This window comes from Elephas maximus, chromosome 18 (genome assembly GCF_024166365.1).
Source record: "Elephas maximus indicus isolate mEleMax1 chromosome 18, mEleMax1 primary haplotype, whole genome shotgun sequence".
Lineage (NCBI taxonomy): Eukaryota > Metazoa > Chordata > Mammalia > Proboscidea > Elephantidae > Elephas > Elephas maximus.
The window spans coordinates 63636214-63708302 of NC_064836.1; the positions used below are offsets into that span (position 1 = coordinate 63636214).

Sequence of the window (72089 nt, forward strand, 5' to 3'; positions counted from 1 at the left end):
TGCATTCATATTGATTCCAGGTTACTCATACATCATCTTTATTGAAAGTAGCACATGGCTGACTATGAAAGCAATGAGTTTTTGCATTTCTTTGCTAACTTGCTGCACTTTGACTCTATGCATTGTAAAGTTTTCTCTCATTTTAATAGCCAAACATCAAATGCATGTAGGTGTGGGGGTGAAATGAGATGATTGATAAAATTAGCTATCATTTTTTCCTTTTTTTTTTTAATGTAGTGCATTCTTTCCTTTCTTGTCCTTTCCAGCTAGACAATAAAGCTTTCCGTAATACCAAGGATGACATCATCTCCGTATATTAATTTCTCGCCTAGTTCCCAACCATAAACTAACCTAAAACTCAGTGTTTCAGTTCCAAAGCATAAAAAAAAAAAAAAAAAACAGTAGGTGTTTAATCTTTGCTTAAAAATCTTATTGAATTAATTCCCTTTTCTATTCATTTTCACATTGAACCCTTTACAACTCTCTCTCTTTTTTAAGGTGTCTTATATGGAAATTCCAGTGGCGTAGTGGTTAAGAGTTTGGCAGCTAATCAAAAGGCCAGCAGTTTGAATCCAGCAGGCTCTCCTTGGGAACCCTGTGGGGGCAGTTCTACTCTGTCCTATAGGGTCACTATGAGTTGGAATTGACTCGATGGCAATGGGGTTGTTTTGTTTTTTTCTATGTTAACTAGGAGCGCTGGTGGCACGGTGGTTAAGAGCTACGGCTGCTAACCAAAAGGTAGGCAGTTCGAATTCACCAGCCATGCCTTGGAAACCCTATGTGGCACTTCTACTCTATCCTACAGAGTTGCTTTGAGTTGGAAATGACGTGGTAGCAATGGGTTTGGTTTTTGGAATGCTAACTACGAGCCATTTTTCTTTATCTTTTCAGTGTTATTTCTCTCATCTCCAAGGATCTGAAGTTCTTGCAGAATTGATGCTTTTTTTGGTAGTTTCAGACCTACTTGAGTTCAAAATGGAGCTACTTCCAACCCACCTGTCCTTAACATTTTCAACAGGAATAAGAGAGTTCCATGGTTTGTGTGCATACTTCCAGATAGTAAGAACACTTTTATCTGTAAGAAATGCAGGTGGAATTCTTCAATCAGCACTTCTTCGTTGTGTCCCTGTTGTTGTTTGGTGCTATCGAGTGAAGTCTATTTTCGACTCATGGTGACCCCATGTGACAGAGTGAAACTGCGTCCATAGGGTTTCCTAGGTTATAATCTTTATGGAAACAAATTACTAGGTCTATCTCCCATGGGGCCACTGGGTGGGTTCGAACCGCCAACCTTTCAGTTAGCAGCTAAGTGCTTAAGTGTTGCACTACTGGGCTCCTTATTGTATCCCTACAGGAAGATATAAAACAAAACAAAACAAAAACCAGTTCCTGTCTTAAGAAGCTTCTTATTTAGAGAAAAATTAAATGACATACATGATGGTACTGACTCTAGGTGCAATGATAGGTATTCAGAAGAGGATGCTAGGAGTTGGAGTTACTGGAAAATGCTTAATATCAAAGATGGGTCTTGAGGAAAGGAGGAACAAAACTGGAAGAGGGCATATGAGTGGATACGGCAGAGGTAGTGAGGCCATGAAGAAAGACAATAGTTAGAGAAAATGGTCTCAACAAACTGGTAAACTAGCCTCAGGTATGGCGGAAACCCCATCTAGTGCAATTACGCATGTGTCTTTCCTCACTTCCCTCATGGAGATAACTGCCTTTCTGACTCTCATCTCTGTGTTTCTGATCTAGGCTGAGTAAACTAGAGCTGTATTTCCTGTGTTCCTGATTTTAATTTTTATTTGCTTTGTTCACTTCATCCATGATCCTGGGCTCTTGGTGCTAAACCAGACCCAGTTTTTTTTTTTTTTTCTTTTCTTTGACTTAACTTGCTGCTTTTGATTGATTTATGGCCCTACACCATGCTCTGGTCCTTAATGGTGTAGCCAAAAACGTATGATGAAAATTATGATTTATTTCGAGTTACTAAAGGGCTTTTACACTTGAGTATTTAGTTTTTCAGATCTATATGGCCACCCTTTAACCTGCTGTTAGCCCTACTTATTGTAGATGTTCATAATATCGTAATAAAGGTAATAAGAAACTACTTAAAATGTATTTAAAGGCTCTTTACCTCTTTTTTTTTTTTTTTACCTCTAGTTATGAGAAGTTAGCAAAATTTAATCATCTTGGAGGTAATGATTTTGATATTTTGTCAGTCTGTTGGTTGATAAATATGTATCATGGAGGGTGATAGGTCCTGAGCATGTAGAAACAAACATATGTATTTTTTTTTTTATCAGAGAGCTTACATTTTAGTGTCAGGAGAAAGATATTTTGGTGTCGGGAAGAAGATAATAAACAGAAAAATAAATAATTTAATTTCATAGGCTGATAAATAGGACAATGTGTTAATTTGGACGGTACAGGGAGAGGGTGCTGTTTTAGCCAAGATACTCAGGAAAAGTGTCTCCGAGGAGATGATATTGAAGATGGATGTGACATTTCAGTTTAGACCAAAACCAAACCAAACCCATTGCTGTTGAGCCGATTCCAACTCATAGCAACCCTATAGGGTGGGGTAGAACTGCCCTATAGGGTTTTCCAAGAATGCCTGGTGGATTAACTCCTGACCTTTTGGTTAGCAGCTGTAACACCTAACCACGATGCCACCAGGGTCTCCCAAGTTGAGATGGGAAGGATGAAAAGGAATCAGCCATAAAAATAATTGGGGGAATGATAGTAGCAAGAGCAACAAATCTAGGGTGCTTAGGTGGGAATGAGATTGGTATACTCATGGACAGAAATAAGACCAGCATGCCTTGAATATAGTGGGAATTAGGATAAGATGGAAAAATGCATATGCTCATATTTTAAATTTCTACACAATTTGATGTTGTTTTTCAACACACTCATGTTTGGTCTAGTTTTTATATCATATTTTGATCTATTGTGGCATTTCTTCTTAATTTTTTTTTTGCTCACTTTTATGGGTTAACTGAAGCTCAGGTATTTTGAAAGAGTAACTCAATTTCTAATCCTGTGGCAGGATTTTAGCTTGCAGCAAATTCATAATGTATCAAAAATCAAAGCAATTTTTTTCTTTCCTCTTAATATTTAAAAAGTGACAAAATTTCTCTTTTTTTGTTACATTTTCCAGGATTTATCATGCTATATGTAGGTGATGCTGAACGAAGGAAATGCTAATAAAATTTAACCAAGTGTTCATTTTATAAGAATACAAAATGGATGTGAGTTTGGCTTCTTCTTTCAGCATGGTGTAATTGTCTTCAATTTTGAAGCTATGAGATGTGATTAGATCTTTTCCTAAGTGGTTGTGTAAATTTAGACAAATTGATAAATCTTTTGGCCTTTATTTTCCTCATCTGTAAAATGGGGGATAATTTCATGAGGATTTAACAAGGATTAAATGAGAAGATGAAGTACGTGAAAGCACTAAATCAGTGTTTAGCTCATACCTTGCTGTTGTTATTATTAGGTGCTACTGAGTCAATTTCGACTCATAGAAACCCCATGTGACAGAGTACAACTGCCCCACAGGGTTTTCTAGGCTATAATATTTATGGAAGCAGATCTTCATGTCTTTCTCTCACAGAGCCGCTGAGTGGGTTTGAACCGCCAGCCTTTTGGTTAGCAGCCATACCTTATTGTACAATAAAGCTTGAGCTTTATTGTACAATATTTAAAACAATATTTAGTAGTTACTAAACCCTGGATCTTGATATGAATGTGGGTGCATACTCATCTTCTGACCTGTCTTTAATATTTTTTGCCTCCTAAAGTTAAACAACTCTTTGGCCGCAGATTAAGTTCTGTTCTGAATCACAGTCTTGAATAACAACAGGCTGTGGATATTTGGATCAGAAATTTCAGGGCGAACCTCTTTGTTGGCTGATGATTACGTTGTATGTTTTGCAGCCCATTCTTACTTTTTTGTGGTAGCTTAGTCAGCACCTTCCTGGAAGAAGGAGCTTAGCTACTCAATAGGAAGCTTACCTTTCTTCCCCGACGGGGCAGTTCTACTCTGTCCTCCAGCGTCACTCTGAGTCAGAACTGACTCGACAGCAACAGGTTTAACTTTCCTCCAGAGCACCTAAGGAATTTCTTTCTACTCAGATTCTAATTTGAAAATAGTCTCTGAAATGCTTTTTTCCACGTTTATTGACTATAGTATACTTTTGCCTTCTTTCGTGGAATCACCAGCTGACTCCTTATTTTGCCTATTCTGTGTTCTAGAACCTTCACTTAGCATCTATTTCTTGCTCTCCAACTAGCTCCCATGTACTCGACTATGAAAAATTTGACTGATTTGCTAAGCTGGACTTTGACTGGGTTGCTCACTGGTTTTGCTCTCTCCGGGCAGAGTCTGGATCACAGAGACTTTTGTGCCTACTGAGACTTCCACTCCACTTGTTCCTTTTAATTAATTCTTACTCTTGGATGACTCGAGGCACTAGTGAACTCCTTTTCTGCTGGCTAAGTAAGTAGGAAAAGACTCTGAAACCAAAAGGAAACTGAGAAAATTTGAATAGACGTGAAAGCATTCTAAAACCATAAAATAACACTTTTTTTTTTTAAAGCATTTGTTTTAAATTTATCTCACTAGGTTTATTCATCATAGTTGCTATGAATCAGAATTGACTTGATGGCAATGGGTTTGATTTTTTTTCTTAGGTCTATTACTTTGAATTAAATAATTTCAAATATGTTAAATTGTTTTTGGCTGAAGACCTTTTTTTTATCATTTCTCTGTGTTTCTTGTGTTTAAAACAAAGAGTGGGAAGTGTTCTGATTTATATCAGTATTATCAAAGTATTTACTAAGCCCTGGATCTTGAATTGTGTTTTGTTTGTTCAAACAAATTAAACATAAGCTGTCTCAGCCTTTTTAATGTTAATAACTGAAGCAAACTTCATGAATCTTGGGATGTTCCTGACAATAGCACTTTTTCTCCTCCCCTTGCCTTACATTTCTTTTTCTTCTGTGTCTCACCTTCAAGAGCAGTGGGGGTGTGGGGGGCAGGGAGACATGATATTTAAACCAATAGCTATAGTAAAATGTGGGAAATGGTAGAGGCATGTACAAAGTGCTGTGAGGAAAGTAAGGGATAGATTGATTCTATGCTTCTTCCTCCCCCAGAACCCAGTGAAAAGTTGAAGGCTGAGTTGAGTGTTAAAATTTGAGAATTTTTCAGATGGACAAAGGAAATAGGAATTCTTAGGAGAGAAAATGTTGGGTGATGATCCACAGTTGTGAAAAATAAGCATTGGCAAAATTGTCAGTAGCCTATTATTACTAAAACAACTGAAACGTTAATCCTTCAAATATTTTAGTTAGACCCAGGAACTCTACAAGAATTCTCCTTAATCCAGGGATCTTTTGTTCAGTGGAATTGCCATAGGGCCATAGGTTAGTGGGCCCTTAATAGTCTAGGTGGCCCGAATTTCACATTAGCTTCACCTCCTGTCTCTCCATCAGCCTGGTAGAACTAAGGGAGATCAGAAGTTGAGTATGAACCCACCTAAGTCTTTGGCAAGATTATGGCAAACTGAATGAGAAATCCGTCTCCATTCCCTCCATTAGATGAAAATTTTATGTGGAAATGTGTAAGATGAATCTTTTACATTCCTAAGCACAACTAACTTGCTCCCTGGGAAAGGAAAAGCATATCATTTAAAAGCTTGAAGTGGACTGAGAATTCATCTACTCCAGTGTTTATCAACCTGTAACATTCAAGGCACTTGGAGTGCTTGTGAAACATTCAGTTTACTTCTATGGCTCATGCTAAGACGATCCTTGTATACTCTAAAAATTCAAACAAATTATCTGACACCTTCTAGCCCTTTATTTATAGATGTGTCTACAGAGCCGATGAATGATATGGCCCTCTCAAAGTAAAAAATCCAACAAATAAGGGTCTGACGTGACACAAAGCTGTTTTATTTCTGATTATACCAATTTTGCTAAGGTCCAATAAAAATTAAGTGAGAATAAGACAATGACTCTTAACCATTTATACAGAATATTAGCAAAATCAAAAAGTTACTTTTCACTGGGACATCACACAGTTAATGGTGTTCTGGAAGTGCAGTCAGCTTTCTTTTCTGCTTATCTTCATTCTGCTGCCATCCTAGGCTAACAAAGTGGAATCAGATCATTATCTAGAACCTTGCCCGATGTAATTTCTACTTGTTCTTCATAGATCACGTAGCCACTGAAGATCTCATCCTTCAGCTCTATTGTAGTTTAAAATAAAATGGAATATATACAAGTACTAATAAGAGATCCAAGCTACTACCTTTCTTCCAGAATCATACAAAAGGATGAATCGTCATCCATCACATACTCTATCTCTTTCTGTTAAGTATTCTGTCTCCTTCTATTAGTTCCTCTTTCTCTATTCATTATCACATTTTACCCCTGACTATTTTTCCTTCTCATCCATCTACCCGTCTGTCCGTCCGTCCTTCCATCCGTCCATCTATCCCTGTACCTATTCATCAAAAGGTTTTTTTTTCTTTCACTCACACATACACCCATCCTCTTCTGTCATCTTCAAACATTTAATTGTGTTTTTAACTGAATAAAACTTGGGGATACAGAAAATAATCATATATAGCTTCTGGTGACAAAAATAAAAAAGACTTAATTTTTTACTTATGCTAAGGTAATCACTTTGTGTTCCCAACACAAAAGCCTATGTGGTGAATAAAACTTTTTCGTACTATAATTTATTTCATTTTTGTTTTATATTTTAAAATAACAAATGACCACAGAAACTCAGAAATATATAAAAACTTATATCAAACAGCAATTACTCATAATCTTGCCATCTTGAAATAAGAATTGTTTTTTACTATAATTCCTTAAACTAATTTTACCAATGGATATATTAGGAACTCAGAGTATGTTTATGAGGTTTACATTAGAAATTGTGGGGTGATTGTTAGAATTTGTGGCTTAATTGTGAAAAATGCAGATTCTTGAGTGGCTCCTTCCTGGAAAATCTCTGGGGTTATTATTGTGCATGTTGAAGTCTGGAAACCACTAATGCCCAAATATACTGATATTTTGATACTAGTACCTCATCTTTATTGTATTCTTTTTCTGTCCCCATGTGTCCTTCTACCTTCTACAGCTAATAGTCTACCTGTGGAGAAGTGGCTTCAATGTTTTTACTCATTACATTGAGTTTATATTTGATTTTTAATCGGACTGCAATAGAAAGCTCAACAAAAAATACATTTTATCATAGCTAATGCTTGCCCTGAATCCCTAGAAAACATTACAAAGACCGCAGATGTTACAGTAGGCTTCCGTATTCTGCTGTAAAATCACAGCCACATCTGCCCAGTAACAGCCCGGAAGAGTGAGAGAGCACTGCCAAGCCTTCTCCACCCTCTCTTCACTGAGAAGCTCAGCAGTGGCTTCTTTTTGGTTCTGGAGTTTTGCCTCACAGCCTACTGTAGTCTAACTTAGAGACAGATGAGATAATGCAAACTACAGATGATAACTATCAACAAGCTTTGGAGGAAATGAAATATTTGACAGAAATCTGATAATATTTGTTGATTGTTGTTGGAAAAAAAATTTCTTCAGTTTGCACTAATGACATGACTTCCTGGAAATCACTCTTTAGTATCAAAGAAAGGCAGACAACACTATGCTGTGTCTGATGCGTATTTTGTGGAAGGCTGGGGGATAGTAAAGTCAGCTGACAGCTTTTTCTATTTGATAACAAAAAGGTAACTGACCTTTCTTTTTGTGACAGAGAAAGCAGAACCAAATGTTTATTTGAGTGCCATTCATATACACCTGCTTTCTATCCTCATGTGCCAGAGTTGAGCAGAATGTCAAAGAATTGCTTTTCTGGATCTAAGTTATTAAACAACAAACTTTAAGAAAAGGAAGATATCGTTCTTACTCAAGGGGATCAATATAGAACTTTACTGTAGCAATGTGTCAATCACAATTTTTTTTTCACTTAAAATGCGAGCACTGTGTCTAATCTCTTGATTAAATTGTTTATATACATTTGCCTACTTCTTTATTGTCTTTATCTAACATTAAACTATACGTACCATTAGGACGGGACTGTATTCCCATCACCTAGAGTCTCCGGCACATGGTAAACCAAAAAATGTGAAACCCATTGCGGTCAATTCCAACTCATGGCAGCCCCAGGTGTATCGGAATAAGACTGCTCCATAAGGTTTTCAACGGCTGTGATCTTTCGGAAGTAGATCACCAGGTGCCTCTGGTTGGGTTCTAACCACCAACCTTTCGGTTAGTAGCTGAGTGCTTAACAGTTTATGACACTAAAAAAACCCAAACCCATTGTGGTCCAGTTGATTCCAACTCATAGCAACCTTATAGGACAGAGTAGAACTGCCCAGTACTGTTTCCAAGGAGCGACTGGTAGATTCGAACTGACGACATTTTGGCTATCAGCTGAACTCAACCGCTATGCCATCGGGGCACCTTGTTTACCCAGGGGAAAAAAAAATAATAATGCTTTCCAGAATAAGATACTACCTCTCAACAAGGCAGAACTACCTTTGTGCATTTTGTATGATGATTTCTTCTGTATTCCTAGTAATTCAGGAGTTAGATGTTACATATATTTAAGTAGAAAGTGAATGACTCTGAAAGGTTGAATGTCTTGAGTAAGATTACCGACATGGGCTAGGTAAATGTTTATTTCTAGTAGTTTAATTATTTTAAAAAATGTTTTTAATCTCCTTGTACAGGTTTATTCAGTATTTGTGGAATTGTTTGCTATGGCTTTCAAAATTGGTAATTTTTGAAATTCACCTTTCTCATCAGAGAATACCAAGCAATTTAGAAACGTAAAAAAATCTGTGGTGGGAAAGGCATTTTCTGAATTCAGAGTACATGCTGAATGGTTATGAGTGTAGAATGAATATATGTATTAGAAATTTTTATGAAAGAGTTTATGTTATTTTGAACTGTGTATCATCTAACTCTTTAAATTACAAGTTAATTGTAAGAGTTTATTCAGTAAAGAGAATAACCTATGCTGGGATCTGAAGCACCTCGGTGGCGCATATGGTTAAGTGCTCAACTGTTAATCAAAAGATCGGCAGTTCAAACCCACACAGAGATGCCTCTGAAGAAAGGTCTGGAGATCTACTTCTGAAAGGTGACAGTGTTGGTGATCTGCTTCTGAAAAGTCACAGCAGTTCTATTGTGCACACAGGGGGTCGCCATGAATTAGAACTGACACTACAGTAAATCGGCTTGGTTATTTTGGGTGCTAGGGTCTGGACATAAAGTATAAAGATAATGGGGCTAAAATGGGCTATCAAGGAGTAAGCTTGTTATGCCATTTTAATATTTTGAGATTAAGGCAAAAAAAAAAATTCTCCTACAGACTGTGATAACTACTGAAGACACAATATAAGACTAGAATTTCTTACTCAGCATTTCTCCATTAAAAAGTTATTATAAAAGGAATTTTATTAAGCATCTCCCTCCAACCAAGTGTACTATGGGAACACGGAAATTAATATGACATTGGTTATGACTTTGATAGTACCGATGAGACTAGTACAAGAAGATTCTTTTTTCTCTTGTGCTTTAAGCGAAAATTTACAGCTTAAGTTAGTTTCTCATACAAAAATTATATACACAAAATTTATATGACCCTAGTTGCTAAGCCTATGTCAGCACACTCCTCTTTTCCGCTTCAGATTTCCTGTGTCCATTCAATCAGCTCCTGTCCCTTTCTGCCTTCTCATCTCACCTCCTGACAGGAGCTGCCCGTTGAGTCTTGTATATCTACTTGAACTAAGAAGCACACTCTTCACAAGTTTCATTTTATGTCATATAGTCCAATCTAATCTTTGTCTGAAGAGTTGGCTTCAGGAATAGTTTTAGTTCTGGGTTAACAGGGAGTCCAGGGGCCATGTCTTCTGGGTTTCCTCCAGGCTCAGTCAGACCATTAAATCTGGTCTTTTCACTAGGCTTTGAGTTCTGCTCCCACTTTCCTCCTGCTTTGTCAGGGCCTTCATTGGTGGTAGCTGGGTACCATCTAGTCTCAGGCTGACGGAGTCTCTGGTTTATGTGGCCCTTTCTGTCTCCTGGGCTAATATTTTCTTTGTGTCTTTGGTGTTCTTCATTCTCCTTTGCTCTAGGTGGGTTGGGACCAACTGATGCATCTTAGATGGCCTCTTGATAGCTTTTAAGACTCCAGATGCCCTCACCAAAGTGGGATGCAGAACATTTCCTTAACATTTTCTTAAGAAACATTGTTATGCCAGTGGACCTACATGTCCCCTGAAACCATGGTCCCCAGACCCTCGTGCCTGCTACTCTGCCTCTCGAACTGTTTGGTTGTATTCAGGAAATTTCTTAGCTTTTGGTTTAGTCCAGTTGTGCTGACTTCCCCGGTATTGTGTGTTGTCCTTCCCTGCACCTAAGATGATTCTTGCCTACTATCTAGTTAGTGAATATACCTCTCCCTCTCTCCCCACCCTCATAACCATCAAAGAATGTTTTCTTCTATTTTTAAACCTTTTCTTGAGTTCCTATAATAGTGGTCTCATACAATATTTGTCCTTTTGCTACTGGCTAATTTCACTCAGCATAAAGCGTTCCAGATTCATCCATGTTAAGAGATGTTTCCCAGATTCATCATTATTCTTTATTGTTGCATAGTATTCCATTGTATGAATATACCATAATTTGTTTAACCGTTCATCTGCCAGTGGGCACCTAGGTTGTTTCCATCTTTTTGCTATTGTGAACAGTGCTGCAATAAACATGGGCATGCATATGTCTATTCATGTGAAGGCTCTTGTTTCTCTAGGATATATTCCAAGGAGTGGGATTGCTGGATTGTATGATATTTCCATTTTTAGCTTTTTAAGGAAGAACCAAATCGATTTCCAGAGTGGTTGTATCATTTTAGATTCCCACCAGCAGTGTATAAGTGTTCCATTCTCTCCACAACCTCTTCAACATTTATTATTTTGTGTTTTTTGGATTAATGCTAGCCTTGTTTTTTGTTGGGGTGAGATGGTATCTCATTGTAGTTTCTATTTGCATTACTCTAATGGCTAATATCGTGACCATTTCCTCATGTATCTGTTAGCTGCCTGAATTTCTTCTTTGGTGAAGTGGTTGTTCACAGCCTTTGCCCATTTTTTAATTGGGTTATTTGTCTTTTTGTTGTTGTGGTTTTGCAGTGTCTTGTACATTTTAGAGATTAGACCCTAATCAGAAATGTCCCAGCCAAAATTTTTTTTCCCAGTCTGTAGGCTGTCTTTTTACTCTTTTGGTGAAGTCTTTTGATGAGCATAAGTGTTTGATTTTTAGGAGCTCCCAGTTATCTATTTTCTCTTCTGGTGTTCGTGCATTGCTAATAATGTTTTGTACTCTGTTTATACAATGTATTTTATACAATGTATTAGGGCTCCTTGTATTGTCCCTATTTTTTCTTCCATGATTTTTAACATTTTATATTTTGTATTTAGTTCTTTGATCCATTTTGAGTTAGTTTTTGTACATGGTGTGAGTTATGGGTCTTGTTTCATTTTTTTTGCAGATGGATATCCAGTTATGCCAGCACCATTTGGTAAAGAAATTGTCTTTTCCCCATTTAATGGACTTTGGGCCTTTGTCAAATATCAGCTGCTCATAGGTGGATGAATTTACGCCTGGGTTCTCAATTCTGTTCCACTGGCCTATGTATCTGTTGTTGTACCAGTACCAGGCTGTTTTGACTTCCGAGGCAGTATAATAAGTTCTAAAATCAGGTAGCGTGAGGCCTCCCACTTTGTTCTTCTTTTTCAGTAAAGCTTTACTTATCTGGGGCCTCTTCCCTTTCCAAATGAAGTTGGCAATTTTTTTCTCTGTCTCATTAAAAATGCCCTTGGAATTTGGATCTGGATTGCATTGTATCTGTAGATTGCTTTGGGTAGAATTGACATTTTCACAATGTTGAGTCTTCTTATCCATGAGAAAGGTATGTTTTTTCCATGCATACAGGTCTGTTTCAGTTTCTTGCTGTAGTGTTTTGTAGTGTTTTTGTGTAGGTCTTTTACATCTCTGGTTAGATTTATTTCTAAGTATTTTATTTTCTTGGAGGCTATTGTAATGGTATTGATTTGGAGATTTCCTCTTCGAAGTTCTCTTTGTCGGTGTAGAGGAATCCAACTGACTTTTGTATGTTTATCTTGTATCCTGATACTTTGTTGAAATCTTCTATTTGTTCCAGCAGTTTTATTGTGGATTCTTTGGGGTTTTCTGTGTATAAGATCAAATTATCTGAAAATAGAGATACTTTTACTTTTTGCTTACCAATTTGGATGCATTTTATTTCTTTTTCTAGCCTGATTGTTCTGGCTAGGACCTCCAGCACTATGTTGAATGAGAGTGGTGATAAAGGGCGTCTTTGTCTGGTTCCGATTTTCAGGGGGAATGCTTTCAGACTCTCTCCATTTAGGATGATGTTGGGTGTTGGCTTTGTATAAATGCCCTTTATTATATTGAGGAGTTTCCCTTCTATTCCTATTTTGCTGAGAGTTTTTACCATGAATGGGTATTGGAGTTTGTCAAACGCCTTTTCTGCATCAATTGATAAGATCATGTGGTTGTCCTTTATTTATGTGATAGATTACGTTGATTGTTTTTCTAATATTGAACCATCCCTGCACACCTGCTATGACTCCCACTTGGTCGTGGTAAATTATTTTTTGATATGTTGTTCAATTCTATTGGCTAGAATTTTGTTGAGGATTTTTGTGTGTATGTTCCTGAGGGATTTTCTTTTTTCGTGGTGTTTTTACCGGATTTTAGTATCAGGGTTATACTGCCTTCATAGAATGAGTTTGGGGGTATTTCATCCTTTTCTATGCTCTGAAATACCTTTAGTAGTAGTGGTGTTGGAAACCCTGGTAGCATAGTGGTTAAGTGCTATGGCTGCTAACCAAAAGGTGGGCCATTTGAATTTACCAGGCACTTCTTGGAAACTCTATGGGGCAGTTCTAATCTGTCCTATAAGGTCTCTATGAGTTGGAGTTGACTCAACAGCAAGGGGTTTGGTTTTGGGGTGAGTAGTGGTGTTAATTCTTCTCTGAAAGTTTGGTAGAATTCTCCAGTGAAGACTTCAGGGCCAGGCATTTTTACTGCTGAGAGTTTTTAAGTCCCTTCTTTTGTTATAGGTTTATTTAGTTGTTCTACCTCTGTTTGTGTTAGTTTAGGTAGGTAGTTTGTTTCTAGAAATTTGTCCATTTCCTCTAGGATTTCCAATTTGTTGGAGTACAATTTTTATAGTATTCAGTTATGATTCTTTTAACTTCAGGTGGGTCTGTTGTGATATTGCTCATCTCATTCGTTATTCAGGTTATCTACCTCCTCTCCTGTTTTTCTTTTGTCAGCTTGGCCAATGGCTTATTGATTTTGTCAGTCTTTTCAAAGAATCAACTTTTGATCTTGTTAACTTTTTCAATTGTTTTTCTATTCTTTATTTCATTTAATTCTGCTCTAATTTTTATTACTTGCTTTTTTCTATGCCTGAGAGCTTCTTTTGCTGCTCTCTATTTGTTCAACTTTAGGATTATTCCTCTTGATAGAGTCCCACATAATTCTTGGGTTTTTTTAAGTTAAAAAAATTTTTCTCTGATTTTTCCTCAAATAAGTTGGTGTCAAGTGCTTTGTCTTCAATCTCACTAATTCCGACTTCCATTGCCTCAATTCTGCTCCTATGACTTTCCATTGAGTTGTTTAACTCTGAAATTTTGTTGTTAACGTTTTGAATTTCCATTTGCTGTCTGTAAAATTTATCATTATGGTCTTGTATAACCCTCTTAAATTCCTCTATTGCTTTATTTGTGTGTTCCTTGGCTTGTGCATTTTGCCTGATCTCCTTCCTGATCTGTAGAAGAGTTCTGTATAATGATTTTTTGAGTTCTACCTCTGATATTTCCAAAAGGTAATCTTCCCCCAGAAGATTTCTTGATTCTTTATTTTGGGCACTTGCTGTAACCATCATGGTCTGCCTCTTTATGTGATTTGATATTGACTGTTGTCTTCAAGTCATCAATAAGTTATTATATTTATTTATTTTATAATTGCTTACTTTGTCCTAGATTCTTTTTTGTTTTGTTTTGTTTTACTCTGCCCAAATAGGCTGGTTGTGTGAGCTAGTTTGATTACTGGCATCTTTGAAGTTTTCACATCCTGTCACCAGGTTGTTAGAGCTGTTACTAGGTATGTGAGCCCAGGAGTCCATTTGCTTTTCTTGTATGGATTTAGCTTAGCTGTCCAAGTAGCCAACCACCAAGTGTGTGGTGTAGGCTCTCACCTATAGTCCTAGACCAGCAGAGGTGATTGGAGTAGACCCGGGTACTTGGCTGCAGTAGGGGGTTATGCACTGAGCAATGCAGGGGGCTGATGGCTGCTCCTGAGTGTCTGGGAGGAAAGCATGTTCTTGTTCTCTAGACTGCATAGGTGTGTGGGTTCAGCAGCTGGACTTTGGGTACCCAATGCTGTTGGCTGTAAGGATTGAGAGGCAGCACTTGTCCTTGGACCCCTGTGGTGGGTGGCTAGGTGGCATGGGTGAAGCCACTAGTCCTCTGGTCCCTGATGTGGGTAGGCGAGGACCCTGCTTAATGGGCAGGTGGTGTCAAATGTCACTAATCTCCCGCTCCCCCTTATAGCCGATATAATTGAAAATAGGCTTCAGTTACATACCCTGTTGTTCTGTGCTAATGAGGGCCTACACGGATGAAATGAGCCCACACAGGCCTATGCAGGGGTGAAAGGCATTCAAAGTCTGTGGACCACTTATGCCTGTGCCTGGGCAAAGGGGCTGTGCCTTCCCTGAGTTCTTGGCTCAGGGGAGCTACCAGGTTATTTTTTCCTATTTGTTAATTGTTCCCTCTCCAAAGTTGGGAGAATGGTTCAGGGTGCATGATAGGTCCTACTTCCAGCCCAGGGGATGCAGCAACCACTGAAGCTGTCCTGGACCTGGTGCAGAGTGTGAAGGGCATGGGTGAAGGGAGAGAGCTTCTTCCCAAAGGGGTGTCTTTTTTTTTTTTTTTTTTGCTCCATGTGGTGGGTTAGATGCATGTACTTATCTTGCCAACCAAGCGCTGCTTCTTGCTGGTTCTGAAGGAGACTCTCTGCCACTTGGTCTCTCCCAATGTGGAAAATACATCCTGAGTACCACTGTTTACCTCATCACACAAGCCAGCCAATGCAGCCTGCAGGGTGCCAGTTCCCGCCAGATCTGTTCTGGTAACTCCTAGCAGCTCCTGAACCATCTCTCCCTCCCCTGCCACTCAGTCCAATTTCTCAACATTTCCTTTGATGGTCAGGGCTCTTAGATTGTCATATATAATAAATTCATTTTTTTTTTCAGGTCTTTGTTCTAAGAGGGATCACAGGAAACATCTGACTACTCCACCATCTTCAGAAGAGTGTTTCTTTAGAAGATTTTCTAGATTCACAATTTTATCAGTGTTTTTACTTTGTTTTTCAATTTCATTCACTATTATATGGGAAAATCACTTTAAAAGTAACACATCTATATTTCAATCATATAGAGGTACAAAGTTTCTAACACACAAATTCTATAAATTTGACTTTTTATCTGCAGTTGTCACATATCCAGTGAACTGGTTGCCACATAGGATCCAAATAATTAGGTGCTAGAAAAATATGCTTATAAGAATCTGGGTATTCTCTCTCTCTCTCTTTTTTTTTTATTTCTTCTTCCTTCTTTTCTTCTTTCTTCCTTTCTCTCTCTTTTCATTTCTTAGAAGTGACTAAAAAGCTTGACAGAGCAAGACATTTTAAGTACACTTCCTATAGGGAATCTGTATAGTCTCAGTGAAGGGTGATGTTCGGATGTTACAGCTGATTGACATTAATAAGAGTCTGATCCTTTTGGAATAGATTTCTTCCCAACCCCTGGATGTGCCTCCCAGGAATTCAACACTTGCCTGACAGACAAGTGTCAACTGTGAATAGACATATGTAACTGAAAATTCAGTAAGGAAGGAAACTGTCGCAAATCTGACTCAGAGGAAAGGAAAAAGAAGAAAGAAGGTTGAGTGATTTTCACAATATCTTCCACCAGGAATAGTGCATCAAATATGTGGCTTCTGGAAAGGTCTCCCTAAAAAGATCTTTTCCGTTGCTTATTATTTTGATTTCTGACTTCTGAATTAAACTCAAATTGAGGTATAAATGACTGATAACTGACACTTTCTTGGGTGCAACTTTTGGCCAAAGGAAGGATAGCCAAGACATAAGAAGAAAAGAAATTTGAGAGTAGAGGGAACTTCACAACACGGTAAGAAGGCAGAAATTTGACTCTTGTATGTCCAAAGAGAGGCTTGCCTACTCAAACAAACAAAACGCTGCTGTCTAGTTGATTCTGACTTATAACAACCCTATAGGACAGAGTAGAACTGCCCCATAAGGTTTCCAAGGAGTGGCTGGCGGATTTGAACTGCTGATCTTTTGGATAGCAGCCAAATGCTTAACTACCGCACCAAATTACAAAAGATGGATCAAAAAGTGTGAGAGCACTGAAACTATTGCCATGAGATAATCTTTAAACCTTATACCAAAAACATCCACAGAAGTCTTTTTAAAACCAAGTTAATAGTTTAGTTTAACTAGTAAAAAATGTCTGCCTTGAGCATTGTGCTCTTTTAAGGACTATTTTTATGGATCAAATTGACAACAGCAACTCAAAAGATTAGATAGGAACCTTAAGGGACAGTGCATTTATGTTAACAGGGGAGGAACAACTCAGAAAAGGAGGGTGAGAATGGTTGTACAACTCGAAGAATGCAAACACTGTCACTAAATGGTACATGCAGAAGCTGTTGAATTGGTATATGTTTTGTTGCGCCTATTCTCAACAACGACAACAAAATAAATCCTGGAAATGAGAGAGAAAAAAAAAAAAGTGTGAGGGCTTGAATGATTTGAACATTATGGGTGAGACCTTGGGATAGCATTTTGCTTGTGCATCCTAGAAACAGAGAAAGTAAAAGAGAGGACAACTGGAGAATAGCATAAAAAATGGGAGAAAGAAAAGATGACAATAATGTGGGGGAAAACAAAAAAACAGAATTCCTAAGGAAATTTAAGGATTTTTGAGAATGAACTGTCGATTTGGGGGAAATCTGATGCAGGTATATACTAGGATTAGGGAGCAACAGATTAGCACTTGGGGCCATGGCTCCTGCTTTATGGTTGGAAGTCTTCCTTTTCCCCCTTTTGTTCTCTCTCTGCTGACTGTAAGTGAAATGTTAGATTATCTATATCCAGAGACAATTCAAGAGCTATCAGTTCTTAGTGAAAAATCAAATAAACAGCTAGCTGTATTTTTGCTATCACAACTGCTTTGTTCACTTTTAAGAACCTGTTTCAGAATTTCTCTTTGCATTATTTTCCCTGTGCACAGACATTTTTTTGCAATGTATAAAATCCTATTATTTTGTTTCTTGTTGCTGCCATCTAGTTGGCTCTGATTCACGGTGGCCTTATGTATAACAGAACAAAATGTCTCCCAGTCCTGGACCATCTCCATGATCTTTGATATAGTCAATAGTGGTTTAATTTTTTCTGCTGATATCTTTTACTTACCAAGTACCACATCAACTAGCCCACAGTTTAGTTACTGAGTTCTGCTAGTTGACATTAAAAAAAAAAAGATAATAAAACAAAGCAGAACACAGTTACAGTTCCAGCAGCAAACATGAGAACAGTACTGACCTCTGAAGAGTTGGATTTGATTATGGTTTAATTGGCCAAATATCAATTGGTGGCAGATAATAATAAGAGAATAGTTTATGGTAACCACTCTTGCAACCAAGTAATGTTATGATCTTTTTTTTTTTATGTAGTTCATTATATCAATGAATATCTGACATCTGCTTCAATAAATCCTGCAAATAAAATAATAATAATGCTTCCTAATGGTTGATGATAAAAGCCTACTCCTTAGTTAGGCTACAGTACCTGACCAATGGAGCTTCTAGACAAGTGTGTAGTCACTAAGAAGTATTAGGCATTTGCAGGAATATTAACTCTGATGTGTATTCCTCCATTTAACATTTGCTATAAACATAGTAAGGAAACTTGGTGGAGCAGTAGTTAAGGCACTCAACTGTTAACTGAAAGGTCAGTGTTTTGAAACCACCAGAGGCATCTTGGGAGAAAGATATGGCGGCCTTTCCTGTGCCATCCCTCAGCAAGGAAAAGGTCATGTTCAGTTTAAGTGCAAAGACTGTGAAGCCCAGTGTGAAAAGCCAGATGAATTCGAGTCTGGCATTTTTCAAGCTCTATTTGAACTGGAGATGAACTCGGACCTAAAGGCTCAGTTGAAGGAGCTGAATACAACTGTATCCAAGGAAATTGAAGTTGGTGGTGGTCAGAAAGCTGTTAAAATCTTTGTTCCCATTCCTCAACTAAAATCTTTCCAGGAAATCCAAGCCAGGCCAGTACGTAAACTGGAGAAAAAGTTGAGTGGAAAGCACGTGGTCTTTATTGCTCAGAGATGAATTGTATGTGAACCAACTTGATAAAGCCATACAAAAAATAAGCAAAAGTGTCCCAGGAAACATACTCTGACAACTATGCACAGTGCAATTCTTGAAGATTTGTTCTTCCCAAGTGAAATTGTGGGCAAGAGAATCCTTGTAAAATTGGACGGCAGCGAGCTTATAAAAGTTCATTTGGACAAAGCACTGCAGAACAATGTAGAACACAAGGTTCTTTTCTGGTGTGTATAAGAAGTTCGTGGGTAAAGATGTTAATTTTGAATCCCCAGAGTTTCAATTGCAAACAAAAATGACTAAAGAATCATTCAAAATTAAAAAAAAAGATGCAGCAGTTTGCTTCCATAGAGATTTACAGCCTTGGGAACCCTATGGTGTCGCTTTGTGTTGGTATTGATTAGACAGCAGTGGGTTTGGTTTGGTGGGATAAACACAGTAATTAAATTCTTATTGGAGCTTGAAAACATTATGCTGAGCCAAATAAGCCAATCACAAAAGGACTGATTTTGCATAATCTCACTTTATATAAAAAGACAAGAAAAGGCAAATGTATGTAGACCAAAGGAGGGAGGGGGAAAAGGGGGGCTTAGGGTGATGGAAAAATCACATTGATTAAGGCTAGGGTGGCACAGCTGATTAATGTAATTACAGTCAATAAGTTGTACACCTGTAAAAAGTTGAACTGGCAAAAGTTGTGTATTAGATATATTTACAATGACCAAAAAAAGAGTAGCTGCTGAGGGTGCTTACATACAATCAATCACATCATGGGATTTGTTTCCTTGGTTTGGAGGTTTAGGGTCATGGTGTTTAGTGTTTAGTGTGTTTAGTGCTTCTGTTTTACCTCCTAGTTAGTTTTGTAGTGCATAGGGTCTTGAAAGCTTGCAAGCAGCAATCCAAGACACAACAATTGGTCCCTTATTCACCTGGAGCAACAGAGAAAGAAGGAGAGTCAAGAACAGGAGAATACGGAATGTGTGGCTAATTGCCTGAACAACTGCTTCCTTTGCCATGATACCAGAAGAACTGGATGGTGCCTAGCTACCACTACTGAACGTTTTGATCAAAGATTCCGTAGAAGAATCTTGGTTAAAGAGGGGGAAATGCAGAGCAGAATTTCAAATTATCATGGACTCCAGACTTCTTGGAGCCATGGAAGATGGATAAATCCTTGAAACTATTGCCCTGAGATAATCTTTAAACTTTAAACCAAAAATATCCGCTGAAGTATTTTTTAAAACCAAACAATAGTTTAGCTTAACAAGTAAAAAATGTCTGCCTTGAGTATTATGCTCTTTTAAGAACTATCTTTATGGGATTGAATTGATAACAGCAACTCAAAAGATTAGATAGGAACCTGAGGAGGAAGTGAATTTATATTAATGAGGAAGGAACAACTCAGAAAAGGAAGGTGAGAATGGTTGCACAACTCAAAGAATGTAAACAGTATAACTAAATAGTACATGTAGAAACTGTTGAAAGAAAATTCTTTCTTATTTTAAGTGCTTAAAAAGTGGACAAATTGAGGTGATGAAAAATTTGCAATTAAGGGCAACATAGTAGAATACTCCCAGAAAATGGCCCTAACCCTTTGGCAGGGTGTCAACACTTGGAGAAGCACACATGAATCTCTGTATCTCAGGTATCAGAGTCACTGCCTGTGCTGTCAGCCTGATGGGTTGGAAACTGGGTGGGCGTGCCTGTAGGGTTAAATTTGAACAATATGCCAGGCAGGGTTCCTTGCTGTTCTCTGAATCCATCATGCTCATTACTGTGGGTAATGATTAGAAAATGAACTTGGAGAGTCTACCAGATATTTCAAGACTCCTGTTAAAGTCCCTCCTCCATTGTTAAGCTTTCCCCCATTATTTCAACCCTCTGAACTCTCCACGCTCTGATTGCTTATAATGCTTATTAGCATGTTCTCTCATTATGGCTTTTAACCATGGGCTGTCTCTTAACATTTTCTGTGTTTCATGTGTCTTGCGCTTTAGTGCTCACTCTGAGTAGGAGGAGATTGCTCTTTTAACTTCTTTTGTCTTCTCTATGGGGCGACCAAGGGCTATTCTATTACTTGAATAAAGTCCAACCTTGCTGAACAAATGAGGTGTATATACTATTAAAAAAGATTTAAATAGTTTAAAACTAATGTTTTGTTTTAATGAGCAAAATGGTATATATTAGTAAATATCCAATGGAATGGACAAAACATTGTAATGAAGGCAGCGCTTTTCAAACTTCAAGAGCATATGATATAATATGAACCCGAAAAAACCAAACCCATTGCTGCCAAGTCGATTTTGACTCATAGCGACCGTATAGGACAGAGTAGAACCGCTCCATAGGGTTTCCACAGAACACCTGGTGGATTCAAAGTGCCAACCTTTTGATTAGCAGCCGTAGCTCTTAACCACTATGCTACCAGGGTTTCCATGATATAATATATTGTTAAAATTCAGTGAATTCTGTATGAATCAACATAAAAAGACAGCATTAAATGATACTGTTCTTCTTTAGTTCTCTTTCTTTTAAGTATTTGAGAATGAAAACTGCCCTGTCTGCTGCTTAATGTGCTTGGAAATCCTGTAAGTTGATAGAATGAATGCCTTAGAAAGTGATGGACTACTTGTACTTCTACAATAATACATTCTTGTTTGCACAGAAGACCTAAACCAACTTAAAAGCAAGAAGACATGGGATTGTAGACTTAGCTAATGGAAGAAAAGTGAAGCATAAAATGTTGAGTCAATAAGAACACATCACAGCATGTTATCTCCTGACTGGAGAACTGGAGGGAATTTTCTCAGCACATATGAGCCATCCTTCAGTCTCAGGGCACGATAGTAAGTACAAAGGGACTCTACTCTGGCATCTAATCATATGACCTTGCTTAGATATTTTGACTTTCTCAATTTGAAAATGACATCAATATTTCCTATTTTTTATTAATAGATTCACCAAACAATATTTTCCAGGACGCACTATGCAGCAGGCACCTTTCTAGGAACTAAGGCCTCCAGCAACAGACAAAAGAGATAATGTCTTTGCCCTCATGAATCTTACATTCTAGTGTATTTGTGTATGTGTGTGTGTGTAGTGGGTAGGTAAGTTAATGGCTGCAAGCATCTAAAATATTAACACAATAACAATAAAAAAAAAAGTAGTAGCTGTTTTTAATTGAGAAACTCCTATGCAACAAAAATTTTACATATTTTATTTCTCGGAACTGTCAACATTTTAAACATGAGGAAGTTGATATGACAGGAAATTTATCTGATGATAATTAAATGGCTTCCAAAGACTCTTAAGAGACAGAGCCTGGATAAAAGTATTACCTACCAATGAATGTTATTATACTTCCACTTCTCCTGGCTTGGTCCTTTATGATATACCATGCTATTAGGGTTAGATCATATGTAGATATTTTAGGAACTTTAATCCAATGTGTACCAAAAATGAGTTTTTGTAATAATGAGCTACAGCGATGGCTCTATTTTTGCAGATACCATGTTTATCTTGCATCTATTTATGCTGTGTCTCCAGCAGATTGCCTGAATTCAAAATTATTTGATCAATAAATGAATGAATAAAAATGCTGGGCTGTATGAAGGTTCTTGCCTCTTACTGTTTACTTTTCATTATCCAAGGAGTATTGTTGTCAGTTTATATCTCCTTTGCCAAATTAGTCTTTTAGAGGACTAGGTTAAAGTCTTGGCAGAAATGAGTTCTCTGCCACATAAATGTATTAAAAGGCATGTTTTACTGTAATAAACTCAAGTGATGCATTTTCAGCAGGGACATTAGAGGGCTTCAGGCTGACAGGGGTACAGCAGGCATGGCTTGCAAGGCACTCCCATTTCCTTAAAGGAGATGTGCTCGGATGGGACAATAGTATTGAGCCTGGCCTGGAGGAGGTTCTAAGTTCCAGGGAGCTATTAATAGGGGCTTCCCGAATTTCTTATGTCTCAGCCACATAATCCTGAAATTTCTTATGTAATCTCAAAAAGTACTTCCAGTTTCTCTGATCTTCTAGCTCTAGATATATTTCGTTCAATGCCAGCACTTTCTTGCTACATTATCCATGGGCTCTGTAACCACATGCACTGGAAGAAAGTGTGACAGTCAGTAGGCGTGTGCAAGTTTTCTCCTGTTACCTAAAGTCCAGCAGGGAGTAATCCTGCAGAGAGTCTCCAAGACAAGAACCCTTACTTTGTTTACTGCTTAGATAATCACAACTTGTAGTCATCATTTGCCTAGCTCGCTATGTGATGAATGAGAGTCAAAATCATGTGTTCTAGTAAAAATGACCAATTAAGTTTCACTACATGCAAAAGCCCTGGTGGCACAGTTCTTAAGAGCTATGGTTAAAGAATGGTTAAGAGCTACAGCTGTCACAGGATCAGCAGTTTGAACGCAGCATCCACTCCTTGGAAACCCTGTGGGGTAGTTCTACTCTGTCCTATAAGGTCACCGTGAGTCAGAATCAACTGGAAGGCAACTTTTTTTTTTTTTTTTTTAATGTGGAAGACAGGAATCCCTAGCACTAGCCAAAGGGAAGGGTATTTGAACCCATTCAGAGGCAACTCTGAAGATAGGCCTGGCGATCTCTTTCTGAAAGTTCACAGCTTTGAAAATCCTAAGGACTAGCTCTATTCTGCACACATGGGTTCACCATGAGTTAGAATAGGCTGTAACTAACAAACAACAACAAGAGTGTGAGAGACATTTTGTTAGGCACTCCGTGCATAGACATGGGTTTAAAGCACAAACTACTTGAAAAGTTAAATTAAAAAAATTTGAATTCAATGCTCTTTGCTCTATGAAACTAGAGCTTGCTCTTATTCTTCTTTGTGGGAACCATGGCTCTTGGGATAAGGCACATGGTAGATTTTAACACACTTTCATGAATTAAAACATAAGACTTTAGCTCAAACTTGTGAATTTCATGTGATTAGTAGATTGCTGTTAGTAGGTGCCGTCAAGTCAGTTCCAACATACGCACAACAGAACGAAACACTGCTTGGTCCTGTGCTATTCTCACGGTCGTTGCTGTATTTGATCCACTGTTGAAGCCACTGTGTCAATCCATCTCTTTGAGGGTCTTCCTCTTTTTTGTTGACCCTCTATTTTACCAAGCATGATGTCCGTCTCCAGAGGCTGGCCTCTCCTGATAACATGTCCTAAGTATGTGAGACGAAGTCTTGCCATCCTCGCTTCTAAGGAGCATTCTGGCTGTACTTCTTCCAAGACATATTTGTTCATTCCTCTGGCAGTCCATGGCATATTCAATAGTCTTCACCAACACAATAATTTAAATGCATCAATTCTTTTTGGGTTTCATTATTCATTGTCCAGCTTTAGAATGCGTATGAGGTGACTGAAAATACCATAGCTTGGATCAGGCACACCTTAGTCCCCAAAATGATATCTTTGCTTTTCAACACTTTAAAGAGTTCTTTTGCAGTAGATCTGCCCAGTGCAGTACGTCATATGAATTTTTGAATGCTGGTTCCATACTGCTTCAGAAGTTTTGCAAGAGTAATAAAATCAGGCATAGAAAAACCTTAAATGTAATATCATTTGACTATCTACCATCTACCTTTCTACTTACCTACCTACATATCTTTTTTGCAGTTTGCAAAGAGTTTAGTATTTATAATTTCATTTTGATTCATTATCACTCTAAAATATGACCTTAAGTATATCCCACCCAAATTAGGATACCATCTCAAGAATAGATTTGACTCATTGAACGCTAATGGCTGAAGACCAGACAAGTTGGAGAAAGACATCAAGGACATCATACATGAAGAAAGCAAGAGGTCATTAAAAAGACAAGAAAGAAAGACCAAAATGGATGTCAGAAGAGACTGAGAACTGCTCTGGAACATCAAATAGCTACAGTGAGTGGAAGAAATGACGAAGTAAAAGAGCTGAACGGATTTCAAAAGGTGGCCCGGGAAAACTAAAAAAAGTATTATAATGAAATGTGCAAAAACCATTTGTTAGAAAACCAAAATGGAAGAATATGCTTGGCATTTCTCAAGCTGAAGGAACTGAAGAAAAAAATCAAGACTTGAGTTGCAATATTGAAGAACTCCATGAGCAAAATTTTGGAAAGATGCAAGAAACATCAAAAGAAGATGGAAGGAATATACAGTCACTGTGCCAAAAAAAATTGGTCAATGTTTAACCATTTCAGGAGATAGAATATGGTCAATAACTGATGGCATTGAAGGAAGAAATCCAAGCTTCACTGAAGGGATTGGTGAAAAACAAGGCTGCAGGAATTGACAGAATATCAATTGAGATGTTTCAGCAAATGGATGCAGTGTTGGAGGTGCTCACTCATCAATGACAAGAAATTTGGAAGATGGCTACCTGACTGGAAGAGATTCATATTTCTGCCCATTCCAAAGAAAGGTGATCTAACAGAATGCAGAAATTATCAAACAATATCATTAATATCACACCCAAATAAAATTTTGCTGAAGATCATTTAAAAGTGGTTGCAGCAGTACATTGACAGGGAACTGCCAGAAATTCAAATGGAATTCAGAAGAGGGTATGGACATCATTGCTGATGTCAGATGGATCTTGGATGAAAGCAGAGAATACCAGGAATATGTTTACCTGTGTTTTATTGACTATGCAAAGGCATTTGATTGTGTGGATCATAACAAATTATGGATAGCATTGTGAAGAATGGGAATTCCAGAACACTTAATTTTGCTCATGAGGAACATGTACATAGACCAATAGGCAGTTGCTTGAACAGAACAAGGGAATATTGCATGCTTTAAAGTTAACAAAGGTGTGCATTATGTTTGTCAAAAAAAAAAAAATTTTTTTTTTATCATACTTATTTAATCTCCACACTAAGCAAATAATCCAAGAAACTGGACTATATGAAGAAGAATGTGGCATCAGGATCGGAGGAAGACACATTAACAACCTGTGATATGCAGATGACACAACTTTACTTGCCGAAAGCAAAAACATCTTGAAACACTTACTGATGAAGATTAAGACTACATCCTTCAGAATAGATTAAACCTCAACATAAAGAAAGCAACAATCCTCACAAATGGATCAAAAAACAACATCGTGATAAATGGAGAAAAGATTGAAATTGTCAATGATTTCATTTTATTAGATCCACAATCAATGCCCATGGAAGCAGCAGTCAAGAAACAAACTACACATTGCATTGGGCAAATCTTCCAGAGACTTCTTTAAAGTGTTAAATGACAAAGATGTCATTTTAAGGTCTAAGGTCGACCTGACCCAAACCATAATATTTTCAACTGCCTCGTATGCTTTTGAAAACTGGACAATGAAAAGGAAGACTGAAGTAGAACTGATGCCTTTGAATTACGGTGTTGGTGAAGAGTATTAAATACACCATGGACTGCTGGAAGAACAAACAAACAAGTCTGTCTTGGAGGAAGTACAGCCAGAGTGTTCCTTGGAAGTGAGGATGGTGAGACTTTATCTCAGATACTTGGACATGTTGTCAGGATAGACCAGTCCCTGGAAAAGGACCTCATGCTTGGTAAAGTAGAAGTTCAAAGAAAAAGAGGAAGGCCATCTATGAGCTGGATTGACACAGTGGCTTCAACAATAGATCACACATAGCAAGCCTTGTGAGCATGGTGCAGGACCAGGCAGTGTTTCTTTCTGTTGTACCTAGGGTTGCTATGAGTCAGAATTGACTGGAAAGCACCTAACGACAGATAACAACAACGACAATCCTGGGAGGCAGGTGGTGGTACAGGAATTATTAATCATTTTACAGATGAAATGGTAACCAGACTGCAATGTAATTTTTCAAAAACCATAGTTAAATGACAGAGCTGGGACTCAGACTGAGCTGTCATTTCCAATTCAGTGCTCTTTCTGACATATACATTGTTACCCTTCACCAGTAGTGTAGGATTATTTTTGCTCTTTTGCTAAGTTTGTGTAGATCCTCTAGATGTGACTTGCCCTGATTCACCATCCTGGAATCTAGCTGGAGTTCCTGGATGGCATAAATGTTCAAGCATTTGAGCCCAAAGTTTGGAGGTTCAAACCCACCCAGAGTTGCCTTGGGAGACAGGCCTGGTGATCTGCTTCTGAAAGGTCATGGCCTTGAAAACCCTAAGGAGCATTTCTGCTCTGCACACATGGGATAGCCATGAGTTAGAATCCATTTAAAGGCAACTAACAACAACTAACAAGAATCTGGATCATTCTCCCAGTTTTCTAGGTGGATAGCTCTAAATGGATGGTTGAACCTCCAAAAAAAAAAAAAAAAGAAAAAGAAAAGTCAGTGTTAATTAGTGACAATGATTTAAGAATACAAATGGGTCTTTCCGGATTCTATTGAGTAGTTTAGTTTAAGAGTACATGGAATGAGTGACCAGGGAACTAGGTAGGGGTTAAGAGGAAACAAATGGGCAAGAATACAAAAATAGACAAGCAGTCATGCAAATGACTCAGCCGTTCATTCGCTTTTGAATCTTGGGCAGTAATTGCAAAAGCTATACTGAGGGATGAGAAGCCTGACTTAGTTAGCTTTTGGGCAAAAATTGTCTCATAAGTGTGTTTTAGTCCATATGGTAGAGTGCATTTCTGGCAAGAGTGCTTTCTAACTAGCAGGCTTCTTTTTAGGGGACTGGAACAGATTTTGCAGGTGATAACCTGTTTTGTGCCCTGGGACAGATATATTACTCTGCAACAAGAAGCTGATGCTTAACCTTTGCCTGGCTTCAGAAACCATTCAGTGGTAGGAGCCAAGAATTTTCAGATATTTCAACCTAATGTACCTTCAAGCCCACAGGCTGCCTTGCTCTGTCTCTTCAGTATGATCTCTTTTGTGCCAAAGTAAGCCCCATTAACAACAGTCTGGCGCAGAGGCTTTAAGGAAGCGGCCCAGTAAAACTCTGATGTTGCAGCTATGGAAGTCAGGCTTTTTGCCAGCAAGCTGTTCAGGTGAGACTTGAAAAAGCAGTGCACATTGTCAACTAAGACCAGCCCGGGAATGCTTGTCCTTGTTGCTTTGTGAGATTTGCAAGCTGTTCTCGGACATCTGAGAGAAAACAAGAAAAAGGATGTGTGCCGACTCGTGTATGTTTAGCTTGGCCTTGTAAAGCTTGAGTTTTCAACAATGAAGATGAGGGTTGTGAGATTATAGTAGGTACCTTTTTCTTTGCATTTCACTCAAAGGTCTGTTCAAGCAAGATGAGTGGGATCATCTGTTACAGATTAAATTATGTCCCCTAAAATATGTATTGAAATCCTAACTGCTATACTCACAGATGTAATCCTGTTTGGAAATAGAGTTTTCTTTGTTATGGTAAGTAGATTATACCAGAGTAGGGTGGGTTCTAAATCTAATTAGAGTTATAAAAGGAGCAGATAAGACGCAGAGTCAGAATTGAAGGCAACGGGTTTGGTTTTTGGTTTTGGTATCTACGAGTAAGCAGTTGACACGGGCAAGATCCTCCTTGATTTGGACTTTTAGCTTCCAGAATTATGACAAAATCAATTTCTGTTCTTTAAAGCCCTCCACTTGTGGTATTTCTATTACAGCAGCACTAGGAAACTAAGACATCATCCAAAATATCTACATTTTTCCTCCTACTTTTGCTCCATTCCAGTGCCGTCCAGCTGATTCCAACTCATAGTGACCCTATAGGACAGAGTAGAACTGTGCCATAGACTTTCCAAGGAGCGCCTGGTGGATTCGAACTGCCGACCCTTTAGTCAGCAGCTGTAGCACTTAACCACTACACCACCAGGGTTTTTCCTCCATATTTCTAGTCAAATCATCTCAAACCAGAATTTTGAAAGTAGTTTCAAAGGCATGCCTCACATTCCCCAGATGCTCTGCAACATCTGAAAACCACCAAGAAGTTGCATTATTAGTCTATTAGTACTGTTTCTTAAATGTATCCCTTAAGGTACTCAAAACCATACCTTCTGCGCAGCGGTTTTTAGTGTCCTGTTCTCATGCTGTGTGTTCTCACTAAAAATCCCTCTTCTGTTTATCACCCCTGTTGGAATTTCACTTTTGTATTTTATACAACCTTTCCTGACATTTGACGTCCCCATTTTTCTCATTCTGTCTCACCCAATTTATCATTTTATGTACTACATTTTTGTTTTCCATTTCGTATGACCTGTGTCTACCTTTCAAGCTAGAATGTCAGCCATCTTGGCAGGAGTCATGCTGTGCGTTTCTTCACAGGAGAGCCATAGGCTTGCAAGATGTTAGAGCTGGTTATCTGGGCCAGGCAACTCCTTTTTTCGTTAAGAAAATTGAACTCAGTAAAGCTTAATGTTGTTCACAGTGTTTTAAAGAGTTTGTGGCAGAGTCAAAATTATAGAACTAGTTACTAAGTCTTCTGACTCTCCACTGCTCTTTCTATCACCTTACACATGGTAGGTGTTCAGTAAGTACTTGACGTGGATGCATTGACTTGTCCACTGCTTATTTAACTGCCTGCGGTTCTTTTTGGTTTGTCATAACTGGTGGTGTGTGAGGTGAAATTCTAGTAATGATCAAAGCCGTGGTTACATTATATTTCTGATATACACCAGAGATTTATAAGTCTCAAATGTGTGTGTGTGTTTATTTAGGGGTTCATGAATGACACTTGAAAAATGGTATTCAATTATTTGGAACTAATACATTTTAGCAAAATATTATTTTTTTCTTGTGTTAAAATTGTGAGGAATCATAAAAATGGTGGTGTTATTGTTGTTAAGTGCCATAGTGTCAACTCTAACTTATAGCTTTTTCTGCCCCATAGGGTTTTCTTGGCTGTAATCTTTAAGATAGCAGATAGCCAGGTCTTTTCTCCTACAGAGCAGCTGGTGGGTTCAAACCACTGACTTTTTAGTTAGCAGCTGAGCACTTAAGTACTGCACCACCAGGGCTCCTTATAAAAATGATGAAGACTGCTAAAAAGAAGAGAAAAAAATGCCATGGGAGGTGGCCACATCTGAAAATGTAGATCAAAAGTTTAAAAGGAGTTATAAGATAATTATTTCAGATAATTTCTGCTTCAGTTGATAAAAATCTAATTAAAACAAGCCAGGGAAAGCAATTGTTTGGGAGATGTGAGTAAAAGTCCTGGATCATTGGCCAAGAATCATGGTCCATAAGATAGTGTCATGGATTGAATTGTGTCCCCCAAAAATATGTGTAACAACCTGGCTAGGCTGTGATTCCCAGTATTACATGATTGTCCACCATTTTGTCATCTGATGTGATTTTCCTATGCGTTGTAAATCTTATCACTATGATGTTAATGAGATGAATTAGTGGCAGTTATGTTAATGACATCTACAAGATTAGATTGTGTCTTTAGCCAAACTCTTTTGTATATAAAAGAGAGAAGGGAGCAGAGAGGCATGGAGATCTCATACCACCAAGAAAGTAGCACTGGGAGCAGAGCATGTCCTTTGGACCCGGGGTTCCTGTGCAGAGAAGCTTCTCAGCCAGGGGAAGATTGATGACAAGCACCTTCCTCCAGAGCTTACAGAGAGGGCCTTTCCCTGGAGCTGACACCCTGAATTTAGACTTGTAGCCTACTAGACTATGAGAGAATAAATTTCTGTTTGTTAAAGCCATCCACTTGTTGTATTTGTTATAGCAGCACTAGATAACTAAGACAGATAGTAAGGATGATTTGGGCCTAGAGTTGCATGTCTCATTCCATCCTTCATTTTTATATCAAGAACAGGGACTTTCTGATGAAGATTTTTTGTAGTTGTTTTTGTTTTTAGCCTTTAATCTATTTTTATTTTACCACTTCAATACTGACATAAGATTTGGAGTTGACTTTTAGAGTTTTCTGTTTAGTTATTTACATATTATGACATGGATAATTTGCAACTGCTTATCACAAGAGCTCTCATTTGTGGTAAAATGTTTTTCTGATCTCTATTTTATATCCTGTTTATAGTATGATCCTGAGAAAAATAAAAGGGGACCCAGGTTTTGTAGTCATTTTCGTAAGGACTGATACGGGTTACTTTCCACAAGTTACTGACATTCTCATTGCTTTACATGTTGAGAATGTACCTACATACAATGTCTACATTAGGCACAGACACATGAACCTACTTAAGAGCAGGTGCTCAATGTTCTGGTTATGTAAAGCAGAATATTTCAGAATTTTTATGTAATCCAAGTTGTTCACATTAGTAGGTCAACTTTGTACCTCAAAAGCAAGGATCACATTAAACGTTCATCAAAATATTTGGATCTCTGTCTTCACTTTTAGGCTTGTGGAGTAGTTCTGGGATCCAGGGCATGAGGAGATGTCCATTCACTCTAGTAACTTGCTGAGGAGCTAGAATCCGTTGCTTCCAATTTATTTAGAAGGGCTTTGGAAAATCTCATCGAACTAGACTCCTTTATATCCCTTTGGCATAGGCGAATCCTGGAATTTGATCTACATGAAGGCAGGTGGTCCAATACTGGATTATGGTCTGAGCATTTATAGCAAGGGTAGGTCCTTTGAACTCTAATCGTATTGAATCCTTACCCTTGGAAAAAACTCTGGAATTGAGCTAAGTTCCTGAAGACACAGGTTGTTGTCCTAGGAGTACAACCCACCATTTGTGGATGGACTGGTGAAGTGGCTAGTCCCAAATTGGGTTCTCTGGAAACAGATTCTAAGATGTTTGCAGTGCAAGTGTTTATTAGGGGCCAATACTTCTGAAAGAAACAAACAGGATTGAGAAAAGGAAGAAGTCAAGATTTGAGGTACCTCTAACAAAGCTTTAGCCCATCCAGGGGGAAACCCTGGAGCCGGTATTGCTCATTGGAGAGTCCCATGTTGGGCCCTCACCTCATCTAGTCACTAGATGTGGGCTACCCCTGGATGTGTGACTTTGAGCCAGGTAGCTCTCTACAACTGAGATAGACCCAAGTTCTTGGACCTGCAAGGAACTGTACACTGGAGGCAGTTTGGTGGCTGTCCATGCTGCAGCTGAGCAATAAGAGTTGCATCACCAGACCTCCTACACTTTCTTCGGTCTAAATATCCATCAGTAGTATCTACCCAATTAATGGACATTCTACTAATCCATTTCTGTCCCTTTCAGAGCTCAGAGTGTTTTATTACTTAGAGATTGAGGAGCTGATGATGTAAACCATAAATTTAGATGCAGAGTTATTATGATCTCCCACTTGGTGTAACCTGCTAATTTTTTAGATGCAGATACCGAGATCCAGAGAGACTGCATGGCTTTGTCAACTTGAAACTTCTTGTTAGACTCAGGACAACAGTTAGAACCAAATAGTCTCAGGTTGTAATCCAAACTGTACTCTACCTCTCATATTGCTGCATTTTTAAACTGCTTACTCTTACAATAATTTTTTTCTTGATAATAAGTGAACATAATTGTGAAGAATTATTGTAATGTGAAGTGGTACGCTTGAGTGTTACCCTATTGCTATTTACTTTAGTGCAGAGTTTTAGTGCAGAGGGAATAGTGACCTCTAGAAAAGTGCCCAAGAGCTGTGTGGGCCTGAAATATTCATTATGGTATTTTTCATAAAGAGACTATCCTCAAATAAAGAGCTATTTAAATAATTGGCTCTTCACTGTACAAAGGACACCATCAAGAGAAAGAAATTATAAAAGGTATTTAATTAACATATCGAACATAGCAAACTGTTCCTTAAAGAGCACAGCCCCTAAAGGCAGACATGAACAATTAGCACTGAGTTCACACCGTAGTTAAAATAGTGTGTTTGGTATATAATCTGAGGTTTTAAAGGAAGGTGCATTTTCAGGACTGAGTTATCAATGTTACTCGAGTGATGGGAAACACGGCTTCTGTCAGTAGACATGTTTTTGGCCACACACAATAGCCCCTTTTACATGAGTCAAGCCCTAAGGAAAAACCAGTTCTGATAAAATGCCCTTGTCATTGTCACTGCATGCTGTGGCTTTATGACTTCTTTAGGGACATTCTCTTTTTTAGATAAAATAATACTCTTTGTTCTTAAAGGTCTCTTAGAAATTTAATACTACATCTCAGGATCTGAACAAAGAGAGCTCTAAGGTTCAAAGTGGTTCAGAGCTTAGGGTTAGACTAAACAGGGGGTTGAAAGTTCAAGATATAAAGGGGCTCTGGCTTAGGCTTTAGGATTTTAGGTGAATATGGGTATTGAGCGGATCAAATAGGTTTCAAGGACTGATAGTAAAAGAGTAATGTGGACGAGAAATGTTTTTCCGTATTTGAATTTTGGAACATACTTGCGATGTGATTGGTTACTTTTGTGTGACCTTTTCTAGTCATAGTCTTGTAACTCCCCACCAAGGTGATTGGGCAGGACTGTGTGATAGGGTAATTGTGGCCCACCAAAAGGATTGGTCAGTTTTGGCATCCTGCTGGGTTTGAAATGAACCTTGCCAGAGATGGGGAGGGAGAGAATCCCACCACCACCAGGGAAGAACAGCCAGGAGCTGGTGCGTCCTTTAAACTCAGGATCCCTGCTTTGGGAGGTTCATGGGACAAGGAGACAGAGAGAAAGCAAGCTGTAACCCCAAAGATGGTGAGAAGTGGTGGCAGGAGAAACCCAGCAGAAGAAACCTGGCAGCAGGAGATGACATAGTGGGCTTCCCAGCCCGTGGAGAGAGAAATCTGAGTGCCTTTTGGTTTAGGCCTAGGGCCAGGAAAAGGCATGCCTGTGAGCATGGCTGGGAATAGGCTGTCCTGATGGAAGAACTGTATCCTCGAGTGTTCCTGAGCCTGAATTGTAACCTGTTACTTCCCTAATAAACCCCATGATGTGAGTATGGTCTGTGAGTTCTGTGTGGCCATTACAATGGATTACAGAACCCAGTAGAGAATGCTGTGGAAGGAATGGATGGTGTCAGAACTGGTAAAGATGGGGGAGAGAGGAGGTATGTCTGACCCCCACTTCCTAGGAATCAGCCTTGGGCTGTTGATCTTGGTTCTCCCTCCCCCTTGTGAAGTTGGAGGAAGCCAGACACTGCCCCCACATCATTTTTACAATACTGTTCATGATAATTGGTCAATACTAGTGATATTTTGTTTTGTTTGTTTATTTTTACTTTTAGTATTAACTAAACTGAACATAGTTTTCAAAGTAACTTAAAGTTTGATGTAATTCTGTAAATTAAATTCGTTTACATTTGAGCAACACTTCGGTACATCCTATACTTCAATATGGTATTAAAGTTATTCTTTCTCTATACTTCTAGGTCATTTCTCACAGGAAATTCCAGGCATATCTTAAGTCTTCCTCCCAGCTCTTTATGGTAAACATTATATAAGGTTTATAAATACAAACATTCTATCAGTGTTTTAGAATTCTTGCCTGTTCCACAAAGTTGTCTTGGCTGTTTCTTATTATCTAAGCCATCCATCTGACTCTGGACCATGCCTCAACCTTACCCATGAGGTGTTGCTCTCTCTGCTGTGATATTCTGCTCTATGATTGTTCATCCCAATAATAGGCCCAGACTCTTAATTCTCAACAGTGAAAGCAGAACATAAAACTGTGTTCAATTCTAAACACACTGTTTTTAATATGTGGATCCTGGGAAAAATTACAACAGGGAGGTTAGTTCACACTACTCAAGCCCAAATCTAGGCTCATCATTGAGGTACTTGTGAAATCTACACCCAATGTTTTATTTTTTTTTTCCTATTGACCTACTCTCATTTTCTAGAACCAACCTATCTTCTTCGCTCCAGTGGGAATTCACTTTACCATGTCTGTGCTACCCTGACTTAAGGCTCCATCTAACCACAAGTTTCCAGAACAAAAAAGGAAGCTTTAAAGTTACTTTTATCTAAGAGATCCATCTCCTAAACCCTAACTTCCATCCCTGCATTGACATCTTCCAGGGAATATTAATCATAATATTTACATTGATTTAACAGGAACTCCATCATATGTTGTGGTCTTGCCCTGTGGCCAAGGAGCAAAATCTCTCTACATCAGTCTATTAGGAGTTAGTCAGCTTTAGATAACATTACACTCAGGATAAAAATCCAATCTATTTTTAACTGTCAAATTCACTTCACTTCAATGTAATTCTATTGAGCTTCTTTTTTTACAGAGGTCATCTAGCTACCTGTAGTCTTCCCTCTCTCAGATCTGAATCTCCTGCATGCTACAACTTAGAGACGTACACTTTGTATATCCTTATGAACAAATAAATTTACAAATATACATTGTTGTTGTTAGGTGGTGTCAAGTGGGTTCTGACTCATAGCAACCCTGTGTACAACAGAATGAAGCATTGCCCAGTCCTACACCACCCTAACAATCATTGCTATATTTGAGCCTATTGTTGCAGCTACTGTGTCAATCCAACAAATATGTGTATTTGTTAAAATCCTTACTGATAAAAGCATTATTTTTTTCTCAAATAGGCAATAAATTCTTCAGAGTCAATACCTTATACCCCAAAACATATACCCAAATGAAATTATTAGACAGGCCATCACATTTCTTAGTATGAATTATCTGCATTCAGATTACTTTATTCAGGTTGCCTCCATAAACAGAAAAACAACAAAACATTACTTGTAGCTTTTAAGTAGGAGATTTTCTAGTCTAATAAACAAGGTTTCACAAAAGTCTGTTTCCAGGATCTGCTACTGTGTCTACTCAGAAAAACCTAAAAAACTATATGTTAATATTTTGTTGGGTAAAGCTTTAGTTGAAGCTTTTATAGCTATATTACCCTTGAAATTGTAGACATTTCAAATGTAGACTCTCAAGATCCTCATTCCAATAGAATATACCATTTTGACCTCTATGATGATGTGAGATAGGAGGAAATATTTTTAAATTGTCCAGGCCCGTGGATAGAGGAAGGAGGATAATTTTTGGCCCTTTTCGTAATCAATCTACCACACCATAAAAAAGTGTGTTGTTTCAAATATAAAGTGATACTCATTGCTAGCCACACCTAAATAATCTTAAGTATTCTAATAAGTAAAGTGTTAAATATACTGTAAAACCTTATTGACTCGAAGTATTAGATTTTTATTTAGTCAACCTTGGTGATTGGAAGCTAATCTAAAACCTTATTTGTGCCTCTGAATGATCTAGATCTAGGAGAGACCACAAAAATCCTGTATCTGCAGTCTCATATATCTATTCAACCCTTTATTACTATATTATCAACTCAAAGTCTGGCAATTGGATGGCTAAAACCAGTGCCTTAAAATGAATGCTCACCTGCTATGTTGGCAAGAAAGAGCAGCTGGAGAGAATTCCACACCATGATAATAGTGGTAATTTAAAACGGTTTAACCTTCTAATAAAACTATTTGATAGCTTCAAATATTTGTGTTTCTTCCTTTTCGGAGTTGCCAACAGTTTTGATAGACATTCTTTGAACACAGAGAATTTCCCATTCCAATATTTTTTAGTTGAGTGAAATTTTGTAAGCCATTGATATTCTTTTCCTGAACTAGTGATGGTTTTCTAATTCTGGAGGTTATTTATAAGTAGAATGTGGTGCTATATTTCTAGGGAGATTTAATCAAAACACGAAAAAGAAAAATAATAACGTCACTCAAGAAAGCAAAGTTCAGATATTCTGATAATTAAAGAAATTGCAGCTGCAGTATTAAAAAAGGTGTCAGTAAGACGAATCTTGATTCCTGTGACAAGATGACTTTATATTGTTGTTTAAATTCATGTCAAATTGTTTTAAATGAGATATAAAATGCTATACTTTTATATGCTTTGATTTCAGTCTTGGAAAGATGACACAAAATAAATATAAATTTTTGTTTTAACCTTGTTAAAAATGGTTGTTAATATACATTAATCAACCAAATTTAAAGATGAAAATTATATTTTGATATATATGTACATATATATATATGCATACTATTGTTGTCAGGTGCTATCGAATCAATTTTGACTTGTAACGACCCCATGTGACAAAGTAGAACTGTCCCATAAGGTTTTCAAGGCCATATATAAATCTATCTATCTATCTGTCTGTCTGTCTGACTAATTAAATGACCCAGAAAGCATCAAAAGAAGGTGGAAGGAATATACAGAGTCATTATACCAAAAAGAATTAGTCAATGTTCAACCATTTCAAGAGGTGGCATATGATCAGGAATTGATGGTACTGAAGGAAGAAGTCCAAGCTGCTCTGAAGGCATTGGCAAAAACAGGCTCAACAAACAGATGCAGCACTGGAGATGCTCACTCATCTATGCCAAGAAATATGGAAGACAGCTTCCTGGCTAACTGACGGGAACACATCCATATTTATGTCTATTCCCAAGAAAGGTGATCCAACCGAATGTGGAAATTATAGAACAACATCATTAATATCACACGCAAGCAAAATTCTGCTGAAAATCATTCAAAAAAGGCTGCAGCAGTATATCGACAGGGAACTGCCAGAAATTCAGGCTGGTTTCAGAAGAGGACGTGGAACCAGGGATATCATTGCTGATGTCAGATAGATCCTGGCTGAAAGCAGAGAATACCAGAAGGATGTTTACCTGTGTTTTATTGACTATGCAAAGGCATTTGACTATGTGGATCATAAATGATGGATAACATTGGGAAGAACGGGAATTCCAGAACACTTAATTGTGCTCTTAAGGAATCTTTACATAGATCAAGAGGCAATTGTTTGGACAGAACAAGAGGATACTGATTGGTTTAAAGTCAGGAAAGGTGTGGGTCAGGGTTGTATTCTTTCACCATACCTATTCAATCTGTATGCTGAACAAATAATCTGAGAAGCTGGACTATATGAAGAACAGGGCATCAGGACTGGAGGAAGGCTCATTAACAACCTGCATTATGCAGATGACACAACCTCGTTTGCTGAAAGTGACAAGGACTTGAAGCACTTACTAATGAAGATCAAAGACCACAGCCTTCAGTATGGATTGCACCTAGTGTAAAGAAAATAAACATCCTCACAACTGGACCAATGAGCAACATCATGATAAACGGAGAAAAGATTGAAGCTGTCAAAAATTTCATTTTACTTGGCTCCACCATCAACGGTTTTTCCACCATCAACAGCCATGGAAACAGCAGTCATGAAATCAAAAGATGCATTGCATTGGGTAAATCTGCTGCAAAGGACCTCTTTAAAGTGTTGAAGAGCAAAGATGTCACCTTGAAGACTAAGGTGTGCCTGACCCAAGCCATGGTATTTTCAATCGCATCATATGCATGTAAAAGCTGGCAATGAATAAGGAAGACCAAAGAAGAATTGACGCCTTTGAGTTGTGATGTTGGTGAAGAATATTGAATATACCATGCACTGCCAAAAGAACAAACACGTCTGTCTTAGAAGAAGTATAACCAGAATGCTCCTTAGAAGCAAGGATGGCGAGACTGCGTCTTACCACTTTGGACATGTTGTCAGGAGGGATCAGTCCTTGGAGAAGGACATCATGCTTGGCAGAGTACAGGGTCAGCAGAAAAGGGGAAGACCCTTAACGAGGTGAATTGACACAGTGGCTGCAACAATGAGCTCAAGCGTAACAATGATTTTAACAATGATGCAGGACCGGGCAGTATTTCATTCTGTTGTGCACAGGGTCGCTATGAGTCAGAACTAACTCAACGCCACCTAACAATGACAACAGCAATCTATCTGTCTGTCTGTCCGTCCATCCATCTGTCTGCCCATCTATCATCTGTCTGTCTGTCTATCTATCTATCTATCCACAAAGTGGAAAAGCATATGGACCACTTTCTCAGTTAACCTTTCCATGCTCACGTTCACTATGTTTAAGTGAAGAGGAGGTAAGCTGTTGTAATCTGGTCAAGGTTTATCCTATTTGTAAGCTGCATATCCAGGAAAATATGAACAAACACCTACATATAAAATAAAATATCAATGTTTCAGACTTGGTTATAGTAGAATTACAATCCATCATTTATTTATTTATTTGTTTCCTTATTATTAACATCCAGGTATATTGATTAGATTATATAAGTCAGATGCCATGCTAAATGTTGAGAAATTACAGGTGAATAAGGCAAGGTACTTACACTCAGTAAGATCACCATCTAAGGGAGGGGAACCAGGCACATAATTTGCCATTAAAAAAAAAAATAGATAAGATAAATGTCATGCATATGATGAGATGGGACCTCCAATCCAGCTGCTTACCTCCTTTAGAAAGGTACGTAGGATGATGCAGTATTCGCTGAGCTGGTTCTTGACAAAGTGTGATTTCCAAATGGAATTACATATATCCATTTCCTTAAATGTGCTACAACTTTTGGCATATTCCTTTATATACACGTACAAAAGAGCTGCAAAACCAGTAAGAAATTTGGAATATTGGATTTTTTTAATGTTATCTTTTTACAATTCAAAAATGCTTCTTTTTCAAATGTCGTTTGCATCTTCAAACTTACAATGGCTTTCTCTTGCTTTTGAATAAAATCCTAAACTCTTACCAAATATCTTTTCTGACCTAATCTCAAATTTCTTTTCACTCTCTTCTTTTATGATACCATTTCATAAAACCTAGCCAACTCCATATTTACATTTTTCCAACCTATGATTTTACCAGCCTTTAATTTTGTCTGAGTTCTGCCATCAGCCTGGAGTCTCCTTCTCCTAATTCTATACCTGCCCATCTCCATTTTTTCTGATTAAAAGCAGAGTTCAAATACCACCTGCTTATAAATGCTTTGCCTCAGTTGCCCATTAGAAGATGGGTCTCACATAGTAGTTATTCATAGATGTTTATTGAATAAATCTATCATGCCAACCTTTTAACTTAGTGCTTATTTAAATTCAGGGTATGTTATAGATAACTGCTGTATATTTAGGGAGCCCTTGTGGTACAGTGGTTAAAGCACTGGGCTGCTAGCCAAAAGATAGGTGGTTCAAACCCACCAGCTACACCATGGGAGAAAGATGTGGCAATCTGCTTCTGTGAAGATTTACGGCCTTGGAAACCTCTACTCCATCCCCTAGGGTTGCTATGAGTCAGAATTGACTGGACAGTAGTGGGTTTGGTTTGGTTTGGTTATAGAGCAGTCCTCCCTTATCTGCAGGGAATATGTTCCAAGACTCCCAGTGCATGTCTAAAAGTGCGGATAGTACCAAACCCTGTATATACTTTTTTTTCCTATACATGCATACCCTATGATGAAGTTTAATTTATAAACTAGGCACAGTAAGAGATTAACAATAATAACTAATAATAAAATAGAACAATTATAACAATATACTGTAATAAAAGTTATGTGAAAGTGGTCTTTCTCAAAATACCTTATTAAGTCAAGAGAGTTCACCTTTTCACTTAAAGGAAGCACTTTATAGCTTTCCTTTGGCATATCCGAATTGCCAGCATCACTGTGCTTGCACTTTGGGACCATTATTAAGTAAAATAAGGGTTACTTGAATGCAAGCACTCTGATACCACAATAGTTGGTCTCATAACAGAGATGCTACTAGGTGACTAACAGGTGTGTAGCATAGCTTATACAGCGTGGATAGGCTAGACAAAGGGATGATTGATGTCACAGATGGAATGGACTGGAATGGTGCAAGATTTCAACATGCTACCCAGAATGGCATGAAATTTAAAACTTATAAATTGTCTAATTCTGGAATTTTCCCATTTAGTATTTTCAGAACACAGTTGATCGAGGGTAACTGAAACGACAGAAAGCAAAACCGTGGGTAAGGAGGGCTACTGTATCTTTATCTCACCCACTAGTTTGTAAGTTCTGTGAGAGAGAGAACCACACATTAATCGTTGTTGCAGGACCTAGAACAATAGCCTCTTCTCAATACAAAATTAAGAGCTGAACTGAATTCAGGAAAGTTTCTGTAACGGAATGTGATTAAGTACTGGGTAAGAGAAAGGGATTTTGTTTGTTAGTGATGATTTATTAGGCAGAAGACATTACACTCTGTTAAGGTAAGTTTACCCTTCCTGTGTAGGGACTACATTTCTGGAATGGCATAAAACACCTGCTTTGGGTCCTGGTTGACTCCTCCCCTTCATCTGTCAGTGGAGAGAGCACTACAATGACTGGAACAAGAAGACCCATATCGAGGTTCACCACCAATTTATTTTATGATCATGGTTAAGTCACTTGATATCACAGTTTTCCTCATCTGTAAGTGGGAGATATTATTTGCTTTGAGGCACTCGTAGGTCTGCTATGAGGATCAAACAGAACAGAACATTTGCATATACTTATAGATGAACATGAAAAGCAAAGATGTCACCTTGAAGACTAAGGTGCGCCTGACCCAAGCCATGGTATTTTCAATTGCACCATATGCATGTGAAAGCTGGACAATGAATAAGGATGATCGAAGAAGAATCGACACCTTTGAATTGAGGTACTGGTGAAGAATACTGAATATGCCATGGACTGCCAGAAGAACATATAGATCTGTCTCGGAAGAAGTACTACCAGAATGCTCCTCAGAAGCAAGGATGGCGAGACTGCGTCTTACATACTTTGGACAGGTTGTCAGGAGGGATCAGTCTCTGGAGAAGGACATCATGCTTGGTAAAGTACAGGATCAGCAGAAAAGAGGAAGACCCTCAACAAGACAGACTGACACAGTGGCTGCAACAATGGGCTCAAGCAGCATAACAATTGTGAAGATAGAGTAGGACCAAGCAGCATTTCAGTCTGTGGTACATAAGGTCTCTATGAGTCAGAACCGACTTGACGGCACCTAACAACAACATAGACAAAACCAAATTATTCCAAATCTCCTTCAAATTGGCTTTATGTTTCCCTGAGGTCTTAGGTGAGGAACCAGAATTCTTACATATTGCGGAAAACTGATATTTTTTGAAGGGAGAAGAAGTTTCCTCAGGTAATATTTTCTTAATTTACTACCAAGTTGGTTTCTTGCCTTCCTCTATTTACTCTCTGTGATATCACTGTTTTCTCTTAAAGCTTGTAATAGTATATTTACTTACTGACTTATTCAATTGCTATTCTACAAGGTATAAGTTCAGTGAGGGCATACCCTATGTGTGTGACTTTCACTAGTGTATAAACGATATTTATGACAGAGCCTACAAGTTAAGTGCTCGATACATCCTAATTGAATGAAAGAATAACTTCGAATCAGTAAGTCTCAAATTTTAATGTGAATAAGAATCATGAAATTGTTAAAAATACAGATGTTTGAATTTAAAGATTGGAGATTTTGATTTTGTGGTCTGGAATGGGCCCAGGAATCTGCATTTTAACCCTCCTCCCCCCCAAGATGGTTCTGATGCAGATAACCAACAGATCTCCTTTTGATAATGAATGACAAGGTGGTACATTTCATGTATTTTGTGTGGGAACCTTTGCTGCCCTCAGTGATTTTGGGAAGATTTAGGGTTGGCTTTTTGACACCACCAGCTGCATCATGGGAGAAGGATGTAGCAGCCTATTTCTGTAAAGATTACAGCCTTGGAAACCGTATAGGGCAGTTCTACTCTATTGTATAGGATCACTACGAGTCGGAATCGACTCTTTGGCGATGGGTTTTGGCTTTGTTTGTTTTTCTTTTTTGTTTCTTGACATCACTGCTGAGGAACCCCTCTGGAAATGGGCACTGTGAAGAAGCAGATTATCCCTTCAGTTGTCTCAGAACGTGGCAATGACAACTCAGTCTTGAAGAGATGGGATGCGGTTTGGCAGGCCATAACGGTGCTGTCTCTTTGGGCACTGGATGCCTGCCAGAAGCGCTTGCCCAGCACTAATTGCAGAGCACCTGAACTTTTATCCATCATCTGTGCTGCTGTACAAAGACTTGAACCCTCCGATGAATGGTTTGCATTCTTCCTAGCAGCTCCAGGACGAAGGAAAAGCCTTTCATTTAAAAAATTAGGATATTATTTTCCATTTTGAAGCTCCAAAAGAGACTCAGGAACAGGTGCCAGTTTCTCGTCTGCCTTTAGGCCTACAGAAATCAGTATAACTGCTACTGAGTAAAGAAAGCAGATAAGGGCTCAGCAGCAACGCTATTAACTTTTCTCTACCTATGCTACCCTGAAACAGAAGTTAATTACCAAAGAGTGCAGCCCTGAACTGAAAAAAAAAATGAACACAGCTTAATCGCTGCTTGGGTTTTTGTTGATTGCCTGGTAATACTTTCAGCTGGTTCCTCTATGTCTGGCGATCTGTATCTATACATGTTTAGAGAAGCTCCTGGGTAGCACAAATGGTTAAGCGCTTGTGTTCCATTTGAAAGGTTGGCAGTTCAAACCCACCCAGAGGCAACTTGGAAGAAAGGCCTGGCAAACTACCATTGAAAACCCTACAGAGTGCAGTTCTACTCTGCTCACATAGGGTCACCACGAGTTGGAATCCATTTGAAAATATACGTCTATATATCTGTATTTATTTTAAATACTGGGTTTTGTGTTTACTTTTTTTTTTAATTTTTATTGTGCTTTAAGTGAAAGTTTACAAATCAAGTTAGTCTCTCATGCAAAAAATTTATGTACACCTTGCTGTATACTCCTACTTGCTCTCCCTCTATTGAGACAGCACACTTCTTCTCTCCACACTCTATTTTCGTGTCTATTCCGCCAGCTTCTGACCCCCTCTGCATTCTCATCTCCCCTCCAGACAGGAGCTGCCCACATAGTCTCATGTGTCTACTTGATCCAAGAAGCTCACTACTCACAAGTATTATTTTCTATCCCATAGTCCAGTCCAATCCCTGTCCGAAGAGTTGGCTTTGAGAATGGTTCCTGTCTTGGGCTAACAGAAGGTCTTGGGGTCCTTCTAGTCTCAGTCAGACCATTAAGTCTGGTCTTTTTATGAGAATTTGGGGTCTGCATCTCACTGCTCTTCTGCTCCCTCAGGGATCCTCTGTTGTGTTCCCTGTTAGGGCAGTCATTGGTTCTAGCCAGGCACCATCTAGTTCTTCTGGTCCCAGGCTGATGTAGTCTCTGGTTCATGTGGCCCTTTCTGTCTCTTGGGCTCATAATTACCTTATGTCTTTGGTGTTCTTCATTCTCCTTTGCTCCAGGTGGGTTGAGACCAATTGATGCATCTTAGATGGCTGCTTGCTAGCATTTAAAACCCCAGATGCCACTCTCCAAAGTGGGATGCAGAATGTTTTCTTAATAGATTTTATTATGCCAGTTGACCTAGATGTCCTCTGAAATCATGGTCCTCAAACCCCAGCCCCTACTATGCTGGCCTTCAAAGTGTTCAGTTTATTCAGGAAACTGCTTTTGGTTTAGTCCAGTTGTGCTGACCTCTCCTGTATTGTGTGTTCTCTTTCCCTTCACCTAAAATAGTTCTTGTCTACTATCTAATTAGTGAATACCCCTCTCCCTCCCTCCCTCCCCACTCTCATAATCATCAAATAATAATTTCTTCTCTGTTTAAACTATTGCTCGAGTTCTTATAACAGTGGTCTCAAACAGTATTTGTCCTTTTGCAAATGACTAATTTTACTGAGCATAATGCTTTCCAGATTCCTGCATGGTATGAAATATTTCATGGATTCACCATTGTTCTTTATTGATGTGTAGTATTCCATTCTGTGAATATACCATAATTTATTTATGGATTCGTCTGTTGATGGGCACATTGGTTGCTTCCATATTTTTGCTATTGTAAACAGTGTTGCAGTGAACATGGGTGTGCATATACCTGTTCGTGTAAAGACTCTTATTTCTCTAGGATGTATTCGAAGGAGTGGGATTGCTGGATGGTATGGTAGTTCTATTTCTAGCATTTTAAGGAAGCGTCAAATTGATTTCCAAAGTGATTGTACCATTTTACATTTTCACCAGCAGTGTGTAAGTGTTCTAGTCTCTCTACAACCTCTCCAACATTTATTATTTTGTGTTTTTTGGATTTATGCTAGCCTTGTTGGGGTGAGATGGAATCTCATTGTAGTTTTGATTTGGATTTCTCTAACGGCTAATGATCGTGAGCATTTCCTCATGTATCTGTTAGCTGCCTGAATGTCTTCTTTAGTGAAGTGTCTGTTCATATCCTTTGCCCATGTTTTAATTGTGCTATTTGTCTTTTTGTAGTTGAGTTTTTGCAGTATCATGTAGATTTTAGAGATTAGACACTGATCAGAAATGTCATAGCTAAAAACTTTTTTCCAGTCTGTAGGTAATCTTTTTACTCTTTTGGTGAAGTCTTTGGATGAGCATAGTTGTTTGATTTTTAGGAGCTCCCAGTTATCTAGTTTCTTTTCTGGTGTTTGTGCATTGTTAGTAATGTTTTGTACACTGTTTATGCCATGTGTTAGAGCTACTAGCACTGTCCCTATTTTTTCTCCCATGATCTTTATCGTCTTAGATTTTATATTTAGGTCTTTGATCAATTTTGAGTTCATTTTTGTGCATGGTGTGAGGTATGGGTCTTGTTTCATTTTTTTTGCGGAAGGATACCCAGTTATACCAGCACCATTTGTCAAAGAGACTGTCTTTTTCTCATTTAATGGACTTTGGGCCTTTGTCAAATATCAGCTGCTCATATGTGGATGAATTTATGTCTGGATTCTCAATTCTGTTCCATTGGTCTATGTATCTGTTGTTGTCCCAGTACCAGGCTGTTTTGACTACTGTGGCAATATAATAGGTTCTAAAATCAGGTAGTGCAAGGCCTACCGCTTTGTTCTTTTTCAGTAATGCATTACTTATCCGGGGCCTCTTTCCCTTCCACATGAAGTTGGTGATTTGTTTCTCCATCTCATTAAAAAATGCCATTGGAATTTGGATTGGAATTGCATTTTATCTATAGATCGCTTTTGGTAGAATAGACATTTTTATAATGTTAAGTCTTTCTATCCATGAGCAAGGTATGTTTTTCCACTTACGTAGGTCTGTTTTGGTTTCTTGCAGAAGTGTACTGTAGTTTTCTTTGTATAGGTCTTTTACATCCCTGATAAGATTTATTCCTAAGTATTTTATCTTCTTGGGGGCTACTGTAAATGGTATTGATTTGGTGATTTCCTCTTCAATGTTCTTTTTGTTGGTGTAGAAGAATCCAACTGATTTTTGTATGTTTATCTTGTATCCCGCTACTCTGCTGAACTCTTCTATTAGTTTCAATAGTTTTCTTGAGGATTCTTTACAGTTTTCTGTGTATAAGATCATGTTATCTACACATAGAGATAATTTTACTTCTTCCTTACCAATCTGGATGCCCTTTATTTCTTTATCTAGCCTAATGGCTCTGGCTAGGGCCTCCAGCACAATGTTGAATAAGAGTGGTGATAAAAGGCATCCTTGTCTGGTTCCTGATCTCAAGAGGAATGCTTTCAGACTCTTTCCATTTAGGATGATGTTGGCTTTGTATAAAACCAGAAAAACCCAATGCCATCGAGTTGATTCCGACTCATAGTGACCCTATAGGACAGAGTAGAACTGCCCCATAGCGTTTCCAAGGAGTGCCTGGTGGACCTCTTGGTTAGCAACTGTAGCACTTAACCTCTTAACCACTTAACCACCACACTACCAGGGTTTCTTTGTTGGCTTTGAGGAATTTCCCTTCTATTCCTATTTTGCCTACAGCCTTTATCATGAATGGGTGTTGAACTTTGTCAAATGCCTTTTCTGCATCTATTGATAAAATCATGTTGTTCTTGTCTTTTGCTGTATTTATATGATGGATTACATTAATTGTTTTCCTAATGTTGAACCATCCCTGCATACCTGGTATGAATCCCACTTGGTCGTGGTGAATTATTTTTTTGATACGTTGTTGAATTCTATTGGTTAGAATTTTGCTGAGGATTTTTGCATCTAAGTTCATGAGAGATATAGGTCTGTAATTTTCTTTTTTTGTGGGGTCTTCCCCTGGTTTTGGCATCAGGGATATGCTGGCTTCATAGAATGAGTTTGGGAGTATTCCGTCCTTTTCTATGCTCTGAGATACCTTTAGTAGTAGTGGTGTTAACTCTTCTCTGAAAGTTTGGTAGAACTCTGCAGTGAAGCCATCTGGGCCAAGGATTTTTTTGGGGGGTGAGGGGAGTTTTTTTAATTACCTTTTCAATCTCTTCTTTTGTTATGGGTTTATTTAGTTGTTCTACCTCTGGTTGTATTAGTTTAGGTAGGTAGTGTATCTGTAGAAATTCATCCAATTCTCCTAGGTTTTCAAATTTGTTAGAGTACAATTTTTTCATAGTAATCTGATATGATTTTTTTTTTTTTAATTTCAGTTGGGTCTATTGTAACATCGCCCATTTCATTTCTCATTTGGGTTATTTGCTTCCTCTCCTGTTTTTCTTTTATCAGTTTGGCCAGTGGTTTATCAATTTTGTTAATTTTTTCAAAGAACCAGCTTCAGGTCTTGTTAACTCTTTCAATTGTTTTTCTGTTCTCTATTTCATTTAATTCTGCTCTAATTTTTATTATTTGCTCTCTTCTGGTGCCTGAGGGTTTCTTTTGTTGCTCTCTTTCTATTCGTTCAAGTTGTAGGAATAATTCTTTACTTTTGGCCCTTTCTTTTTTTGTTTGTGTACATCTATTGATATAAATTGACCTGTCATCACTGCTTTCGCTGTGTCCCAAAGGGTTTGATAGGAAATATTATCATTCTCATTGGAATCTATGAATTTCTTTATGCCATCCTTAATGTCTTCTATAATCCAGTCTTTTTTGAGCAGAGTATTGTTCAGTTTCCAAGTGTTTGATTTATTTTCTATGCTTTTTCTGTTATTGATTTCTACTTTTATGGCCTTATGGTCAGAGAAGATGCTTTGTAGTATTTTGATGTTTTGGATTCTGCTAAGGCTTGCTTTATGACCTAATATGTGGTCTATTCTAGAGAATGCTCCATGTGCATTAGAAAAGAAAGTATACTTGGCTGCTGTTGGTTGGAGTGTTCTGTGTATGTATATGACGTCAGTTTGGTTGACTGTGGCATTTAGATTCTCTGTGTATTTATTGAGCTTCTTTCTGGATGTCCTGTCCATCACAGGTAATGGTGTGTTGAAGTCTCCTACTATAGTTGTGGAGCTGTCTCTCTCACTTTTTGTGCTGTTAGAGTTTGTTTTACCTTGCATCCCTGCCATTGGGTGCATAAATATTTAATATGGTTAGACTCCAGGTATATTGTCCCTTTAATCATTATATAATTCCCTTCCTTATCCTTTGTGGTGGATTTAACTTTAAAGTCTATTTTTTCAGAAATTAATATTGCCACTCCTGCTCTTTTTTGATTGTCATTTGATTAGTTTTTTTCAACCTTTGAATTTTCTTTTGTTTGTGTCTCTAAGGTGCAGCTCTTGTAGGCAGCATATAGATGGTTTGTGTTTTTTTTTTTTTTTTTAATCCATTCTGCCACTGTCTGTCTCTTTATTGGTGCATTTAGTCCTTTTACATTTAGCATAATTATGGATAGATTTTTTTTTTATGACTTTAGTCCCCCAAGTGTCTGTCAGTTTGCCATACTGTGCATGCTTGCATGTTGCTGTGATGTGAAGAGTCATTAACAACCTGCGTTATGCAGATGTCACAACCTTGCTTGCTGAAAGTGAAGAGGACTTGAAGCACTTATTAATGAAGATCAAAGACCACAGTCTTCAGTATGGATTATACCTCAACATAAAGAAAACAAAAATCCTCACAACTGGACCATTGAGCAACATCATGATAAATGGAGAAAAGATTGAAGCTGTCAAGGATTTCACTTTACTTGGATCCACAATCAACAGCCATGGAAACAGCAGTCAAGAAATCAAAAGATGCATTGCATTGGGTAAATCTGCTGCAAAGGACCTCTTTAAAGTGTTGAAGAGCAAAGATGTCACCTTGAAGACTAAGGTGTGCCTGACCCAAGCCATGATATTTTCAATCGCATCATATGCATGTGAAAGCTGGGCAATGAATAAGGAAGACCAAAGAAGAATTGACGCCTTTGAGTTGTGATGTTGGTGAAGAATATTGAATATACCATGCACTGCCAAAAGAACAAACACGTCTGTCTTAGAAGAAGTATAACCAGAATGCTCCTTAGAAGCAAGGATGGCGAGACTGTGTCTTACATACTTTGGACATGTTGTCAGGAGGGATCTGTCCCTGGAGAAGGACATCATGCTTGGCAGAGTACAGGGTCAGCTGAAAAGAGGAAGACTCTCAATGAGGTGGCTTGACACAGTGGCTGCAACATTGAGCTAAAGCATAACGATTGTAAGGATGGCTCAGGACTAGGCAGCGTTTTGTTCTGTTGTGCATAGGGTTGCTATGAGTCGGAACCTACTCGATGGCACCTAACAACAACAACATGAGTTTAGTGCTGTGATTTTGATGTCTTTTTTTGTGTGTGTTGTTGACAGTTTCTTTTTCTCACTCAATTTTTTGTGCTGAGTATTTTGTCGTTATACATTGTGTTTTCTTCTTATTCTTTGTTTTTGATTTTGTTTCTGTTGCATTTCTATTTTTTTCTTGTATTTCATTTTGATGAGTAAGATTGTTAGTCTTCTTTGCGGTTACCTTAGTTTTTACCCTTATTTTTCCAAGTTTAAACCTAACTCTTATTTCTTTATGTCACCTCTTCTCCTTTCCATATGAAAGATCTGTGACAACTTTTCTTAGTCCCTCTTCATTATTTTAATGTTGTCTTCTTTTACATAATAACATCACTGTTTCCCTGTTTTGAGCATTTTTTTATCTTGATTTATTTTTGTGATTTCCCTACCTGGGTTGACATCTGGTTGCTCTGTCCTGTGTTTTAGTCTTGGGTTGATATCTGATATTTTTGATTTTCTAACCAGAGAACTTCCTTTAGTATTTCTTGCAGTTTTGGTTTGGTTTTTACAAAGTCCCTAAACTTTTGTTTATCTGAAAATTATCTAATTTCATCTTCATATTTGAGAGACAGTTTTGCTGGATATATGCTTCTTGGCTGGCAATTTTTTTTCCTTCAGTGCTTTATATAAGTCATCCCATTGCCTTCTTGCCTGCATGGTTTCTGTCGAGTAGTCCAAGCTTATTCTTATTGACTGTCTTTTGTAGGTGACTTTTCGTTTATCTCTGGCTGCTCTTATAATTCTCTATCTTTGGTTTTGGCAAGTTTGATTACAATATGTCTTGGTGACTTTCTCTTAAGATCTAACTTATGTGGAGTTCGATGAGCATCTTTGATAGATATCTTCTCACCTTTTACGATATCAGAGAAGTTTTCTGCCAAAAAATCTTCAACAATTCTCTCTGCATTTTCTGTTATCCCTCCCTGTTCTTGTAGTCCAATCACTCATAGGTTATTTCTCTTGATAGAGTCCCCAATGATTCTTAGGGTTTCTTCTTTTTTAAAAAAGGTTCTTTTATCTGATTTTAGAAAATATATATTGGTGCCTAGTGTTTTGTCTTCAATCTCACTAATTCTGCCTTTTACTTGCACAATTCTGCCCCTCTGACTTTCTATTGACTTGTTTAATTCTGTAATTTTATGTTAATCTTCTGAATTTCTGATTGCTGCCTTTCTATGGATTCTTGCAGCTTATTAAATTTTTCATTATGTTCTTGAGTAATGTTTTTAATTTCTTCAACTGCTTGATCTGTGTGTTCCTTGGTTTGTTCTGTGTATTGCCTGATCTCCTTCCTAATCTCGTTGCTGATGTCTTGAAGAGTTCCGTATGTTATTCTTTTGTATTCTGCATCTGGTAATTCCAGGAATGCACCTTCATTCAGAAGATCCCTTGATTCTTTGTTTTGAAAGTTTGCTGAAGGAATCATGGTCTGCTTCTTCATGTGATTTGATGTTGACTGTTGTCTCCGAGCCATCTATAAGTTATTGCATTAGTTTATTTTATGTTTGATTACTGTATCCTAGCTTCTTGATTTGTTTTGTTTTGACACTCCCAAATGAGTTGCTTGAGTGAGCCAGCTTAATTATTTTTGCCTTTGAAGCTCTAACGTCCTATCACTAGATGGCTAGAGCTGTTTTCAGGCATATGAGCCTAGGAGTCCATTCACTTTTCTTATATGGATTCAGTGCAGGTGTCCAGGTAGTTGGTCATCAAGTGTGTGGTAGAGGCTCTATCTTACAGTCTTAGAGGTGCAGGGGTGAATTGTTTAGGTACATGTATCTGGTTTCAACAGGGGGTCATGCTCTGATCAAGGAAGGGGGCTGACAACTGTTCCCCAAGCATCTGCGAAGAAATCACTTTCCTGTTCCCTAGAGCGCAGAGGTGGGTGGGTTCTGCAGATGGACCATGGGTACCCAATGCTTTTGGTTGTAATGATTAGGAGGTACCGGTTATTCTTGGACCTCTGTCGCAGGTGGCTGGTTGATGTGGGTGGGGCCACCATTCCTCAGGCCTCTGATGTAGGTAGGTAAGGATCCTGTTTAATAGGCAAAATGGTGTTAAGCCTCAAATACCAGCCTAGCCACCGCACAGCTGAAACAGTTTCAGTCTGCCAACAAGGGCCTATTCTCCTAAAATAGGCCCACACAGGTCCCTGCAGTGGGGGAAGGTATTCAAAGGCCACGGACTTTTTATGACTGGACAGGAGCTGCTTCTGTCCTGAGCTCCCCAGTTTAGTGGAGGTGGAAGATTATCTTTTCCCCCAATTGTGAATTTATTCCTTCTCCAAAGCCAAGAATGGCTTAGGGCACTCACCAGGACCTATCTCAGGCCCAGGGAAATCAACAGCCACTGAAGCCGGCTTGGGGTCTGGGGACATGGGAAAATATACACAAGTACTTAGCTTTTGCCTAGAGCTTTGTTCTTCTCTGGTTCCAGCTGTTTGAATAGGCTGTGGGGCTGGTGGTTCCTCCCTGAGGAAACTGTAGCCAAATGCTACCGCCAGCCCCACTGCAGTTGCTCCAGGGAATGGTGCCAGAGGGTTCTCAGCGATTCATGTCCGGCAACTCCTCACCGCTTTTGAACTGTCTCTCCTTCCCCCTGTCACTCAGTCCATTTTCTAACTTTGCCTTTGATGTTTAGGGCTCCTAGCTTTTCATAAATATAATCATTTCACTTGTTTTTTCAGGTTTTTGTTGTAAGAGGGGTCACCGGAAGCGTCTAACTACTCTGCCATCCTGGCCCTGCAGCTCCTTGTGTTCACTTTTTTAAACTACTGACATTATGTAATTATAAATGATGCTTCTCAGTGCACTTTGCTTTTGCAAGGCCATAGGTTTGTTCCAGAGTGGACACTTGGAACAATTCAAACTGGATTTGTGAGATGTGATCATTTCTCGATGTAAGGCACAGCCTCATATTCCAAACTCCATGTAAAGATTACAAGATTAGTTTTTTAGAGGGGAAGGCAAAACAAAATGAAAAATTCAGGCATTTACCTGGATAATTCACTTTAAAATCCATTTTATTATACAACAGGAATATTTTTGTTTTCTGAATATATTTTGGACTTGCAGTGTTCTGATAAAGAGATTATTACAGGTAACTGAGAATTGCAGTTGGATACAGGAATGAGAAATCGGTGGGATCAAGACGATATCACTGCCCACTCTTGCTTTGACTGCAGTGTTTGGGATAGGCTGACTGCGTTAATGGGCCAACTCAGCAGACTGTTACCTATTACCTCTTGCCATCTGAAAATTTCAACTCATGGTAACCCTATAGGGTGGAGTAGAACTGCCCTATAGGCTTTTCAAGGCTGTAAATCTTTACAGAAGCAGACTGCCACATCTTTCAGCTGGTGAACCATTGACCTTTTGGTTAGCAGCCAAGTGCTTAACCACTGTACCACCAGAGCTGCTATGGACTGTTAAAACCTGAAGTTGGAAAGTGTTTAAAATATATGAGAAGTACAGGACAGAGACTGACATCTTTGTAGAGAAGGAAAAGCCATTCCAAAACTATAAATGCTGCTGGGACCATGGTCTTGGGGGACATCTAGGTCAATTGGTATAATATAGTTCATAAAGAAAATGTTCTACATTCCACTTTGGTGAGTAGCATCTTGTCTTTCTCAATGAGCAAACTTTTAGAGAAAGAATAAAATCAAAATTGACATATTATCAAGTTTCTTCAGGCCTGGGGAAGCTGATTAAGCAGTTTTTTTGTTGTTATTTTTCATATACTTGATCTTGACGGTCTAATATCAGAGGAAAAAAACTGAAATTTGTATGGGGGCCAGGAATATAATATAAAGGAGCAAAGTCGTATGAGTGTAAGAAACATTTCTGGAAGCATTTGCCCTTTCTGACTAAATTTTGTTTTCTTACTTGACCCTATAGGACAGAGTAGAACTGCCCCATAGGGTTTCCAAGGAGCTGCTGTTGGATTTGAACTGCCTACATTTTGGTTAGCAGCCATAGCTCTTAACCACTGCACCACCAGGGCTCTGCTAAAAGTATGGATATAAAAATATTTTACTATAAGAAAGATAATAGCTTAAGTGAGATGATAAAAGATAATTGGACACTCAACCTTAGGGTACATGGTATGGTAGAGAGAGGCTGGACTGGAGCTGCAGGCCCTTTCTAAACTGAGCAGCTACTAAGCTGCCTAGCACCAGGTTGCCATATAGGAATGAGGGCCCAAACCTGCCAGTTATTCCATGTACAAGAGGAGCTAGATGTCTGAATTTTTATATGTAATCTCCAGCTTTTAAAATTGTGGCTGCTATTTCAACTTTTTATGCAGTTTTTTTTTTTTTTTTTGCCAGTATATAGATATTCTTCAATTCAACAGTTACATAACTATCTCTGTATCTTTTGTTCTTAGCCCAGAAGCAACTTTCCCAGAGGCAGAAAGTGGGGTGTGATTTATTTTGCCCTAAGCCTTGGAAGATAATTTCCTACTGAGTTGACAAACAACTCTTTGTTTTTTATTTCTTTTATCTAGGACTTAAATGATCATTTTTCCTTTGTCATTGGCCTTTGAAAATTCCCTTTAAATGCATCATCAAAGGAATGTAGGGAGCATAACAATATGGCTTGTTATAAAATGAATTTCATTATCCATGTATCACATCAATATCCTGAAAACAGGGTGTGTGTGTAACAATACATGATCAATAAAATGCAAGTGCTAGACATGCCCAGCAACATTAGTTAGAAAAGGCTTCTACTTTGGTGAACATTTGGAAAATTTTCAACATCGTCATTAGGGACAAAATCAGGAATTATAAAGATGATAATCTTTTACCAGCCCACCATTTATAGAAATGAAAGGATCCCCTAATAAACAAAACACAAAACAAAAACCAAGCACTTTTGCAAATCTTCTGAAAAAAGGTTTGAGAATATTTGGGCAAGAAGAGATTTTTATATTTATAAAGGTCTTTCAGGGATATTGATCAAGGGTTATATATTATAATAAAAATAGTGTTCTCTTGAGGGAAACATAGAATTAAAAATGATCAGATATAAAGAGCATTTCAGCAAACTTGCAAACAGCTTTAGCTTCTATTCTGGGATTTAAGAAATATTTTCAAATTTGAACAGTCTCTGAGAAAGAGTATGTTTTCATATTTTAGGATCGCTTTCCTGTGTTAAGGACATAATTTTTTTTTCTATCATTATGATATGAATATTCACTGATGGCCCAGCATTTTTAGAATATGAATCTTATTTTATGGAACGTCCTGAACTTAGGTTAATATGGTGCTTTCCTAAAAAGCTGATGCTTGCAGGAATCATTACAATCCATGATTCATCTTATGGGCATAAGATTATTATTAGTATCAAATTTAGAGAAGCATTTAATCTGTGATCATTTTCCCACTCCCCTATCATATATCCATCTAATCAAATGAAATAGCCAATTCATTCATCACGTATCAGGATCTAGAGTGAAATTTCTGTAAATATCTCATCATGGACCCGCTATACTCCATTACCTAAATTGTTGTACAGGAGTACCCCAGTGGTGTGAAAGGTTAACATGCTTGGCTGTTAACCAAAAGGCTGGAGGTTGGAGGCCAACCAAAGGCACCTCCAGAGAAGGGTCTGGTGATCTATTTCTGAAAAATCAGCAGTTGAAAACCCAATGGAGCACAGTTCTACTCTGACACACGTGGGGCCACTATGAGTGGGAATCCACTGTACCATGACTGTTTTATTGCTCCATGCAAACTTCCCCAAACTTAGTGGCTCAAAACAACTATCATTATTTTTTTCATGAACCAGCAATTGTTCAGGGCTTAGAGCAGCATCAGCTGGGGTGGCTATATGGGGGCTGATAATCGACTTTTAAGTGGCTTCTTTACATGACTGGCAACTTGGTGCTAGTTGTGGGCTGGGAGCTTAGCCTAGGCTGGTAGCCGAGGGAATTGATTTCTCTCCACAGGGCTATTCAGGTGGCTGTGTCCTGAGGGCAAGTATTTCAAGAGACAGGAAGCACAAGCTGCCAGTTAGTTGAGGACCAGACCTGGAAACTGACAAAGTATCACTTACATCCTATTCAATTGATCATGGAGTCACAGACCATATTCAATTGGTCACACATCCAGATTCAAGGGGAGGGAACATAGAGTCCACTTTTTGATGAAATGAGCATTAAAGAATTTACTTCCACCTTTAATCTACCACATCCCATGCCTGAAATGCTCTGATGATTTTCTTCTTAAAAAAAAAATATATATATATATCTCCACATACATATATGTATAGTATATGTGAATGTGTGTTTGTATTTTTTAGTGTCAGTTTCTGTCCTACCATCCCTCACCATCTCTACCCCCATCCCCCAACTTCAAACACTTTACACATTGTGATTCCAACCATTTGAAGCAATTTATTGTTGTTCCTTTTTTTTTTTCTGCCCTTGCATATACTTTTTGGGAATTTTCTTTGTCCTACCCAGTACTCAAAAAACGATCCACCTGGTGAAAATTCTAATTGTCTTTCATGAATAAGCTAAAGTATATCTTCCTATCTGAAGCCTTTCCTGACTCTTCTAGATAAGTAACCAGAGTCAAGGACATTGTTATCAGTGTTTACCCAGTATATCGTCTTATAATATGCCTTGGTGGCATAGGGGTTAAGAGCTTGGCTGCTAAACAAAAGGCTGGCAGTTCAAATCCACCAGCTGCTCCTTGGAAACCCTGTGGGGCATTTCTACCCTGTCCTATAGGGTTGCTGAGAATACGAATCGACTTCACTGCAAGGGGTTTGATTTTTGTTTTTTTTTTTTCCTTAGCATAACGTCTAATGCATAATAAGAATTTAATAACTCTCTGTTGAATGAAATAAATTCTGGAGAATTAGAAAGTAATTTATTGAAAGATTGAACCAGTAGTGGATTCATTATGGGATTAGTGAGTAAGCAGTAACCCTGGAATCTAGTTCTGTCCCCACTATCCAGTATCTGTGTCAGCTTGAACAAGTCACCGAATCTCTTGTAGATTCTCTTAGACTGAGTCTCTTTGTTTGTCAAAAGACGTAACAGTACCTGTCCTATGAACCTAACAAAACATGTGGGGCAAAAGGAAAACTATAAGGAAAAGCACTTTAAATATAAAGAACGTTACTCAAATACGGACTTTAAAATTACAATCAGTAGAAAGCCAATTCTCTCTTTTAAAATTCTTTATCAAATAAAAATATCAAGTGTTGGCCTGATCACAGCATTATTCAAAGAGAAAAATCTTTATATTGTTTCAAGCCTTGTTTTACTGAGGTTATGAATTTGTCGGAAACTTCCTTAAGGAAGCAAAACTTTGGACACTTGATTAAAATCTAGATCTTTTGAAATGTTCCTGCTAAGCAGGTATAAGAAAGCAGGGCATGCTGTGCTTTTGTAACTTACCTGTACCCCTTGCCTTCGAGTCGATTCCGACTCATAGCGACCCTATAGGACAGAGTAGAACTGCACCATAGAGTTTCCAAGGAGCACCTGGTGGATTTGAACTGCCAACCTTTTGGTTAGCAGCCATAGCTCTTAACCACTATGCCACCAGGGTTTCCAACTTGCCTGTAGTGGCTTGCAAATCTTTATAAGAAAAAAAAAAAAAAGTCAGTTCTTAAGGGTCCAGAGGAATAAATTTATTTTAAATTTGTTGTGTAGTTTGGAAAAGAATACTTGAAAATATGTCTTCCTTAAGTCATATTTCTTCAGGTGATGTAAAAACAAAACAAAAAAAACCAAACCCACTGCCATCAAGTTGATTCTGACTCATAGAGATCCTATAGTGAACACAAAAGCCAGTTTTCTTACTCTAAAATGATGCTCCTTCATTAGAAAGTAAATAGCTCCTATCATTATGTGGAAAAAAGAGTAAAAAAATGTTTTCAGAGACATCAGTGGCCTGAATGACAGGGTTGGAGTTGGTGACAAAATAGATAAGGTAGCTCAACACAAGCCTTTCAAGGTAAGTGGCCTAAGAGATGCTGCCTTGGTGCCAAGCCAAGCAAAATCCATAAAGACAAGCCAGCCATGAGCTCAGAATGCATAACAGCGACACGTTTTTGTGTTGTTGTTAGTTGCTGTTGAATTGGCTCCAATGCAAGGCAATGTTGTGTATAACAGAACTAAACGTTGCCTGGTCCTGCACCATCTTCATGGCTGTTGGCATATTTGAGTCCATTGTTGCGGCCATTGTGTAATACCTTCCAATCTAGATGCTCGTCTTCCAGCTCTATATGGGGCAACATTCTATTGTGATCCATACGGTTTTCATTAGCTAATTTTGGGAAGTAGATCACCAAACCTTTCTCCCTAGTCTGTCTTAGTCTGGAAGCTCCACTCAAATATGTCCACCATAGGTGACCCTGTTGGCATTTGAAATACTGGTGACATAGCATCCAGCATCATAGCAACACACAAGTCACCACAGGATGACAAACTGACAGCTGGGTAGGGGACAAAACTTAATCCTGTGAGCATGGATCTAAGTGAAAGAGAGAGTGGCAATAGTGAGCACAAGAAGCTTCAGCAATAGAGCAAAACAGCTCAGAGAGCATCACATGGAGGCCGTGCTGCATATATAAGAGAAGAATGTGCAGGAAAGCCACATTTCAGAAAAGCAAAACGTGTGGTATAACACTGCTGAAAAAAGAAAAGCAGATTCTGTAAGGATGTTCAATCAGGGTTGTAAAGTCCTACATGTATAATTAAAGGGAACTGCATACATCCAAAAGGCATGACTCAATCCTCAGTAACACACTTCCAAAAAGAAAGAAAAGGAAATACTACATAAAGGGTGAAAACGTAATCACTGTTTTGCTACACACTTCTCCTTTATGAGGAAGAAGATTGCTATAAATTATTTTGAGTGTATTTTACATGCCTGCTAATTAATACATGCCAAAGACGTTTGCTAGATTAAAGTCAAATTTAAACTCACAATATTATTATGTCTGGGGAATTTGTTATTATTCTTAAGTTAACTGTTTAATAATTCAGCAGATAGCTATTTATCGTGTATGTTTAATGTTCTCAAACACATTTTAGATGCCTTAACAGCTATCAGAAACCCTGGTGATGTGGTGGTTAAGAGCTATGGCTGCTAACCAGAAGGTTGGCAGTTCGAATCCACCAGGAGCTCCTTGGAAACTCCGTGGGGCTGTTTTACTCTGTCCTGTAGGGTCACTATGAGTTGGAATTGACTTGATGGCAGTGGGTTTTGGTTTAACAGCTATTGTTTGTGCATATGTGTATCCAAATCTTGTTGGGTTCCAGAAAATGTCTGGTTACCCCCAAGGCAGAGAAAGGCAGTGCCTGAATTCATCTTTCTGTATTCCAATCTAGCTGGTGGAGAAAAGGGGCATAGCAGGGAATTGTCAGCCCTAAAGTGCTTTTTAAATTTGCTGTTTAATCCCTAAGGCAAACTACAGTTGGGCGGAGACTCTTATTACACATGTATTTATTTTTTTCCCACTGAAAACCCCCAAAAAACAGTTGCTACGGAGTCAACTCTGACTTATGGTGACCCTGTGTATCAGTGTAGAGCTGTGCTCTATAGGGTTTTCCATAACTGATTTTTCAGAAATAGATTGCCAGACTTTTCTTTCAAGGTTCCTCTGAGAGGACTTGAACAACAATATTTCAGTTAGCAGCAAAGCCTGTTAACCGTTTGCACCATCCAGGGACTCCTCCCAACTGAGAAACACCCCTAAATCAAGAAGAGGAAAGCAAAGATGACTAACAGATAATTTGCCAAGCTTCTTGTTCAACTTGACCATTCAAGTTGGCACCAGCAAAGAAAAAAAAAAAAAAGGCAGACCTCTATACGAGAGTGCACAGCTCTCACTCTCAGAAACCCTTTCTGCTAGCCATCATCATTTTGAAGGACTGGTGGCATTTAGCCAGGTCCTCCTACAAGTTTATTTTGCATTTCCCCTATGACTCAGTCTCCTTAGTGCCAAATTGTCCTAAGATATTCTTAAAGTGAAAGACTACCTGGAGATGAGTGCAGTCTTCAACCATCTTAGATTTTTGTTCAGGAGGAGTTCCATAAAAAAACAGAAAAACACCAAGGTTTTCAAGGTTGACTTAATCCTTTTTCGGTATCAATAAGAAGAGAACTTCCAGAGTGTTTTGTTTTTCCTTACGAATTTTATACACATTGAGAGAAAGTGAAAATTATTGTATATTTCTAATTTAGCCATAAGATCTTCCCTGATTTTACTTGCAGCAAATGGTACTCTAATCTATTTATGTTGAAATGTTTTTGAAATATCTTATAAAATAGGAAGACTTTTGAAATTCACTTTTTTAAAATTGTACTTTAGGTGAAGGTTTACAGGACAAACTAGTTTCTCATTAAACAGTTAGTAGACATATTGTTTTATGACATTGGTTAACTACCCCACGACATATCAACACTCTCCCTTCTCAACCTTGGGTTCCCTCTTACCAACTTTCCTGTTCCCCTGGCCTTCTAGTCCTTGCCCCAGGGCCGGTGTGCCCCTTTAGTCTGGTTTTGTTTTATGGGCCTGTTCAATTACTTCATTACCGAGTTAAGTCGTTACTTCAATGACTTCATCACTGAGCTGCAAGTGTGTCTGGGGGCTGTTGAAATTCATTTTTAAAAAGGAAGCCTTATACTTCTTTTAAGTTATCTAATATCAAATTCTTTGTTTCTCTTTGATATTGTTCTTTGAGATATTCTAGTTTATAAAAATATTTCTCTAGTATAAGGGAGTCAACTTAATGGATCATCACTAAAATTAAAGGAAGAATTATCATAAATTTATTTATTTCATCATATTACCTACTTCATTCTTTGTATACATTTTGTTATTGATTGAGTTATTTTCCGTATTGTTAGACTTCAATTCCTCTTTATAGAGTACATATACTTAAGTAGAGAGAGCATATATCTCATGTATTTACATGTATAATGTACTCTAGAGCTATGCTACCCAATATGTAGCCACTAGCAACATATGCTATTAGACACATGGAACATAGCTAATGCCACATGTTGAACTAATAATATTTGGAATATATTGAGTTAAGTAAAATATACTATCAAAATTAAGTTCATCTGTTTACTTTTTTAATGTGCACTAGAAATTTTCAGATTACACACATGGCTCACATTATATTTCTATTGGAAAGAGCTTTTCTAGAGTATATATAGACTCAACAATAAATGTATCCTATATATTATAAACATATGATACATATGTTGGGGGTGGTTCTCAAAAATTTCTCTGAATAGAGCTTCACGATCTGTTAAACCATTGTCCTGTAGTACTAAATAACCCAGTCCATCAAAATATTAAATGAAATAACACAAGTAGGAAGTGTTGATTAATTTATTTACATACTTAATGGATACTGTACTGGGATGTGGTATTCTCAATAACCTCTCATTTTTGAGAATCTGACTCTTTCAGCTCTATAAAGGTGGTTTCATGGAAGCTTTGCTGTTAGTTGTCCCCGATCACAGATAATTACAACTGATATAAACTGGGTTGGTCAGACTCTTTCTGATAAAATAATAAAATCATATTCTATCTAACTGGCCAAGGTTGTAAGACAAGAAACTCGGGAGCATATATGTTTATGTGTTCTGTACTGTGGAGAAAGCCAGTCTGCTGGAAAAGACAATGAAGAGTGAAAGCAGCAGAGATGAAATGTAAAGAGAATATTTCTTTCTTCATGTTTCTGGAAGCAATCTACATTCCCACTCATTAGATTAGGTAAGGTGTTTCAGGACTGTTATAATACAATTTGAGTTTCTGCCTGGAGCACAGAAGAACTTTATTTTATGGTTCATCTCCGAGGTGATTAGATATTATGGGGATAAAGCTTCAGTTTACTTCTTAATTCTACAAGAAACAGAACCCAGAAATATGACTTTAGTTTTTTAATATAGTTTTTCTTCTGGCCTATATAAAAATGCATATTGATTAAAGATCTATAAAGTATAGGTAATTATAAAGAAAGAAATCCAATGATATCCAATCATTCCAAGATAATCTTTATTAGCACACTTATATTTTTGCACATACATCATCTGTTTCTATTTTTTTCAAAATCTATGTAATATTTGATATGCAATATTCTATTATTTCTTTCTTATTTGACTTTATATTATGAACATTTTATTATTACATTAAAGCTTTATGTAAAGATCCTTTTAAATGACATTAATTCTATAGTATAGAAGAATCATATTTTAACAACTTTAATCACTTTAGGTTTTTTTTTCCAATTTTCTATGAGTATAAATACTGCTGTAATTAATAAATGTTTCACCCGTAAGTATTTGACTGCATCTCTGGATTATTGCCACAAGATTAATAGTGAGATGCATGGATCAAAAAAGTCTGGCCATTTTAGTAGATTTGATTCATTTTGCAAAGTTCCTCAGGGAGAAGTTTGAGTGCCCATCTCACAGGAATTTCCCCTGTATGAGATACGATATTTTTTTTAATTGCCTAAATATTACTTTAAATGTTATTCTATAAGGAGCCCTGGTGGCACAGTGGTTAAACACTTGGCTGCTAGCCAACAGGTCGGCAGTTGGGACCCACCAGCCCCTCTGTGGGAGAAAGATGTAGCAGTCTGCTTTCATAAAGATTTATAGCCTTGTAAACCCGTGGCAGTGCTACTCTGTCCTATAGAGTCGCTATGAGTCAGAATCGACTCAATGACAGTGGGTTTAGTCATTTTAATTTCTATATATACAATTCAAGAAGTTTATACAGATAGCAGGAAATTATTTACATTTTTAGACATATTTATAGAATCAATTTACTGAGATTTCAGAACACATGTGCAAAACAAAACCTCAGAAAATCAAACGGTGATAAACTATAAAATATCACCACCAAAAAAAAAAAAAAACCCACACCCGCTGCCATAGAGTCACTTCCAACTCATAGTGACACTATAGGATAGAGTACAACGGCCCCATAGGGTTTCCTAGAAGCTGCTGGTGGGTTTGAACTACTGACCTTTTGGCTAGTAGCGGAGTTGCTAACCACAGTGCCATCAGGGCTCCAGATAAAATATCACAGTGATATAAAAATTAAGGTAATTCAAACTGCAGAGATGAGTTTACACAGTATTTTGGAATGATATGCAAATTTATATAAGAAATATAAGTATAGTTAAGCAATTGAGAACTACAGTATCAGAAAAGAAATAATGTATTAAATGTTAGAAAAATAATATAAAGGAGAAGAAATAAGCATTAATGTCTTAGGACAGTTTTAAAATTGGCTGTAGATCAGAAAGTGCCTGATAGAAGAAGGAGGAAGATCTAAAATTGAGAATAAGCCAATAGTGGTAAATATGTAGACAAAGGAAAAAAATAAGCAAATTGCTCTGTTCTCTATGTTGCTGCAAATGTCTTTGCTCGTTGCTTTAACTCTTGTTCCTTTGTAAACACGACGATTTAAAGAGAATTCTCCAAGGTCAAAGAGGTGATAGATAATAGGCCAAAGTAACAGGTAGCCACAAAGAGGAAACAGAGGATTTTATATCTTAGACAACTGCTCCCTTGACCGGCAGATTTCATTATTTGAAACCAACTATTGTCTATTTCCCCTATTTGATATTTGCTAAAGAAAGATTTACGAATTATTTGAGATATTGCTTCTCTTCTAATATTCTAAAACTTTGCTGGTGTTGAGAAAATGCTCCAGGGTTGATAAGTTAATCCTTTGTCATATAGAACTTCATAGATATTCTAGCTGTGATCACGTCCCAAAATGTGCCTTAAAACACATCATTAATAAAGCTGATGTTTTTACATTTTAAGGTAGCTCGGTTATATTTGATGTGATGGTTGAATTCATTAAAACGTAGAAAACATTAATCTTGCAAGTTTAAGAAGCATAATTATTATTTTTTGCTTAAAAAAGGGAGTTTGGGGTGAAATTTGCATATATTCAAAATGCATGAACATTTGATGCAAGAAGAAATATCTAACCATATTTTATGTTAAGTCTGTGTCCTTAGAATACAAACTCTCAGGAGTAAATGGGCAGTCGCTGCCTCAGCCTGTATCTGAAACAAAGCAGTATCTGAAACAAAGTTTTTCATGAAACCATCTATTTGGGAAAGAATCTCACAGAGCAAGAATGGTGGACAGAAATATCCAGTGTGACCTCTAAGGAGACTGAAAAATGCATTTTAGGTCCCTCTGTCTGGGAGACCAAAGGAGGGGGCATATATGCATCGTGTCCTGTACCCCATTGGTCAAGCATGGCCTATGGGCAGTAACTCATCCATATTTCTAGTTACCATGTGCATGAGTGCTAAGTGAGTTCCCATGGCCACTATAGATTTAGAGAAACCTTTATGTAGGAAGCAAGAGGTGTCCATCATGGGTCTGTGGTGAGTGTTTACTAGTTGTCCTGTGTGAACCTAAATGAACCCTGCATAGGCCTAGTTACCTATCTTAGTCATCTAGTGCTGCTATAACAGAAATACCACAAGTGGATGGCTTTAACAAAGAGAAATTTATTCTCTCACAGTTTAGGAGGCTAGAAGTCTGAATTCAGGGTACAAGATCAAGGGTAAGGCATTCTCTGTCCATTGCCTCTTAGGGAAGGTCCTTGTCATCAATCTTCCCTGGTGGAGGAGCTTCTCAGTGCAGAGGCCCCGGGTCCAAAAGACGTGCTATCTCCTGGCTGTTTTTTCTTGGTGGAACCAGGGCCCCCTGTGTCTCTGCTCAGTTCTCTCTTTTATATCTCAAAAGAGATTGACTCAAAATATAACCAAATCTTATAGAATGAGTCCTGCCTCATTAACTTTACTGCCACTAATCCCACTTCATCAAAATCAGAGGTAGGATTTACAACACATAGGAAAATCACATCAGGTGACAAAATGGTGGACAATCACAATACTGGGAATCATGGCCTAGCCAAGTTGACACATATTTTGGGGGGACACAATTCAATCTGTGGCATTACCACAATTGGAGTAAGAGATGACACTGGGAGGATTTGAAATAGGAAACGAGATGTATACACATTCCCATACTTGAGGCACTCAGACCTATTAAAACTCTGCTAAGTCAAATGGTTATTTGAACAACTGAAATAGTCCTTGGGTGGTGCAAATGATTAAGCACTCAACAACTAACTGAATGGTTAGCAGATGGAACCCACCCAGAGGAGCTTCAGAAGAAAGGCCTGGTGACCTGTTTCTGAAAAGTCACAGCTTTGAAAACCCTATGGAGCACAGTTCTACTCTGCGCACATGGGATCACCATGAGTCAGAATCGACTGGACACAACTGGTTTTGTTTCTGGTATTTTGGTGTCCCAATGGTACGGTTTAGCTTGAAGCCAAAATTGATAATCATTATCTACCACCTCAAGCACTCATTCTAGATTTACCTCATTCTTAGCCAGAATTTAACTCATTCTCTAGGTTGCTTGCCTAGTGAATGAACCACACCTTTAAGCCCTGAAGGGTATGAATCTTTAGTTGAATTGCTTTATTGGTCCATGGTTGTTCAATTTTTGTTTACAGTTATCAGTGAGCACAGAAGCATCAAAACATGTCTCCGTGAATCACCTGTTTTCCAGATATGCTCCTCACTGTCCCACTGTGTATGCTGTAACCCCTCGAGGTGGTCACTCAATTAGTCTCCCAGTATAGTAACTATTTTATTTATTTATATTTTGCGTGTTGATCCTTTGGCATGAGAACCCCAATATAATAGTCATAGATTCAAGTTCAGTGGACCCTTAACTGTATACCCTGGTGGAAGGATTCCTTCTTCCTCCAAACCAGGGCCTCTATTCTGAACCTAAGGTTGTTGGAATAGATGCAAAAGTCTGCAGTGTGTCAATGAAAGTAATGAAATTAAGGACAGATTATATTTTGGCCCCTTGGTTTGTGGACCTTTGTATTCTAGGTATTGGGACACAATATTGGCTTTTGTTTTTTTCATTCAGCGTATATAACTCATTCTGCAGGAAAGGATACCAATCCCACAGGATCTTGTTCCCAAGCTGACAATTCAGCTGACTCTTTAGCAGGAAAACTGTACATTTCTATTAGGTTGGATGTTCTGGGTGGCAAGCTTTAAAATAAAACTAGAGAATCCTGTTATTATTTTCCCACTTTTGCACGCCCTTTTCCATAAATGGGTCCCTTACTCTCATTCACTATTGAGTAACATACAGTGTCAATGGATAATGGTGCTGGAAGAGGCACTTTGGAAAGAGAAGACAAGTCCTTATTGATCCTGGTAAAGATTCATCATTTACCCTCCAGGAGATTAAAGGTCAGGTGCGGTCAAAGTGCCAAAAAGAGGATAGCTATTCTCTTTGAAGGAGTCCCTGAGTGGTGCAAAGAGTTAATGTGCTTGACTGCAAACCAAAAAAGTGGAACTTCTAGTCCAACCAGAGGCACCTTTGAAGAAAGGTCTGGTCATCTACTTCTAAAAAAAACAGCCATTGAAAGCCCTGTGGAGCATAGTCGTTCTTTGACACATCAGGGATCATCATGAGTCGGAATGGACTCAATGGCATCAGGTTTTGGTTTTACTTTCTTTGAGGTGTGCTGCCACATTGAAGGCTCAGTGTCATTTTCTATTGCTGATAAGTTATTCAGTTGTGGCAGTAATCTAATCAGCCTTGGTAGAAAGAACCCTGCCATTGGGTCCATGCAGACCTCCTTACCTTTATCTATAGACCATTTCTTTAGCAATGGGTGGCTGATGAGAAATCTTGGCTGACGTTACTGGAACAAATTAGTCTGTCATTTGGATGCTTAACGTTCTTTGTGCAATGGATACTTTCTTGGGGCTTTAATGTAAGCATAAAAATCTACATACAGAGTGAATGAGCAAGTGTACTGCTTGCAACTCTGACTACTAGGTAGTGTTCTTTTCATTATTGTGCTTTAGAATCACTCCTGAAAGGGATTATAGTAGCATTGGTCAATTTGTGGTCAACACCAGTAACAACTAATCTGCAAATTAGGTCTTGACCTTTTCTTTCTTGATCAGTTAGTTCTAGGGAACTTCTCCCAAAGGCCAAGTGTATGTTAGAGTTAGCTGAAATGGGATCTGTGTCTTTTCTTTTTGTAATTTACTTCTGCCTTCTAGACCTGCTCAGGCATGATTTTAAACATTCCCATTTCTACCACCTAGCTGATTGCTGCCTGTTGTATTACCTGATGGGCAGCTCTAATTCATAGTCACTTTGTAGCCCATGATCAGGTCTTAAGCCTGGTAATCTAGTAGTACTACCGAAGCTATTTTTTAAGGCTAGTTTTTAGTAGTTCTATGCTACAGAAAGCATAGTTTTGCTCCAAAAATTTCAGAGTTGTGCTGTGACTCTTTGGTTGTGGCTTTAGAGATTTACACAGCGTTCTTATTCAACACAGATATTTATAGCATCATCAGATCTGCTAGGTCATATGAACTTAGTGCCAGTACATCTTGTTCCCAGTCTAGATATGATGCAGAATCTTCTCTTGTTCTGGGTCCTATTCAAAACTGACAGGCTTGTAGATCCCTTAATAAAGAGGTCAAAACAGGTTTTCCAAGTACAGTATAAACTTCCAAATTAAGAGGCACCATCAAGTACTGTGCTTCTTCCTTTTTTGTTTGTTTTTTCCTTACTTAGTCATTTTGAAAGATTTTTTTAAATAATTTTTAATGTGCTTTAAGTGAAAGATTACAAATCAAGTCAGTCTGTCATACAAAAATCCATATACACCTTGCTACACACTCCCAATTACTCTCCCCGTAACGAGACAGCCTGCTCTCTCCCTCCACTCTCTCTTTTCCTGTCCTTTTTGCCAACTTCTAACCCCCTCCACCCTCTCATCTCCCCTCCAGGCAGGAGATGCCAACCTAGTCTCAAGTGTCCACCTGATCCAAGAAGCTCACTCCTCACCAGCATCCCTCTCCAACCCATTGTCCAGTCCAATCCATGTCAGAAGAGTTGGCTTTGGGAATGGTTCCTGTCCCGGGGCAACAGAAGGTCTGGGGGCCATGACCACTGGGGTCCTTCCAGTCTCAGTCAGACCATTAAATCTGGTCTTATGAGAATTTGGGGTCTGCATCCCACTGCTCTCCTGCTCCCTCAGGGGTTCTCTGCTGTGTTCCCTGTCAGGGTAGTCATCGGTTGTAGCTGGGCACCATCTAGTTCTTCTGGTCTCAGGATGATGTAGTCGCTGGTTCATGTGGCCCTTTCTGTCTCTTGGGCTCATAATCACCTTGTGTTCTTGGTGTTCTTCATTCTCCTTTGCTCCAGGTGGGTTGAGACCAACTGATGCATCTTAGATGGCTGCTTGGTAGCGTTTAAGGCCCCAGATGCCACTCGTCAAAGTGGGATGCAGAATGTTTTGTTAATAGATTTTATTATGCCAATTAACTTAGATGTCCCCTGAAACTATGGTCCCCAGACCCCTGCCCCTGCTACACTGGCCTTTGAAGCATTCAGTTTATTCAGGAAACTTCTTTGCTTTTGGTTTAGTCCAATTGTGCTGACCTCCCCTGTATTGTGTGCTGTCTTTCCCTTCACCTAAAGTAGTTCTTAACTACTATCTAATTAGTGAATACCCCTCTCCCACCCTCCCTCTCTCCCCACTCTCGTAACCACAAAAGAATGTTTTCTTCTCAGTTTAAACTATTTCTCAAGTTCTTATAACAGTGGTCTTACACGAAATTTGTCCTTTGCAACTGACTAATTTCACTCAGCATAATGCCTTCCAGGTTCCTCCATGTTATGAAATGTTTCACAGGTTACTCACTGCTCTTTATCGATGCGTAGTATTCCATTGTGTGAATATACCATAATTTATTTATCCATTCATCCATTGATGGGCCCCTTGGTTGCTTCCATCTTTTTGCTATTGTAAACAGTGCTGCAGTAAACATGGGTGTGAATATATCTGTTCATGTAAAGGCTCTTATTTCTCTAGGATATATTCCAAGGAGTGGGATTGCTGGATCGTGTGGTAGTTCTATTTCTAACTTTTTAAGGAAGCGCCAAATCGACTTCCAAAGTGGTTATACCATTTGACATTCCCACCAGCAGTGTAGAAGTGTTCCAATCTCTCCACAACCTTTCCAACATTTATTATTTTGTGTTTTTTGGATTAATGCCAGCCTTGTTGGAGTGAGATGAAATCTCATTGTAGCTTTGATCTGCATTTCTCTAATGGCTAATGATCGTGAACATTTCCTCATATATGTGTTAGCTACCTGAGTGTCTTCTTTAGTGAAATGTTTATTCATATCTTTTGCCCATTTTTTAATTGGGTTATTTGTCTTTTTGCAGTTGATTTTTTGCAGTATCATGTAGATTTTAGAGATCAGGCGCTGATCAGAAATGTCATAGCTAAAAACTTTTTCCCAGTCTGTAGGTAGTCTTTTTACTCCTTTGGTGAAGTCTTTGGATGAGCATAAGTGTTTGATTTTTAGGAGCTCCCAGTTATCTAGTTTTTCTTCTACTTTCTTTACAACGTTTTCTATACTGTTTATGCCATGTATTAGGGGTCCTAACGTTGTCTCTATTTTTTCTTCCATGATCTTTATCGTTTTAGATTTTATATTTAGGTCTTTGATCCATTTTGAGTTAGTTTTTGTGCATGGAGTGAGGTATGGGTCCTGTTTCATTTTTTTTGCAGATGGATATCCAGTTATGCCAGCACCATTTGGTAAAAAGACTGTTTTTCCCCATTTAACTGTTTTGGGGTCTTTGTCAAATATCATCTGCTCATATGTGGGTGGATTTATGTCTGCTTTCTCAATTCTGTCCCATTGGTCCATGTATCTGTCGTACCAGTACCAGGCTGTTTTGACTACTGTGGCAGTATAATAGGTTCTAAAATCAGGTAAAGTAAGGCCTCCCACTTTGTTCTTCTTTTTCAGTAATGCCTTATTTATCCGGGGCTTCTTTCCCTTCCATATGAAGTTGGTGATTTGTTTCTCTATCTCATTAAAGAATGTCATTGGGATTTGGATTGGAATTGCATAAAATGTATAGATCACTTTTGGTAGAATAGACATTTTTATAATGTTAAGTCTTTCTATCCATGAGCAAGGTATGTTCTTCCACTTACGTAAGTCTCTTTTGGTTTCTTGCAGAAGTGTACTGTAGTTTTCTTTGTATAAGTCTTTTACGTCTCTGGTAAGATTTATTCCTAAGTATTTTATCTTCTTGGGGGCTACTGTAAATGGCATCGATTTGGTGATTTCCTCTTCAATGTTCTTTTTGTTGGTGTAGAGGAATTCAACTGATTTTTGTATGTTTGTCATGTATCCTGATGCTCTGCTGAACTCTTCTATTAGTTTTAGTAGTTTTCTGGAGGATTCCTTAGGGTTTTCTGTGTATAAGATCATGTCATCTGCAAACAGAGATACTTTTCCTTTTTCCTTGCCAATCTGGATGCGCTTTATTTCTTTATCTAGCCTAATTGCTCTGGCTAGGACTTCCAGCACAGTGTTGAATAAGAGTGGTGATAAAGGGCATCCTTGACTGACTCCCGATATCAGTGGGAATGTTTTCAGACCCTGTCCATTTAGGGTGATGTTGGCTGTTGGCTTTGTATAAATGCCCTTTATTAAGTTGAGAAATTTTCCTTCAATTCCTATTTTGCTGAGAGTTTTTATCATGAATGAGTGTTGAACTTTGTCAAATGCCTTTTCTGCATCAATTGATAAAATCATTTGATTTTGTGCTTCTTAATGATTAAAGAAAAAAAAAAATGCCGTCAAGCTGATTCTGATTCATAATGACCCTATAGGACAGGGTAGAATTGCCGCAAAGGGTTTCCAAGGAGCAGCTGGTGGATTTGAACTGTCAACCTTTTGGTTAGCAGCCATGCTCTTAACCACTCTGCCACCAGGGCTCCTTCTTGATAATAGAGGGTACAAAGTGCAGCAACTTGTCTGAATTTTAAACAGAATGTCCTGGCATTCTCCCAGCCACTGGACTCCTATAAACCTGGCAATAGGGCAAGTCCCTGAATCTTCATGGGGTTTGTCTTGCACTCTTTGGGAATTCTCTGTTTTACCAGATTATTTACTGCTCACCAGCTCCAGTTAGCATTATTACCCATAATATATTGGACCACTGTGGTGTTCTACAGAATGTCAAGAGTTTCCTGTGAAACAGGAGGTTCTCTGAAGACAGAGAGCAGAATAGTTAATACAGTCTTGAGGAAAGACCATGATTGTGTACTGCTATAAAAAAAAAAAAAATTTTTATCTTTCCTAAGTAAAAGAGAACACTTTCCCACCTTTAATGACAGAGATTAAAAAGAGTGTGTGCAGCATTATCAATATTCACATAAAAAGTGCTAGAGACTATGTCAATATATTTCAGTAAAGAACTACTTCCTGCACAAAAGCAGGATACCTCCTGGTTAAGTTTATAGTAGTCTATTAATTTGCCACAATCATTGGATTTTTCAGAGACAAAACAGATAAATTGAAAAAAAAAATATTTGATGCGAATCACCAATCATATATATTTTAAGTCTTTAAGAGTAGTAGTAAGTGCTAAAATTCTTCCTGAATTGCAATATTGCTTCTTCTTTGCAATCTGGACAGAGTTCAGTGGCAGGTTTAAGGGCTTCCACTTAGCCCTTCCAACTATATGGCTCTTACTCCACATGTCAAGTAACTAGTGTGAAGGCTATGCCAGTTACTCAATGTATCTATTCAATTACACACTTAAAGTCTGGGCTGGGGAATAAATAACTAATCAATCAGCAGGTGTTTGGGACTATTGTAATATGGACTTGGGCCACAATTATCTTTGTCCTTGGCCTCCATAAACTACCTCAAAAACAAGAGAATCCACGATGGGATTTCAGGTCCTCAGGTCTTAGTGTCCTAAAAATGTCTAGCTATTCTCCTTTCCCCTGTGCAGGATCACAGGTCTTTTTAGAGAATTATTAAAGGAATGTTGATCATATATGCTTGTGGGGGACCTTCCTTAAGGGACTCTAACTTCCCCGTTGATTAACGTTCTAGGATCTGTGAATTGGTTTAGATTTGGGAATTGGGTGAAGGATTGTGATTTTGCAGTATGGTGATCTGCCTTGCCTTCAAATTGCCAGAATTTTGTTGAATTTTTTTTTTTATGTTGTTGTTGTTGTTTTTAAGTGCTGTCAAGTCAATTCCGACTCATAGCGACCCTATAGGACGGAGTAGAACTGCCCCCATAGAGTTTCCAAGGAGTGGCTGGTGGATTTGAACTGCCAATCTTTTCGTTAGCAGCCAAACTCTTAACTATTGTGCCACCACGTCTCCATCAAGTAACATCAAAATCAGCTGTCCATATCTCTTGGCTCTTGAGACACAGTAATCTATTAGCCAGCTGTGTGGAAAATCAAATCCCATTTCTGACGCCAACTATGTGAATTAATGTAATGTATTCTACTTCTGTTCCTCTGTGTTTCACTTCTGTTTTGACACAAGTTGCACATGCAGAACTTCTTCCTTTGACTCTAACCACCTGGAGCTAGGTCAAACCTCACAAGTTAAAGGTGCACAGTCCTCCAGGCTACCCAAGACCTCAGATACCAGCTTTAAGCTTGGGAGTTCCTTCCCACAACACTCTCACTTCTGACCTGCTGGCTACAAATTTGAGGGTTCCCTTTACCACCTCAGAGTACCAGCCATAAGCTCAGGGGTCCTCAGGGATGCTCCTCAATTCTGACCTGCTCTCTTCACTCCCTCAAGTTCCATAATTTGCTAGAACAACTCACAGAACTTACAAAAAGCACTATTCTTAGGATTCCCAATGTGAAGCTTCCATGTCCCAAACAACACCCACCCTCCCTTGTACACCAATGCCTATCACCAATTATGAAGCTCATGAAGCTTCTGTGCCCAGAGCCTCTACTGGAGCCTGCTCACACAGTCATGAGGTTAGCTGATATCACTCAGTGATCTTTCCAGCCAGGCCAATCCCCACCTGAGTTACCTAATTAGCATAAAAAAAAAATTAGCATAGCAGGTATGATTTGGAGGCCCCAGAAAAAAAACCATTTCAATCACTGGGGAAATTCCAAGGTTTTAGAGATTATCTGTCAGGAACCAAGGGCAAGATCAAATTCTTTGGGTAAATTTAATTTTAAACCCCACACCATCCAGCATCACTAATCTCTGTGAGTCAAGGCACATGGCCATGCTAGCCTTGCTCTGATGTTTAAAAAATACCAGATCTGACCTCTGCTATTCCAGAATCCTGTAATTCCTATTGATA

The 72089-nt window shown here is 38.3% G+C and overlaps 1 pseudogene; it reads left to right on the top strand.

Moving 5' to 3' along the window:
- Positions 1-18276: 18276 nt before the first annotated feature.
- On the top strand, positions 18277-41856 carry LOC126061354 (40S ribosomal protein S7-like; annotated as a pseudogene).
- Positions 41857-72089: the final 30233 nt, after the last annotated feature.